At 31.6% G+C, this 58565-nt stretch overlaps 7 protein-coding genes across 7 annotated transcripts; 2 read left to right on the plus strand and 5 right to left on the minus strand.

Annotated features, from left to right (window-relative positions):
• Positions 1 to 10870: 10870 nt before the first annotated feature.
• LOC107419562 (LRR receptor-like serine/threonine-protein kinase FLS2) lies at positions 10871 to 15807 on the plus strand. The gene is made up of 4 exons (XM_060815056.1): positions 10871 to 11357; positions 12415 to 12774; positions 13270 to 14261; positions 14432 to 15807. The coding sequence occupies exons 1-4, from the start codon at positions 10871 to 10873 to the stop codon at positions 15293 to 15295; spliced, it is 2703 nt and encodes a 900-aa protein (XP_060671039.1). The 3' UTR covers positions 15296 to 15807.
• Positions 15808 to 15949: 142 nt separating this feature from the next.
• Positions 15950 to 22535, minus strand: LOC107435129 (uncharacterized). Its single transcript, XM_048473442.2, has 11 exons — positions 22157 to 22535; positions 21621 to 21689; positions 21288 to 21383; positions 20981 to 21105; positions 20592 to 20787; positions 19483 to 19658; positions 19034 to 19163; positions 17366 to 17526; positions 16785 to 16861; positions 16333 to 16435; positions 15950 to 16175 (listed from the first exon to the last, which is right to left on the minus strand). The coding sequence occupies exons 1-11, from the start codon at positions 22490 to 22492 to the stop codon at positions 15965 to 15967; spliced, it is 1680 nt and encodes a 559-aa protein (XP_048329399.2). The 5' UTR covers positions 22493 to 22535; the 3' UTR covers positions 15950 to 15964.
• An 837-nt stretch (positions 22536 to 23372) lies between these two features.
• LOC107435127 (protein WHAT'S THIS FACTOR 1 homolog, chloroplastic) lies at positions 23373 to 26181 on the minus strand. Its single transcript, XM_016046684.4, has 2 exons — positions 26025 to 26181; positions 23373 to 25365 (listed from the first exon to the last, which is right to left on the minus strand). Exon 2 carries the CDS (start codon positions 25342 to 25344, stop codon positions 24091 to 24093), a length of 1254 nt encoding a protein of 417 aa, XP_015902170.2. The 5' UTR covers positions 25345 to 25365; positions 26025 to 26181; the 3' UTR covers positions 23373 to 24090.
• Positions 26182 to 26335: 154 nt separating this feature from the next.
• On the plus strand, positions 26336 to 28231 carry LOC107435115 (pentatricopeptide repeat-containing protein At1g09220, mitochondrial-like). The gene has a single exon (XM_016046674.4). It carries the CDS (start codon positions 26576 to 26578, stop codon positions 28091 to 28093), a length of 1518 nt encoding a protein of 505 aa, XP_015902160.1. The 5' UTR covers positions 26336 to 26575; the 3' UTR covers positions 28094 to 28231.
• Positions 28232 to 28781: 550 nt separating this feature from the next.
• LOC107419575 (uncharacterized) lies at positions 28782 to 31311 on the minus strand. Its single transcript, XM_016028315.4, has 8 exons — positions 30918 to 31311; positions 30556 to 30814; positions 30230 to 30437; positions 29871 to 29941; positions 29697 to 29774; positions 29373 to 29460; positions 29211 to 29266; positions 28782 to 29109 (listed from the first exon to the last, which is right to left on the minus strand). The coding sequence occupies exons 1-8, from the start codon at positions 30981 to 30983 to the stop codon at positions 29033 to 29035; spliced, it is 903 nt and encodes a 300-aa protein (XP_015883801.2). The 5' UTR covers positions 30984 to 31311; the 3' UTR covers positions 28782 to 29032.
• A 1324-nt stretch (positions 31312 to 32635) lies between these two features.
• On the minus strand, positions 32636 to 34744 carry LOC107435126 (nudix hydrolase 18, mitochondrial). Its single transcript, XM_016046683.4, has 5 exons — positions 34295 to 34744; positions 33920 to 34025; positions 33716 to 33799; positions 33478 to 33606; positions 32636 to 33176 (listed from the first exon to the last, which is right to left on the minus strand). Exons 1-5 carry the CDS (start codon positions 34468 to 34470, stop codon positions 33048 to 33050), a joined length of 624 nt encoding a protein of 207 aa, XP_015902169.1. The 5' UTR covers positions 34471 to 34744; the 3' UTR covers positions 32636 to 33047.
• Positions 34745 to 43948: 9204 nt separating this feature from the next.
• On the minus strand, positions 43949 to 54842 carry LOC107419570 (vacuolar sorting protein 3). Its single transcript, XM_016028310.4, has 14 exons — positions 53555 to 54842; positions 51784 to 52059; positions 51069 to 51265; positions 50657 to 50798; positions 49848 to 50120; positions 49654 to 49726; positions 49190 to 49238; positions 47959 to 48238; positions 47674 to 47729; positions 47173 to 47241; positions 46898 to 47009; positions 46574 to 46663; positions 45071 to 45241; positions 43949 to 44520 (listed from the first exon to the last, which is right to left on the minus strand). Exons 1-14 carry the CDS (start codon positions 54734 to 54736, stop codon positions 44428 to 44430), a joined length of 3063 nt encoding a protein of 1020 aa, XP_015883796.3. The 5' UTR covers positions 54737 to 54842; the 3' UTR covers positions 43949 to 44427.
• Positions 54843 to 58565: the final 3723 nt, after the last annotated feature.

Consider the following 58565-nt stretch of genomic DNA (forward strand, 5'->3'; position numbering starts at 1 on the left):
ATCTTGTTCTTCTTCTTTGATTGCTTGTTTTTTTTTTTTTTTTTTTTTTTGTTTTGAGTAGCGGTCGAACAGCATAGAACTTGCAATTCTTGATAAAAATTGATTGGATGAGATTTCTCAACTCCAGTGCCACAAATGTTGTCAGATTGTTTTGGAAATAGTAGTCACATTCATTGTATTCTTGCTTGGGAAACTTTTTTGATGGGGATGTCTTGCTGTATTAAACTCCAATACGGCATTGAAATTTCAACCCAAGAGGGAAAAAAAATAACAAATTGGTTTTCATTTTTAAGTTTTTAAGGAGTACCAATTTTGTAGATTGTATTACCTGAGAATTCAATTTGTTGTTCAGGATTTGAATGAAAACCCAAAACATGACAAGTAGACATAAAAAAAAGATCTAGAAGACCAATCACGCATTTGCTTTCACTGTTTAGTTGGATTTGTAAAATTTTGTATGCAAACATACTATTTTTGCTTAATTTGTATGATTTATGGATGAAGCTTGCAGGCCATGAATTATACAAAGATCACTTACCATCTGGTGGGATTGTTACGAGGATAGGACCAGTTCATGGAAAACTTTGTATGTTTGTGGCTAATGACCCTACTGTTAAGGGAGGGACTTATTATCCCATCACTGTTAAAAAACATCTTAGACTAAAAAGGATTTGAATGCTAGAACTGACCTTGTCATGTTCTTTTATCCATCTATTGACAATACCTGTTAGTATAGCTTCAGCAGAAAGAAGTTTTTCAAAATTAAAATTAATACATATTAGTATAGCTTCAGCAGAAAGAAATTTTTCAAAATTAAAATTAATAAAATCTTATTTACGCTCAACAATATCTCAAGAAAAATTAAATAATTTGGTAATTTTATCAATTGAAAAAAATTTATTTTCAAAACTTGAATATAAAAATTTAATTAGTAACTTTACATCTCAAAAAGATAAAAAATTAGATTTTATATAAAATTCTATTTTTTAAAAACTAATATTTAATTTTTTAAAAAAATATTAAAGCTCCAAATATTTTTCTCTGCCTAGGGCCTAAAAATTGCTTGAGACGGCCCTGCATTCTGTGAAACACTCAACGTAGATGTAGATGTTTCAGATATTAATGCTAAAAGAGGTCGAGCTAATAATCAACAAGTTGAAATTACTATTGAGTATTATTATCGAGTTGATATCTTTTAAGCTGCAATAGAAACTCAGTTAGAAGAATTAAATAGCCGATTTAATGAGCATTTTATGGAGTTACTTATTCTTAGTTCAACTTTAGATCCTCATGAAATTTAAAACATTTCAAAATGGATAATATTTGCAAATTAGTAGAAAAATTTTATTCACAAAATTTTGATGACTATGAAAAGATGAAGTTAATAATGAAATTTGAACATTATGAATATAACGTTGTTGGGCATCCAGAATTTAAAAATTTGTTGACTCTATTTGGTTCATGTCAATAGATGGCAAAAACTAGAAGATCAATAAGTTACCCACTAATTTATAAAATGCTTGAATTTGTATTTACTCTTCCAATCTTTACTGCAACTGCAGAAATATTATTCTTCGACCATACGTATTGTGAAGACCAGGCTTCAAAACAAAATGAATGATGAGTTATATTAAAAAAGAAATTGCAGAAAAAAATTAGCATAGATTCGATTATAGCTGATTTTAAGGATTTGAAAGAACGAAGTGTACTATTATAATTTAAGTTTTTTTTTTTTTTCCCTCTTTTGTTTAATGAATTAATTTATTGCTGAGGTGAAACGTTATAATAAAACTTTACATATTTTTTCATAATTTATATTTTATTAAATTTAAAATGTGTTTTATTTTTTTATAATAATGAATGCTGTATATTAAAATCTTTTATTCTTAATTTTTTTGGGGGGAAAAAAAAAAAAGCTTGGCCCAAGATCAATATCCCGCCAACCTTTCGTTGGTTGGCATCGCTGCTTTAAAAGGCAAGTCCATAATCCAAGAAAATTGCAACTGCAAATAGTAAGAGTAAAATAGAAATAAGCCTCCAAGGCATCATGACCCCAATACACTCGACATTACTTTTAACTGTTTGGATTTCAATTGTCATATAAAATAGTTTGGATTAAAAAAGATTGTCAAAAAGACAGAAAGAGCTCGCGTCCAATAAACCATAGCAATTCGAACTTGGTTCAATGGTCTGTTGCTACTGATGATGATGATTTCCTGGAAATTCATTTTGATCATTGGGAGGAATACTCAGAGTCAGATTCATTTTTGGTAGTGTAATAGCAGCAGCTCCTTCAGTAGGATCATTTTTATTTGGACTAGTAAGAGGTTCGTCGTTTCCAGAGGATGGTGTATCTATCCACTTACGAAAACGAGGTTGTTGAGCTTCTGTACCTTGTTTGATCATGCCAGCTAGATTAACAAAAAAGTCTGTCGAAGGAAATTGAGGTTGAGGTTGTTCAATTTCTTTTATTTTTGAATCCACGTCGGCTTGAACTTTTTGGACAAATTTGCAAAAATGTCCCAAGTTTTCAGCAGCTTTTTTCATCGAGTACAGTTCATTCTCTTCACGAGCTTTTTTAAGGCTTTCTGTGTTTGTTGCGAGTACAGTTCATTCTCTTCACGAGCTTTTTTAAGGCTTTCTGTGTTTGTTGCTCCTGGGATTCCAGCTCTTACTGGCTCCTCCTTTTTCATCAACTTCAATTCTTCAAGATCCTTATCTTTCCTTCCAATGATATCTTCTAATTCCTTGATGCGATTCAATAAGGCATCTACGATACTTCCGACCTCTTTTTGGAACTTAAAAAAGATAATTTCCATAGTGAAAAACTTAGCATAATTTAAAATAATAATTAAATTCAAATGGGAAAACGTTACATAAAAATATTATAGAGAGCAAAAAGCATGTATATATAAGAGAATTTTTCTATTATAAAGAATCCATAATTTTCTATTATGTTCTCATTTATCAACTTTTAAATTAAATTTATTTATCAGCTTTTGAATTATTCTCGTTTGAATTAAATTTACTTATTAATTTTTAACTTATCTAATTGAAATGTAAAAATATTTTTTTTAATTTAAATAAAATTTACTTTATCTTTTAGAGTTTTAATATCCTTTAGAGTTTTAATGGTTTACCAAAATATCATTAAATTTATTATCCTTTGAAATAATTCAAAAATTATAATAAAAACTTTGATGGCTATCTCAGATCGTGGCTGTATATATATATATATATATATATATTTACCTTTCCAAACGTTTGAGCCACCTGTGAACGAACCTCTTCATGCGACTTGTGTTCTAAAAGTTGATCAATTTTAATGTCTTTCTTAGATAGATCAGCTGTCTCTTGATCTTTCAATCCCTGCAGATCAATATTATCAATAGTACCTTTTGATTTAACAGCAGCTACAGAAGGAATGGACTCATAATCAGAACAAGGGTTAGTAAGGACCAAATTAGCAACTATTGGAGTAGCAGAATGAGGATGTATCCGCTTTTGTTTCTTATAAGACGATGGCGAGGATAAAATATCTGTCATCATTTCAGATAGGTCTGCTTCCATACTCTGAGCATAACTCCCGAGGCTGTTACGTGGTGGACACGTGGCTGTTAGCAGAGAAGTTTGAGATTCATCAGCTATCTTACTTTCTCGATGCAGATGATCACGAAGTTGTTTCCAATTTCTCTCTTCGTTGGGCAAACCCAAAGCCTTGTTTAAGTCTAAATGATTCACATCCGAATCTCGAGGCTTGAGGCCTGAGAAAGCAGCATATAATATAAATAAATACATATATGATTAATTCAATTATATGATAGCAAACAACCAGATCTAATCCGAAAATTAAAAAAATAAATAAATAAATATTGAGAAAAATATTTGAAGCAACTAGCTACGTACCTGTAGATTTAAGAGCAGTAGTAGCTTTAGTTCTAGGGACCAAGTGGGTATCAGTGTCCCCAGGTCGTCGTTCCCAATCGCCGGTAAGAGAGATCAAGTTTTCTTTCCATCCTTTCTCAGATTTGGGTAAGTCAGTGACCAAAACAGTAGTGGTTTCTCTATGAGAGAAATAATAAGTACCTGCACAATTTTGCTTAACGACATAACAATGACAAAACTCGTTCCAACCCAAGTTAATTTTACATATTTGGTTCAACGCGATGATACCAAACATTATCCTCCAACAATTTAGGGATAATTGGATGGGAGCTAGACCGAGTTTGGATAAGATTTCTCTAATCAAAGGATGGAATGGAAGATACAAGCCTAAGTCAAAGGTACTAGCATGAATCACAATTCCACCTTCAATCTCTTGGTCAGTTGAATAAGCTATATCAGCCTTCACACTTTTTGGAATCTTAATCCCTTTTTGTTCTAAAAATGTTTGAAGATTAAACTTCTTTTTATCCATAGATGTTATATATGGATAAACTTGTTTAGAAAAAAGATGAAAAGAGATGAAGCACGAAGATAATAAAAATATTGAGAATGAGAATTGTCAAAAGAGAATAAAGATTTGAAAATAGAAACAACATGAAACTGAAAGGTATGCATATATATATATATATATAAACCACCTATAGTACTGCTTCTCAGACCCAACCATAACTGGGGAGCAGGCAGAGCTACTGCTCAGCTTTCATGGAGCTGCATGCACTGGGCGCATAGTGGGTCCCTTGAATTTTTTAAAAAAATAAATAAATAAATTTCAACTTCTATTTAGGTTACATTTACAGGTGTGCCCCCCTCACTAAAGAAAATGCCCCTTATGCCTTTTGTAGATTTATACATGTTAAATGAAGAAATTACCCCATTTCTCTGCATGTAAACATTCTTTTTTTTTTTTTTTCTTTTTTTTTTCTTTTTTTTTTTTTAATGTTAGACTACTTTTCTTCCTCGTTATTACTTCACTTCACCACGTGGACCCGCATTAAATATTCATCTCTTTTTATGCCTTTCCAAGTTTGTCTTTTTAATTTTAGTTTTTTTCTTCAAGTTTCTTTTTCTAAATATATAATATTACCCATTTAATACCACTATTAAAAAAAAAAGGAAAAAAAGAAAAAAGAAAATTATATATTAGGAACTACTTTCTTACCAAAGTCAATTCATTATGTGAAACGCGCAAAATAGATGTTTCACATATGAATGCTAAAAGAGGTCGAGCTAATAATCAACAAGATGAAATTACTATTGAACATCATTATTGGGTTGATATCTTTTATGCTGCAGTAGAAACTCAGTTAGAAGAATTAAATACCAGGTTTAATAAACATTTTGTGGAGTTACTTATTCTTAGTTCAATTTTAGGTCCTCGTAAAATATAAAAATATTTCAAAATGGATAATATTTGCAAATTAGTAGAAAAAATTTATTCACAAAATTTTGATGATTATGAAAAGATAAAGTTAATAATGGAATTTGAACATTATGAATATAATGTTGTTGGGCATTCAGAATTTAAAAATTTGTTGACTATATTTGATTTATGTCAATAGATGCCAAAAACAAGAAAATCAAATAAGTTACCCACTAGTTTAGAAAATGCTTGAATTTGTATTTACTCTTCCAATCTCTACTGCAACTATAGAAATATTATTCTCGACTATACTATACGTATTGTGAGGACTAAGCTTCGAAACAAAATGAATGATGACTTATATTGAAAAAGAAGTTGCAGAAAAAAATTAGCATAGATTTTATAACTGATTTTAAGGATTTGAAAGAACGAAGTGTACTATTATAATTTAAGATTTTTTTCTTTTGCCTTTGTTTAATGAATTAATTTATTACTGAGGTGAAACGTTATGATAAAACTTTACATACTTTTTCATAATTTATATTTTATTGAATTTAAAATGTGTTTTATTTTTTTATTTTTATAATAATGAATGCTGAATATTGGATCATCACTTTTTTATGAGCAGCAGCTTTAGTGCAGAAATTTCACAAATAAATGAGCCTTATACGTGTAGGTTACGCGTGGATCCCACTTGGTTACGAGAAGGCAGCATTGAAAATTCGCTGTACAGAGAAAGCAGAACAGTACTGCGGCAGCTCAGCTTTCATGGACTAATAGAGAGGCTGCTTGTCGCTAGCATTTCACAAAAATGCCATTTACTGGTTCAAAGTTAAAAATACAAAATCTTTATTGGGATAAAAAAATTCAAAAGACTTTAGAAGCACCTCTAATAAAATTCAAAGTTAAAAAGACAAAACCTTTATTGGGACTTTTTTGTTTTATTTTGTTCTTGTTTTGTTTTCATTTGTTTTGTTTTTAAGCTTTTGCGGCATTTTCTAAGCGCCTCACCTGTCAATCATGCCCTTAAAGGATCGAATTATATTCTTTTGATTTTGAAGATTACTTAAACCTTTGCACCTTGTGGTACACCATTGCAGATCATTAACCATGTCTCGGTAGTTGGTTGGAAACTTGCAACAAATTTTCAATGCTTCCGTGAACGTTGCTCCTTCCTTTCACAAAAAGGTGGGTTTCACATGAAATCCACACAAATCACACACATATATTTTTTCAGTGCTGCTCATCCAGCTCTGTCCCATGTGTGCATATAGCTAATATATGCATGGAACCCGCTCCATAAAAATTTTATTGAAAAGAAATTACACTAGCATCACTGAAGTTCTCGATAATTTCTAGCTTTAGAGATATCATTACTTAAAACCAAAAAAAAAAAAAAAAAAAAAAAAAAAAAAAAAAGGTGGATTTCTGCAATCGCTATTTTGGTCACAAAAAAAGTTGACCAGTAAACCCTCAATCCCATAAATCAAAGCTTATAAAATAATGCGGTTAATTATAAAAGCTTATAAAAATATAAATTAATGCGGTTAATTTTTTATTTTTTTTCCTTTCCTTTGTGGTGTTTATTGCATAAAACAATGATTGTATATTGGTAATTTTAGAGAATCCTTTAAATTAAAAAATAGGATATTAACATCAGTACATCCTAAACTATACATAATTTGGTAATTTGCATCGTAAGTTTTCTTTTTAGCATTATGCATTCTAAATTTTATTTTATTTTTTGTTTTTTTGCACCTTAAACCCTTTTTCTTTTTTTCTTTTTTTTTCTTTTTTTTCTTTTTTTTTTTTTTTTTTGGTTAACTTTTAACAGAATCACCATATAGTTGGCACATAGGACAAAAAATAAGGATGCAAAGTGTAATTATGTGTAATTTAGAGGTAAAATCCAAAATTTTTCAAATAAAAAATTTAATGAAAAATTAATAAACTCGTTTTTTTATTAAAGAGAATTATTATTTTTTAAAATGACTAAAGCTTTAAAGGAATGCAAATGCAATTTTTGAAAAATAATAATAATATCTGCATATTATAAAAATTCAAAAAAAAATCAAGTATATATAAAATCTAAAAGAAAACTTTGAAAGATTATTTTTATAAAAAAATTTATTTTATTTATTAAATGTATTTTTATATTTATATTTATTAATTTTAAAAAAAAACTTTTAAAATTTTCTAACATGTATATTTTACAAAATTTTATTTTTCCCAAAAAAAGATATTTTAATGCTTGTTCAAATTTACTTTTTCAAAAAAATAATCTTTTATTTAATTTTTTTGACATTCTGTATCATAAACTTTACAAAATTACATTTTATACATTCATTGTTTGTCCCATGTGCTGTTAAAAAATTAACAGAAAAAGAAAGAAGGGTGTAAGATATAAAAAATAGTGAAGTTCAAAGTGCAAAATGTCAAAAAAAGGTTTAGAATGCAAAGTACAAAATGATGTATAATTTATAGTACATTGATGCCAATATCCCTACACACAATATCTATTTTACTACGAAAGAAAATTATCGATAAAAATTAAAAATACTTTGTTATGTAGAAATTAAAAAAATATATATATATGAATGAATATCAAATACACAAATCTTTCTCTTAATAAGTTTTATTATTTGTAATTATCAGTGAGGATCACACAAGTATGTAATAAATTCTAATTGTGTTATTTAATTTTATTATTTTTTATATTAAAATTTTTAAAGTGAATCCTTTAATAATAATAATTTAAATTGTTAATTGGCATGTAAGTTTCATTTTCATCAATGGTGATAAATAATATTTTTTATTCTAAATGACAATTTATAATTATTTATTTCTTTGTGTTATGTATAAAATAAAATAATTCAGACATCTAAAAAATATATTTATATTATTTATTTTTATGTAACAATTAAATATTTTTCTTGTACTAATAACAAATTAAACTTTTTTTTTTGGGAGAAAAAATTAAACTTAAATTTTTTATTTAATAATTTATATATTAATTATCATTTAATTAACTTATAATATTATTAAACATCAAAATATTGGATCATCACTTTTTGATCAACATAAACTGCGGCACATGGGGAGAGTGCTCACTATAGTCAGGCTCTGCTTTTGATATGTATAATTATATTTATATATAGTTGAACCTATTTTTCTAACGTTTATACTCTAAGAATTGATGGTAACCGAACAAATATAAAACATATGCAAAGTAACTTCACAGTTATGATAATGAAACCGATACCAGTGCATTCTGAAGAAATTGAGTAGCCTTTCCTTAGAATCCTTGGACAATTCCTCCACAACACCACGCTCTGCATCACTGTCATAACATAAACACAATACTACAAAAATCACATGATAATAACATAAAAACAAGGCTATAAAAACGGCAACCAAAGTTATGACACAGGTCTTAATTTGATCTTGTTTTTACACAAAAGCATAGGAATTACTTTATTTTTGGCAGTTTAAATGGCAAACTAGGGATCTTAAGATTCATGCATCATCTGTAGTTCTATATGTACAAACTATATGCAGTACATTTTCTGCTCAGCACAGCACAATTTCTGCCTGCGGTTAAGATAAGTTCTCAAAATTATTTTATGTATAGTGTAATAAGTGTTCAAGTAATTATGCTAGCTGACGGAAAGTCTTTCAAATATTATATATAGATGAAAAACAAGATTTGTATATTTGAAGACCTTAATGATAATCTAATGCTTTCTTGTCATGTAAGCTACTATTTTTTATTCTTTTTTAGAGAGAAGATGATGGGAAAGTGGGTTGAATTTCGAGAATAGAACCGGACTAGCTAAAACTAACATTAATAGGTTTATATATATATGACTCAATTATTGAAGTAAAAATATGTAGCACAGGAATCGAAAAAATTATTTATATACCACACCTGCTTATCAACTGATGTCATGCAACTAAACTAATGTAATCAAATATTAAATATTAGTCATACACACAAGTAATATTTAATCTATATATATTGCAGAAATATTCACATATAAATAAACTTTACACGTTATAACGTGCATTAATTATTAAAATATTTATTTGATTATTGATTGTTGTTTCGTTGACATGGTAAAACCTAGGGGTGGGCAAAATCCAATCCAACCCGTTCAATCCGCCAAATCCAATCCATTTTTAACGGTTTGGATTGGATTTTTACATCAATTGGATTGGATTGGGTTCAAAATATTATAAATTATATGGATTGGATTGGTTATGGATTAAAAATATAAATCCAATCCAATCCAAATAAAATATTATATAACTAAAAAATTATATATTTTTTATTCTTTTCATTTTTATATATTAATTTTAGAATATTTTTTTTCATTTTTATATATTAATTTTTAATTTTTTTTCCATTTTTTATATTGATTTTTAATATATATATATATATATATAATTTTTTTTTCTTTTACATCCCCATATCCCAAATTCCAAATTAAATTGTAAGTTGTAACCCTAAACTAAACATTTACCTTTGTTGACGCCCACCACCAGTCCATCACCATCACCATAATATATATATTTTTTTTACATTCCCATCATATATATATATATATATCTACATATATTGTATCCAATTGTTACTTATATATATATATATATATATAAATGTTTAAATATAATTTATTGCTAATTTTATTGTTTTGATCTTTGTAGAGCTTACAGAGTTAACTAAAATTAGTGAACCTGTTAACGTTGATTGACTTATGATTTACCCAAGTTTTAAGGTTAAAAAAAAAAAAGGAATTATGCATTGATTTTTGAGTGAATGAATTTTGATGAATGTATTATTTTACATTATTTGTTCTAACAATTTTAATTTGATTTTATAGGAGTGAGATGATGACATTAATGTTCGCTATTTAATAAGTGCATGATGTGTATTATTTGCTACATTTTCTTCTTTATTTTCCATTGTAGACTATGTTATATTATTCTAATTGTATTTTATGTTTGGATAATTATAATTTATTATTTATATTTTATATTTGGAAAATTTTTTATTTGTATTATATATTTATAAATTAGTAAGTTTCAAACTGATCAACCAATCCAAACCAAACCGATCATAAATGGTTTGGTTTGGTTTGGATTTAATGCTTCAATGGTTTGGTTTGAATTGTAAATTAGAAAAACCAATATGTATGGATTGGGTTGTATTTCGGTCCAAAACCAAACCAATCCAATCCATGCCCACCCCTAGTAAAACCGTTGTAACCATGAAGAATTTTCTCAAGTTTCAAAGGGTGATTCGAATTATTCCCATTGTGTATATATATATATATATATATAAATCCTTGAGGTGGATATTTAATTAAATTAAACCATGCAACAAATGAGAACATGATCAACTGCTTTAAACTCAACTCATAATCACTTTCCTCTTCCATATTTTCAAATACAATGTTCAACCCACAGAAAGTAACTCACTGTGGAACTTGCTTTATTCAACTGATCATGATGAAAACCATGTCCATGTCCATCTTACTTTGTTCCATTATGGTTACCATAATCATGTCTGAAACAACCAACATAACCACAGACCAGTCAGCTCTTCTTGTCCTAAAATCCCATATAACCCATGATCCACAAAACATTTTGTCCGAAAATTGGTCAACTTCTTCATCCATTTGCAGCTGGGTTGGTGTAACTTGTGGTGCTAAACACAAAAGGGTTACCATGTTGAATCTTTCTTATATGGGTCTTACTGGAACTGTTCCTCCACAACTTGGAAACCTTACTTTTCTTGTAGAATTAAGATTAGAAAACAATAGTTTTCATGGATCCTTGCCCGTGGAATTGACTCGGCTACGGCGGTTGAAGATGATCAATTTTGGATTTAATAACCTGATGAAAGGAGAGATTCCTTCTTGGTTTGGATTGTTTCCAAAACTTGAATCCTTGAATTTGTATGGTAATCAGTTTACAGGTTTATTACCTACTTCCATCTTCAATTTGTCTTCGTTACAAATAATGAGTTTCAAAAATAACCAGCTTACAGGTATGAATTTTGCCGGCCATTAATTTTTCATATTCATCATGTCTTGGTAATTAGTCGTATAAACTATAATTTTGAAACTTTTTAATATATAATGTATAATTTTAATATAATAGGTTTGTACATTTATTTTATAGCGTATGGATGTCTCCCATTACATCTAGTGAAACATATATTTTATCAAATGTGCATGGCTTAACAGGAGACTCTAACTATCACTGCGCAAGCCTACCATTGCATATATATATATATATATATATTTATATATGTGTGTATATTATATATCACAGGCATACCAAGAGAGATTGGGAACCTAACAACATTGAAGGAGTTGTATCTTGACTATAACAACTTGAAAGGTATACATAGCTCAACTGTTATAATACATCACTACTTTCTAGATTCTTTTAACTTCTACATTTTTTTTTTCTCCAAAATCAATTTGTAGTAAGATGAACCGGTCAAACTTTAACATTTTAAAATAAATAAATAAATAAAGTTGCGCTTATCATATTTTTAAATTTTATGAGTTTGAGTTGTGCTCAATTACTCATAAAATCTAGGGTGTAGCTTTCAGAAATCATAATTTATCCATTCCTACTTGATCTCTAGATAGTTTTATCAACTTTCTGCTTGTTTTCATAAATACAAGCAGATTCTTTGTTCTTTTTTATTCATATTATTTGAAGGAGTTGAATTGAAAATAAATTAAAAAAAAATAAAATGTAAGTATTTTTTTTTTTTTTTTTTGAGTCAAGCATATATAGTTACATTTTTTGATGTGCCATTCACATATAATAATACGTTTTACTTAGATAGCATGATGTGCCATATGTAAGCAATGTTATTAGTCATCAGATCAAATAAAACAATAAAAGAAGGATTAACTCATTTTTGTTATTAAAAAAAGAAAAAAAAAAGGAAAAGTAAGCATAATATATATCTAAGCACATCAGTTTTATGGTATATGATTGGAATATATATAACATGTCTTTGAGATGCCAAATTATTTTTGTTTGACTTAGTATATTATATAGATGAAAAAAATTTATTTTTGCAGAAATTCCAAAGGAGATTGGTCACGTGAACAGCCTTGAGGTGTTGTCCATACGATACAATGCCTTAACAGGGCCTTTTCCTTTGTTTGTCCTCGATATTTCTTCTTTGAAAAATTTGAGTTTCACATATAATAATCTATCCGGTAGCCTGCCAAACAGTATCTGTGAAAGTGTTCCTAATCTCAAACTGTTGGCTTTAGCTCACAATCAGCTTGGTGGCACCATTCCATCCCAATGGTCTCAATGCAAAAATCTTCAATTTTTGTTATTATCATATAATCGCTTTGTTGGAAGCATACCCAGAAATATTGGAAACTTGACAATTCTGAAGGAGCTTTATCTTGGGCCCAACAACTTAACAGGTATGTGCACCAACTTTATAACGATTTTAATTAATTAAGTATTAAATATATATATATATATATATAATTTTATTCTATTAGGCGATGTAGTCGAGGATAAACTGGGCTACAGTATCCAGCAACTATCTTGCAGGATATTTCCATGCCTTGCAAGACGTATTGAAATGTACGTCGGCCAACATAAGCTGGTCGTCTAGGAAAATGCTACTACTATATATAGTTCAGTCCATTCTATATATCAAAGTCTTTGACAGAGTATGCTAATTGTTAAACGGGCTTATTTATGGTATTGGATGAAAGAATTTAAGGGATAATTATTATCAAATACTTTGGTACATGAAACACTTTATGTGTATGCGTGCAAGCCAGTGTGTACATTATAATAGAACTTTTCAGAATTAATATGTCCATAGGTCAATTTCTTTTATTAATATATCTAAAGTCAATTTGATTGCTGGCATCGGAATTAAACATAGATAATTGATACTGTGGCAGGTATAGTACCCAGTGAGATTGGTGATCTTCAAAATCTTGAGGTATTAGTCCTCCAAGTGAACCATTTCAGTGGACCCATGCCACCTAAATTCTTCAATATTTCTTCAATGAGGATCATTGGACTAGCAGTTAATCACTTGTCAGGCCAATTTCCATCACATACAAGTTTCCTATTTCCCAACCTTAAGCAGCTTGTCATAGGAATGAACGATTTCACTGGTCCAATCCTCAATTTTATATCGAATGCTTCTCAACTCACCCAAATTGATATTCCATACAATTCATTCTATGGCACTGTTACAAGTAAACTTTGTTCTTTACGAAATATCCAATGGCTTAACTTAGCCTTCAACAATTTTACCATTGACTCTTCAGACAACTTCTTCACTTCTTTATCAGATTGTAAATATCTTAGATTGTTAGAGTTGGAAAGCAACCCATTGAATGCAATGCTTCCAGATTTTGGTGGGAATCTTTCTTCTTCCCTCCAATATTTTGGAGTCATTAATTGCTCAATGAAGGGCAATATTCCTAAACAAATTGGGAGTTTAAGCAGCTTAATTACCTTAAAGTTGGATGACAATGACTTGACTGGATCCATTCCACCTACAATTGGAGGACTCCAAAAGGTTCAAGGTATATATTTGAATGGAAACGAGGTACAAGGATTTATACCTTCAGAAATTTGCCACTTAGAGAGCCTGGTTGAGTTGTTTTTGGCCAATAATAAGCTCATTGGGTCTATACCAGAATGCTTGGGAAATCTCAGTTCTCTAAGAACTCTCTCATTGAACTCCAATGGATTGAATTCCACAATTCCAAACGCATTATGGAGTCTTGTATATATCTTGACAGTGAACCTCTCATCCAATTCTCTTGTTGGATCTCTCCCTTTGAATGTTGAGAACTTGAAAGTTCTGATAGCAATAGATTTATCAAAAAATGAGCTTTCAGGCAACATACCAAGTACCATTGGGAGTCTTCAGAATTTGGTAAATCTTTCCTTGGCACAAAATAGATTCACAGGTCAAATTCCCACTTCATTTGGCAAACTTATAAGCATAGAACTTATGGATTTGTCAAGAAACAAATTATCTGGAGAAATTCCAAAGTCTTTGAAGGCATTACTGAGCCTAAAATATTTCAATGTGTCTACAACCAGCTGGAAGGAGAAATCCCTACTGGAGGACCTTTTGTGAATTTCTCAGCTCAATCATTTTTGTCAAACAATGGACTTTGTGGTGCACCTCGGCTGCAAGTATTGCCATGCACAAGGAAAGAAACTCATAAATCAAGAAATGCAACAGAAACTATAGGTGTGCTGAGGATTACTTTGCCAGTGGTTTCATCAATATTACTTATATTGGCACTTGCATGTTTGTTCGTGAGATGCAAAAAAGATAAGGCTTTGAAAATTTCGAGTGAGGCCACCTTGAAACTTCCATCAACATGGACAGAGATTTCACATAAAGAGCTGCTGGAGGCAACGAATGGCTTCAACGAAGCAAACTTACTCGGTACAGGGAGTTTTGGCTCTGTATATGAAGGAAAACTCAATGATGGATTGCATGTTGCAATAAAAGTTTTCAATCTGAATTTCGAAAAGGCATGTAAGAGTTTTGATGCTGAATGTGAAGCATTATTCAATCTCCACCATCGGAATCTTATCAAAATTTTGAAGGCTCACAATGGAAATGAATTCAAAGCCTTGGTGCTACAATTCATGCCTATGGGAAGCCTTGAGAAGTGGTTGCATAATTGTAACTACAATCTAAATATGTTACAAAGATTGAACATAATGATTGATGTTGCATCTGCATTGGAATACCTTCATCATGATTATTCAGAGCCTGTTGTTCATTGTGATATAAAGCCTAGCAACATACTTTTAGATGGAGATATGGTTGCTCATGTTGCTGATTTCGGAATTACAAAAATGTTAGGCAAAAACGCTTTGATGACACAAACCAAAACCCTAGCCACTATTGGGTATATGGCACCAGGTAATATAGTTTTCGAGCTATAGTTTCATTTTGCTTGTTTATACAACCCTTCTTTAACATTGTTGGATATTTCTCTGCAGAATATGGACTAGATGGGATTGTTTCCACAAAAGGAGATGTGTACAGTTATGGTATTTTGCTTATGGAAACTTTCACAGGAAAAAAGCCTACAGATAAAATGTTTGTTGAAGATTTGAGCTTGAGGAAATGGGTTAGGGAATCATTCTCTTTGGAATTCACAGAAGTTGCAGATAAGGAATTGTTGGGTGAAGAAAAAGCACATAGACCTGTCATAAAAGTTTGTTTATCATCCATCTTGGACTTGGCCCTGAATTGTTCTCTAGAGACACCAGAGACGAGGAAAACTATAAAGGACGTTTCAATTTCACTTCATAAAATCAGAAGGAGGTTCTTGAAGGAAATTCAGTATACATAATAAGCTCAAACCCCCGTAGTTGCATTGTATAACCACACTCATATTTCACTTTGAAGGAATTGCAATGTTTTCAGAGTACCAGAAGCATAATAAATTGAAATGTTTGACCTTTTGTTTTCTCGGAGCAAATTGTTTCTATTTGCTAAAGTTACATACAAGACCTATCATTATCGTACCTCTCCATTGGTCATTTGGTTAATTTATCTAATCATACGACCAAAAAAAATTGTTACAAAATCTATGAGCAAAACCGAATTTATTGTTCCTTTATTGTTCGAAGAGAAGAACCATTTCTTCGTCGTAATACTTTGGGGTAATTAGTCTTTCCTATCAAGGTACAAATACATGTTATAATGAAAACTGTAAATATGGAGACCATAAGTGACGGATCCTGCTTTCTTAATCTCCACAATGTTGTTGATGTGTCAAAACTAACTACTGCAAAACCTTCACGAGATTGCTTCTGTCTGCAAAATGAAAAATTGTTGCAGTAAAAACTCATTCAGGTTCATTTAGGAGAAAAATATTCTTATAATCAATTTAATCCTCTTGATTTTCGCATTAGATTTAATGGGTTGTCAATTTTGTTCATAACAAAGCGAAGGACTTGCAATAAAAACATACCCCAGGAAGCCTTTAATTGAGTTCCATAAAGATGCAACACCTTTGGTCCCCCAGCTTGACTGAAAATTGCCTTGGTCTTTATTTTTGTGATTGTTGAAGCTCCCTTCAAGATCCCCCAAAAAGATAATAACATAAATCTCTCAAAACCATAAGCATAACCTTAATAAATTATAATTTTAAAAATGAAAAATACTGATTACAACCGAAGCATTTCAAACTAATAATAATATGAGACAAAAGCCTTGTTGTTTTTGTGTTTGAATCCTACCAACTTCATTTCTGTTACATTATTTTGTTGCAATTTTAAGGACCAATTTCCCGTTATTTGATGCTACAAGCTAGGAGGAGGAGTTTTTTTGTAGTATCTGCTGTGTTTAAGCCCCTAGGATTGGTAATAACCAAAAAATAAACATTTGAAAGTAACTTCACAGTTACAATTATGAAAATGATACCAGTGCTGTCTGAAGAAACTGAATAGCCTTTCCTAGAAGCCTTGGACAATTCCTCCACAAGTGCACGCTCTGCATCACTAAAACATTAAACAAAATACAAGTGAAAAACGAAACAAAAATGTCATGATATTTATATTTAAATATTAAAAGAAGAAAAAAATTAAAAATAAAGACTACAAAAACAGAAACTAAAGTGATGCCGAAGGTTTTTGATCCTGTTTTCACACAAAAGAATATAAATTCCTTCTTTTTTTTTTTTTTTGGTTAGTTTGATTGCAAACTAGTGATATAGATTCACGCATCAACTGTAGTTCTTTACAGACTAAATAAAGCACATTTTTCTGCTTAGCACAGCTCAATTTCAGCCTGCAGGTAAGATAAATTCTCAAAAAGATGTTTGCTTCTCAATCACCACCCCCTGCAGCATCCCAACTCGAGCCCTTTCAGAGCTCTGTGTTAGCCAAGCTAGAAAACATCATAAACAATTGCCATTATGCAATACATTTTTTCTCACTTAACCATTCTTAGATTTAAATTATGATATTAATACCAAGGGAAACAAAAAGAAGTGTAATCTGGACCTGATTTTCTTTGGGATTTGAACATTCACAATAAAGTGATGATCTCCTCGAATTGATGCTTTGTTGATGTCTGGAACTCCCATTCGTGACAACTTTAGTGTTTCTCCAGGCTGAATGCCAGAAGGAATTTGAAGATCTCTCAATCCTTCAACTGTTTCTACCTGAAGTTACTTTAAGCCTTAATTTCATCAAGCAACTTATATACAACTTCAAATTATAAGGACTGTAGACATCTAAGAAATATTAAAAAGGCTCATAAAACCGTTCAAAGATTAAGAGATAAAAGCAAGGCAGAATACACAAGAAAAATCAATACATAGCAAGCTGAAGCAGAAGTATTCGAAAATCTAAGTTTGCAAAGAAATAGATAGAGAAAATAAACATGAACAGTATAAATTAATAGTGTAGTCTCATGATGATCACAGTAATTAGTAACTATCACAATCCAAATCTCTGCTTTTAATTCTTGGAGCCCGAGTATCAGTAACTGTAACTAAAAAGTATACCTGCAGTTTTTCCTATTCTTAATAGTAGTACCATCATTAACTAATACTGCATGATTCTTCGCACAGAGCAGCAGGTATCTAATTTGATTTAGTGATGAAGCAGCTTCAATTTTCTCAATTCCAGGTAAAATCACCATTATATCAAAACTAAACAATGCAACTTTCCAATCATGATATTAAATCAAAATAAGATTAAATAAGTAGCTATGAAATGGCACAAAGTACAAAATTTGATGAAAATTTAAAGTTTCAACTGTCTGAGTTACCACATTGGTCTAACTCTATACTCAATTTTTCCCATTGTTTGCTTTCACAGACCAGCTCCCCGGTACTAAAACCATACTTAATCAACATATCATAATTGACTGATTATGGCCCAAGAAATAAAATCTTCAACAAAATCCCCTAATAATTTATAATAAAATAATATTGAAACAAGATATCCAATGCAAATCAGGGGTAGGATAACAATAACTCAAGGTCCAAATTGACTACTGCACATGATTGGCCAAGGTTTCATACCCCATATTTTACATCTGTTCTTATGATTAATCCCAAATATTGGTGGCAGAGTGGAGGGTTACCCAAAAAATAAAGTCCGCACTCTATGTGCCTGCTTATGTCTTACCTACCCAAAACAGTAAGCAAGCAATGGTTCTTACCGGTCAACAAAATGTCTTTGCAGAGTCCCACAAAACTTCTACAAAGAACAGTAGTGGTAATGAGTTGTATTAATGGCCCACAAAGTGTAGGAACAAAGTGTATCAATGAGGCAAAAATGAATGTATTGTTTACGTATTAGTGGTAGTAGTTGCAATTGTTGTCTGTTATAAGTTTCCTCATAAACTTGTATTTTACAACACTTAGCACTCAATATTTTGCTCCACAACCCATATATTATAAAAACATATTGCAAAAGGTAACCAGCAGGAAGTACCAATGAGACCACGAAGATTATACAAGCATCGAATCAAGTATAAGATTTAATTAACAGTTCTTAAGTGAGGGCACAATCCAAATGTCCACAAAAGGGATGATACATAAGGTTATGATAACAATCATCATGTTGTTCAGTGAAGAAAAGAATGAAAGGTTAAAGACAGAATCAAGAATGTTCACCACATGTCAAATCAATTATGGGAGAAAAAAAAAAAAAAATTACCTTTCTAACAGTCCCTAATATGGCCTCAGTATAATCCACATTTATTGTTGAATACAGATTGAGACCATCCCTCCTGATTCCATGCTTTTCTTCTATATGGAGCACTATATAAAGATTACCAGCTATACCCCTGCCAATATATACATGTAGAGAGGGTATAAAATTGCAATCTCTTCTAAAATTATTCATGTTTCATTTGGATTTAGTATCTAGTCTTATAGAAAACACAACGCAAACAAATAGAAACAGAAACATAGATGTAGCCCCAAAAGCTTACGCTTCAAAAGCATAAAACTAAACTCTGGACAGAGGAAGTACTAAATAACTGAAGCCACGTCTTGTCCATGAAATAATCAAATCATGATCACTACAGCACTGAGTAACAAAAGATAAAGATTATACTGGCATACATATTAATTGTTGAAAGAAAATTCATCTATAGTACACACCTTTTATTATCAAAATTCCCCTCCCCCTGTAGTTGCATTGTAGATCCATTACTAACACCAGCTGGTATAAACACATTCATGTTTCGCTTTGACTGTACCAGACCATCGCCTCCACATCTTCGACAATAATCAGTGATTATCTTGCCATCTCCACCACACTTTGTGCAGGTAGACACCTAATAATCATCAAATATATTGAGTAAATGTCAAATACAGATGTCAAATTCTAAAGAGGTGTAGGAGTACAGGAGACTAAGTTCTTTAACCAAACGAAGTACCTATAACTTACGGTACTGACTTTTTTTTTTTTTTTTTTTTTTCCGGGAGGAAAGGAGGGGAAGATAATACTTTTCGTTTTCACCAATATTAGGCTAGGTAAAAGGTAGAAAAATTTTATGAAACTCTAGAACACATGATGCAAGTACTTAGATATTTGACTGAACTGTGAACTGCCTTTTAGATACTCTTGAATCTTCAAATGCCATAGCTGAGAAAGAGAGAGGAGAAACTGGCATGTCAACTAATATTTGTTTATATATTCAACTGGCATAAATAGGACAAGACCTAAACCAGTTTTCAAAATGGAAATGTAAACAAACACCATAGAACTATCCTACATATAACTGTAAGTGCAATTTGGCTGGATTACCAATTTTATGACCCGTGAAAGAGCATAGGGAATGGATCTGCATGAAGAAACTACATCAAGCATGTGCAAGCCCACTAGGTTCCCAAATATTGGGGGGGAAAAAAAGTGTGGAGCTCAAGATTAAGTGCTTCATTTAAATCAACAATCATGGAGAATATAGAATTAACTCTTCACAAACTCAGGCTTTAGAACATGTTAAAAATGGTTGTGGATTAATTTTAGTGCTTAATCTACAATTCAAGAATGTTAAGTGTTATGTCATGTGTGTTAATTTGATATACATTGTTAGCTCCATTGCTTATTAGCTTAAGCTTTTTAGTAGGATTTAGTGCATAAAATTCAGAAATACAAGAGAGGTCTGTGTATAGGAGAAATTGGAGTAATTCACATAGGTCCGTGTATAGAAGAAATGGGAGTAATTCACATATAACTTTTTAATATTTAGAAGATGTCAAATTACCTGTGACATCATTCCAAATGGTGTTTTCTGAGTTTTCATTACTCCTCCTCTTCCTCCGCAGCTGCTACATGATTTTAGACAGCTACTAGATTTAGCCCCCGTTCCATCACAATTATCACACATCTCAGAACAAGAAATTTCAATTTCTCGCTGCCCTCCAAATATAGACTCTTCAAAGCTCAAATACAGGTCATACCTGCAAAACTGAGATTATATGAGATTTTTATACAGTAAAAAAAAGAAAACCTCAAAAACGTAAAATTTATGGCTCAAACTGATAATTTACTTTTCATTTCACAAATTCGTATTGATATTAAGGAGACAAAAGGGATTCTTCTAATTGGATCAATCACAAGAAATTAATAGCGACTTTCTAGCTAGATGGTTACCGAATATCAAGACTTCGGTTTTTCTTGTTGCTGAAATTAAAATTGATGCCTCCGGAATCACTTCTTCCTCCAAAAAAACCATCTGACCCTCCAAAGAACGTATCAAAAACTTCAAAAGGATCCACCTATAGAAGTTCAATCAGGCATCAGCTAATATTGAAATTAACAGTTCCTCCAGAAAATAAAATTAATTAATAAATAAACAATTAACAGAGACCGAATGTATCCCTTGTATTAATTGTCTCATGACCAGGAAGATATCTGACTATTTAGGATATACTAAGAAATGTTACAGTTATGAGCTTACCCCCATTGAACCACTGCCTGACCCACCATGTTCTCCTTGCAAACCTGCCTCACCAAAGCGATCATATAAAGATCTTTTCTCATCATCAGATAGGACCTACAGAGCTGCTCCATTATCACATGAATAGAAAAGGAAAAACAAAAATATGATGCAGATAATCCACTCAATTCTATCAACCAGGAGCCTGAGCTCAGAAAACCTATCACCTAAAGAAAAAGGAAATAAATTACAAAAAAAAGAAAAAAAGAAAAAAAGAAAAAAGAAAATCTATACACACACACACACACACACACACACACACACAAAAATAGAGCAAAGAAACACAAAAATTACCTCATATGCAGCACTTATCTCTTTGAATTTCTCCTCCGCTCCAGCACCTTTGTTCATATCTGGATGGTACTGACCCAAATAACCAAAGTTTCAGTAAAATCTAACTCAAAACTTATATATATATATATATATATAGAAATGCAATGCTATCACAAATTTAAATGGTCTCAGCTTGAGCAATACACACATCATCAATGGCAATCTTTCTCACACATGGTAGATGTAAAGAAAATTCTTGAAAGAAAAACTCCACATTTTCCACTGCTAATCGTATACAGAATCAGAGTCACAGACATTTTAAGTAAAAATTTGTGTCAAGTCCTCAACTACATCAAGAAGTAAAAATTTGTGCCAAGTCCTCAACTACATAAAGGGACTCTTGTTTTCCAGTTTTGGCTAGAACCACTCTTCCATTCTTCAGTTTTACGACAAAACAAAAAACATTGATACGAAAACTTCGTATTATATTCCTATTCCTCTGTTTTCCCAGCAACCAAACAAAAACAAAATGCAGCAAAAACAAACATCCCCATTACCTTACGAGCAAGCTTCCGATAAGAGCTCTTAATCTCTTGCAACGTGGCATTCCTACCGACATTGAGAGTGGAATAGTAGTCCTTCCCTGCAGCCCTTATTGGAGAACAAGTTCGTGGAGGCTTTGAGCGGAAGAAGAGAGAAGGATTAGGGTTGAAGGTTTGGTAGTTCCGGCAGAAGAATTGGGAAGCACTGGAACTGAGACCGAAGCTGCGGATAATGGTAGACGAAGAAGGGAGGTTGAAGAAGACGAAGGAATTGGACGAAACCGCAGATATTGGAACCGGAGGGAGCTTGGGGATGGCGTAGGCACTACTTGCAGAGAAGGTACTGCGCATGGTTTTCTCTGCAGTTTTCGCAGAAAAGAACCTACTTGATTTTGCTCTTTTTGGGCCTTCTTATAGCACTTTGAGGACAAAATAATTTTTATTTTTATTTTTTGTAATAGAAATATTACACTAAATATTATTTTGTTGTTTGGTTTTTTTCAATTTTGTCTTAATATTTTCAGAAAACAGAAAAGCACTCTGTTATGTTTTAATTTGGTTGCAATATCAAATCTTGTATATAATTTTTTTAAAATTAATATTATTAACAATTTCTATATATTCACAGTATATATTTCAATTAAATTTTGTTTTATCTCATTTTTTCTTTAGTTTCTTTATTTTTTTTATTTTTTGTTCTGAAAAAATAACATCCTTTCATTTTTAAACACAAAGTATAATATTAAACGGTTATTGTCGTCAATCTTTTTTCCCAAAAGCTAGACTGAACATGAAGAACCTCTTATCCAAAAGCTATTATAGCACATTTACACCTTCTTCCTTTTTTTTTTTTTTTTTTTTTTCCCCAACAACTTATTTCCAGCCTATGAGATTATTCAGAATCACCAAATATTATTATGATAATATTGGATACTTTGAATTATAAGTAAAACAAGGTTTGAAGGAAAAGTGAGAAGCTAGAATATGCTTCCCCTTTATTTCATAGGTTTTTAGTCACATTAATTTCAACATCAAACAATCAGTTTGTATAATAATGAGTCGTGATCCTAAATTCCAGCATTCATTAACAGTCCATGACAATCATGATTAAAAATTTTAAATCATAGGGATTTCAAGAAGGATGACCGCCGTGATCCATGGTCGTTGACAAGAGCATAATGAACTTCCCTATCCAACAGAAAATGGAGGAAAATTTTACCATTACTAAAAATTCCAACAGCCAAATAGATTCCAACTTATTATTGAAAGACATCAGAGTAACTGGAAAAAACTTCCTTAAGAGTTATGTAAGTAAATGGACATTTACAATTTGGATTGACTAAATGTCATAGAATCTGCACCTTCAGTAGCTAACATATCGGAATCAAAGTTGAAGCTTAAATAGTTGATGGCAGCAAATTGCTGGGATTATATGCACATACATGAGAATGAAGAAATCTATAACACAAGTACTCCTTGATTGTGCACTTGAGGGTGTGACACTGAACCATACAAGTTTTGTTCCTTTGGTCCAAACCAATAGTCTCCTTCAGGCCTCCCAAACTGTTGCCCAAACCTAAGATAATGTGCCAGAACTCACGCCATAGGAAACTTGTGTTGCAAAGGTAGTTGACCTTTTGAGTTCAAGAATAACCTTCCACATTAAAGAAAGCCACCAACTCTACTCTGATCCTAAGACAATTCCAAATCTTTGATTCCCTTTTCAGTTCATTCTCGCCTTGAACAGCCATCTCAAGAGCATATAGGAGTGTATAATGCTTGGCCATTTCGGATAGAGTGAGAAATCCAACTGAATATGCCATTTAAAGACATGCAACACCCTACTTCGATCTTTCCATCAAACACCTCAGGAGCTGCCTGCCTGCATGGCAGTTGAAAATCAAAAACTGTTAAAACTTTGATTTGTCTGAACCTTGGACATACCACAATTATATATTCTGGTCACCATCATCAAAGAGAACTTTATAAAACCGTTTTCTTTCTTCTGGGTCAAACAAGCCTCCTAGCTTGTCTCCCTCATCATCAGGGTCAGAAATTTCTGTGTTTTTGTCTTTGATTTTATCTGACTTATCCAAAAGCATGCCATTCTTTTTCTTCTTTTCTAAATTCAGTAAATGGTGCCTTCTATTATATTCATGAAGTCCCTCCTGCATCAGTTCTCCAAACTTTTCCTTCACCACAACAAGCGGATCCTTATCAATCAGTTCAGATGCATTATAACCTTCTCTCAGAAGAACGGTATAGATTTGATACTTATTTGAAACATAGAATAATCCAGGATACTTAAGGAGCAAAATATTCAATTTCTCTGGCAATGCAAATTCTCTCCTAAAATGTCCTAGCTTCACAATTGATGCTTTCTTCCACAAAGTCAATGACAACAACTCATGGACCAATCCAACCGTCCTCTTCTCCATCTCCTTGGATCCTTCTACCAATCCTCTTGGTTCCAAGTAAGGTGAAATATAAGGAGTTGAATTAAATTCATGAAATCTCTCCCATGACTTTAGCCAAGTTGAAGGCAACAAACACGAGAAACGTGGCTCTATTCCCTGCTTGTGAGCTGATGCTTCAATGGCTGAAATTGCCAAATCAGGGTTCCAAGATACCAGCTCAATCTCCATTGAACTCCTCCTTCCGCTGTAATTGATAACCCGGAACAAATCTGAATACTTTGGAACAATTCTAATCAAATAGTCATCAGGAAAACCAAAATTCCGCTTTAATTCATTAAGTTTCATAACATTAAGTCTCTGATGCAAGCTCATCATCAACAACTTTGCCAATCGCTGCACAAGCACCGGCTCTTGCATATCCTTAATAGTTTCTTCCTCTTCTACCAAAACCATCATCCTTTTTGTAAGCCGGCAATAGTACTCATCATGCTGAAGATATACCTCAAAGCAACAGGGGTACTTTTTTAGCCAATTGAGAGCACTACCTTGGAGATCAAGAGTTTTGAACTTCTTCTGAAGGTACTTAACCGAGGCTTCCCCATTAGGACACCGAAGAATTATGTTTTTTATTTGATTATTGACTATCCAGCGGCGATTCCTGGAGAGAGCCAATTCAAGATCTGGGTCCTTCTTCATTGACCAAAGAGAAAAGCTTCTACAAAGATGTTTACGGGAAGGCAAAATTTTACACTTAGAGTTCCAACATTCTACAACTTTCATATGCATGTTGATCTCCACTGCACTCTTCTGTACGAACAAGTATATAATTCAATATCTAGAGTCTAGACATCATAACCCTCTGGAAAGAAAACTTGATGTTTGAATGAACAATCAATTAAAGTCTTGATAAGAAATTTATAGGACGTGTTTGATTTGTGGGAAATATGTTTGAAAATTGTCAAACTAGAAATATTTGATCTATGACAATAAAATCACAAATAGCTCTATAACAATTTGCACTACAAATCTTTGACAAGGCAAAGTAATCACCATAAATTATAAGAAGAAGTACAATGATAAACCCAGAAAAAAAAAGAAAAAAAAAAAAAAAGAAAGAAAGAGCTACAGAACCAGAACTCCTATAAAATGATTGCACTTTGTTTAGAACTTGTTTAAAAACACTAACAACAGAAACAAAGAGACTAATAAATTTCTTTAGTATCTTTCTGCGTTGAATTATACGCTATTTTGAAAACAAATATCTTGGAAACTGAATCACAATATAATCAAACCAATGCATAAATGAAGAGACCAATAGGGACAACCAGCAATGGCGGCAACCAAATCAAATACGCAGAAACAGAGACGTAGTGAATAAATTGAAGGCGGCAAATGCAGAGAAAAACATATGGGTGCTGCTAGAAAATGAAAATCAGCTCAGAGACAGTAAATGTAAAATTAGGTACCTAATACTGATAGGGCTTTGACTAAGAATTGTAAAAACCTTAGTCAGTTTCCTGATTCGCTATACCGAGATTACTCGCCGGAATTTTCTCCTACGCTTTCTAGGCGGCCAGGGCAGATGGAATTCTCGAGGGAAGTAGAAGCCGGAGTAAGAGTGAAAAAAAAAAAAAAAAACAAAAGCACCTGCTTTTCGTCTTCTAATATAATTCACCACGTGCCTAATAAAAAGTCCAAAACAATTATCTTTTTTTTTTGTTTTTTTTTTTTTTTTTTTTTTTTGGACATGGATATTCAGTTTGCTTTCAAAGTTTCGTCCTTTTTTCGTTTCTACTAGTTATATTTACACAACTTTGCAATTACCCAAAAAAAAAAAAAAAAATTATGTTTTTCACAATTTTGCGTTTTTTCTTTGGCTGACAAATTCCAATCTTTTTGCAAGAAATTGTTTTTTCACATTGGTTTTCTTGGTAGAAATAGAAATGGAAGTAATCAATGCTTGCCCTATTGGCATTTGATAACACGTGAGCGGTTTTTTTTCTTGTATGTTTTTGTCATGCTGAGATTGAATTTGAGATTGGAACTTGGAAAAAGACTTCCTTTTTTCTGCTTAGCCACTACCAAAAACACCATCTTTCTTGCTTCAATCTTGCAACCCTTTCATGTCTCCTTCTCCACCAATGACCATTCAAGAAAGTTGGTCTCTCTCTTGCTCAAAAACCCATCAAACCGCCATGCCACACAACAAATCCACTCTCACATTGTGACCACTGGTTTACTTCATCACTACTACTTCCATCATTCTGCTAGTTTGTATACGCTGGTGTTTAACACTTTGCTTAGATGTTATTCCCTTGGTCAATTCCCTCATGAAGCTTTCATACTCTACAAACAATCCCTCCACTGCCACTTTCCTTCTTCCTTTGATAGCTTCACCCACTCTTTTCTTATCCATGCCTGTGCTAACTTGAGCTCCCTGAGCGGAGGGATTCAGTTTCATGCTCTTACTTTCAAAGTGGGTTTTCATTTTCATGTCTATGTGCAAACTGCTTTGACTAATATGTATGCTGTATGTGGGTTTTTAGTTGATGCTTTATCTGTGTTTGATGAAATGCCTGAGAAGAACTCTGTTACGTGGAATGTCATGATTACCGGTTTGACCAGGTGGGGCGAGCTTGAAATTGCTCGTTTTCTTTTTGATCAGATGCCAAATCGGACAGTTGTTTCGTGGACCGGTATTATTGATGTGTACACACGTAGGAATAAGCCTGATGAAGCTGTAGCTTTGTTTCAAAGAATGGTTGTCTGTGATGGTATTCAACCTACTGAAATAACAGTTCTGGCAATATTGCCGGCCATTTCGAATCTTGGGGCTCTTGAGATTTGCCAATCCATTCATGCTTATGGAGAGAAACGAGGGTTTAATACATCTGATATACGCATTGCGAATTCTCTTGTGGACTCATATGCAAAATGTGGGTGCATATTGAGTGCATCAAGGTTTTTCGAGGAGATATCTTCTGGAAGGAAAAATTTGGTGACTTGGTCCTCGATCATCTCTGGGTTTGCTCTGCATGGGTTGGGAAATGAAGCAGTTCAGCATTTCCAAATGATGGAGAAAGCTGGTCTGAAGCCTAATCGAGTTACATTTTTGAGTGTTTTAAACGGTTGTAGTCATGGAGGCTTAGTTGAGGAGGGACTCAACTTCTTTGATAAGATGGTTGGCGAGTGTGAAATTGCACCTGATATCAAGCACTATGGATGTTTAGTTGATATGTTAGGAAGGATAGGGAGATTAGAAGAAGCAGAGAAGGTGGCTTTAGGGATTCCTAATGAGATTGTTAATGTTGTGATTTGGAGGACGTTATTAGGTGCTTGTAGTTTTCACGGTAATGTAGAGATGGGGGAGAGGGTGACAAGGAAGATAATGGAGACGGAAAGAGGATATGGAGGGGATTACGTGCTTATGTCCAACATCTTCGCGAGTGTTGGAAGGTATGAGGATGCTGAGAAGTTGAGAAGCCAGCTAGACAGGAGGAAGGCCTTTAAAGTTCCAGGCCATAGTTTGTTCTAGCTATACTCAAAGATGGGCCATATTGATACTTTATGCATGTTTTTGTGATACTTTATGCATGTTCCAGGCCATAGTTTGTTCTCATGAGTTTGACAATGTTCTAATATCTCATCATCTAGAAAAATATAGTTTTGATCAGTCATATTTCTAGCAAGCTGGCATCTATGCAACAATCAGAGTGGCTCATTTAATATTTTCTGGCTAGTATAAGTCAGTTGGTAGCAATAACATCTTTGCAGTTTTTAATAGACCGCTCGCATAGAAAACTGTTGGTTGTAATGGTATATGTGCAGAGCATTAAAAATATGTGGTGTAAGGTGGGAACTGTTACAGTCTTGCTAAATAAGCAAGAATTGAAAGAAAACTAATGGCTCTCTCTCTCTTTCTCAAGATGTACTTCACCATGTAAACCTCCTTCCAAAATGACATCCTAAAAATTGTAACCTTCAATTGCTTCTCTTTGCCTTGTTGAAACTCTAGCCTCAGAACCTCACTCGAATCAAAGATTGTGTGAAACTTCATGGATATGTATATCCTAATGTTCTGGATATGCATATGAACTATTTCAGTTCATTCATTCGAACATGACTTTAAACATTTGGTCAATCTTTTTCTCTTTTGAGTTACTTCCATTCCATGTATTCATCAGAAGTTTTGGAAATGTTAAAGTATTTGAATTACAAAAATATTGAGCCTTTGACAATTCATGTGTATTTAAACTAGCCGCATTTCATTTTGTTGTGAGATGCACATCCAGAAATACATGCAACTGATGTCAAGACAAAAAGTGAAAAGTCAGGTACAGATGTACATAAAGGTTTGCTCCTCAAAACACATCAGCAGAATAAATCCTACTAAGGGTAAGAATCATAATTTGCTGTCCCTGTTATATTTTAGCTTAATACTCAGTAACCATAATGATCTCAAGCTAGCTTATCTTCATCTCTTGCGCATTATACTCTTTTGAAGCTGATCCATTAACAGATGCGCCACAGATTCATATCCCATCTCCTTAGCTTTTATTTGCAATCAAATCACAAGTATTTTTAGCAACAGAATGAATAACAGACCGCCAAAAAAACAAAGGGGGAGAGAGAGAGAGAGAAGAAACATCTACCTCTGTATATTGCTATCCCAGTTGGAGCCATCTTTCTCTTCTTCAGGCAGAATGAGCTAATCCCAAAAAGAAATATAAAATGACCGAAGAATCATCACTCAGTACATTTAAGCAACAATAGACAAGAGTACTAAAAGTTGTGGTTGAAGCTGATTCTCATACCTATTACATATCCAATAAGGGTTTATTCCCTTTTCTTCTATGCAGTGAGGACACATCCAATCCTTTCTCTGTCGAACCTCCTCCAATTCTAACAAAGCATAACAACTCAGAATGTTTTTGGGTCTTTAATTTCTGAACGTAAACTTGGTAATAATTTTGTGGGATCATCGATTGTACTTGTCTCCAAATTGGTTATTTTGATAAGAGAAAGCATTATAGAGTTAAGCTGCTTTGAATCCCTTCCATGGTTTTAGACAGGTTAACAAGCTGCAAAGTCTAGTGTTCTCTCTGATGTCAGACACATTAGTATAGAAATGGACTTACCTTCGCCATACCTAACCTTGAGGCAACCTCGACAAAGAACACCATTGTTAGAGTGACAAACTGAACAATCCGTTTTCCCTGCTCAAAAATAGGTTCAGTAAAATTTAGAAAACACCAACTGTATATAAAGGCTAATATATCAGAATGCAGAAAACAATGACAGACGGAGCTAACCAATGCATGGTTGATCCATATCAAAATCACCACATCTTTTGCAATCTTCCTCACCACACAATTTCTTCTGCCTGCAGTTGGGTAAATAATAATATCACTATTACATTTGCCATCCTCCATTTCATTTTCAGGGCATCATTCATTTGTAAAAGACTTAGTAGTTATAGTGAGTTAAAAATTTCAATGAATCTGCGGCCTCCTAAGGATATAGATTTTGACAAGCAAGAAAAAAGTAACATTGAACAGAGCTAAGGTTCGATTTTCGTACAAAAACAATAGAAAATGCTATGTTAACCCATTAATAAAAACTGATTCAAAGAAGGCAAAGATGCTTCATTGAGTGAAGAGAGTTTAAAAACCTGCAGAAATGGCAGCTAATTCCGAAAACAGGGTCATAAACACTGCCCCTGCCTTTGCTATTGCATCTCCGAGAAGACGACTCCGGCGAAGGCTGCCGAAACTCCTTACCGTTCATCTTCACCAAAGGCATATTTGCAGGCCTACTATTCTCTTCACTTCCACCACTATGTTCACTCTCTTTACCATCTCCATAAACAACCACTTTCCCTTATTAAAAGAACCCAAAATTTAAAAATTGAAAAAAAAAAAAAATTGTTTGAGCTTTTTGTTATTCTTTGTCAGCTAAAAAGAAAAGTACAAACAGAATTAAACAAGAAAGAAAAACCTGAAATGGGGTTTTCCTTTTCATTTTCCACTTTTATTTTCCTTCCTAACCGGTCGGATCGCCGTAACTTATCAGTATTCTTAGAGATTGTTGTTCTTTCAGCTGCGATTTGCTTCAACCGGTTGGAACGGCGCAGAGTTTCGATTCCGTAGATTTTCTTGGTGTAACTTCTGAAATGGTTCTTCACCGGTTTTCGAGAAGAAGCTTCGGATCGGAGTTCCGATAGGGTTTTCTGCAATCCCAATGTTGCCAAGCGAGCCTGTAACTCCTCAAATTGGTGATCAAATTCAGAACAACAAATTCCAAATATTTTGAAACAAATATATATATATATATATATAGAGAGAGAGAGAGAGAGAGACCTGGTTCTCCAAGATTCGAGCATTTCTGAGATTCTCGTAGTCAATTTTCGCCGGAAGTCTTCCCATTGTAGTTTGCTTATTCAAATTTTCGATTCAAATGGTTTATTGGGTTTGGGAGAGAGATTGTGCAGAGAATTAACGGTCTCTTTTTTAATTTCTGTGGAGAGTTAACGGTCAGGAGCTTGAGCGAGGCAAATTTTTGAAATTTTACGTCACTTCCAATTTAAGGACCTATTTGGTTTTCTTTCTGAATAAGAGCTTTTGGATTTTAAAAATTACACATCATATTTAAAAAATTAAAAAAATACAAAAATGCAATTGTTAGCTGAAAATTTATAAATAATGGTTTTTGTTAAATATAGGCTGAGTTGGGCAACCATCTTATGTTTTTTCAAACTTAATAAAAGACTAGCAAAAGGAAAAGTGTTTTTGGAATAATTTAAAAAGATCAATTCAGAAAACAAGCTTGTTTTATTTGCATGGAATTCTCTATTTAAAGGAAGGAAAAAAAAATATAAAAAAAGTTGTTGTTTTTAGAAATTCATCTATAGTATAACTTGGCATCTTTTATTTATTTATTTTTTTTTATTTTTTATTTTTTTTTCATTTTCATGCACTCTCAAGCTTATGAGTTTATGATGAGAAGTTTATAACTTTCAATTTTGATAAAGATTTTTAATTCCATTTTCAATGAATAAAACTAGAATTACATTAATCACATATTACTGCAGCTTAAAAAATTAAGTCTGTTTTTTGTGGTCTCAACAAATCTTTGACTTATTTTTTCCCCTCGTCAACACTAATTATTCTTTTTTTTAAAAAAAAAAAAAAAAAAAAAAAACTTCGAGCAGTTTGTTAAGTGCTTGCTTGTTGTGTTGGCTAACATCGTTCATTTTCATGCTTGATTTCTTCTTGGCAAAAGCTGATTGATACAGCTGTGGCTTCAAAAGTTTCAACCCCACAAGTTCAGTTTCTACAGCTAGCCATCACTTTCATACCTCGGTTGTTCTTAAATATCATTTTGTGCTTCCACTATTGTTCGTAAATATCTTGACTATTAATGGACTTACCCATCCAATCAATATTGTCCATTGGTTTATGGTCTCCAACTTAAGAATATGAATGATTTAACTTTTGTTTGCATCTTAAATTCTCATAGCTTTATAGACTCCTTTACAGAACTGTAATGATAAACCTTTAAAACAAATTCAACCGATTTCCATTATCTAATCAACCTAACAGCTAACACCAACTAAGCAATGTTTGATCTTGTAATTTTTGCTTTATTATCACTGCCTTGGATTAAGAAGATTAAAATATAAAATAAAAGGTCATTGTAAACAAATTTATCTGATAGCTTTTCTTCCTTAATTTTGCAGGTTTTGGAACAATATCATACCCATTTTACCACACTTTTTCTCTACCACCTAAAGAAGAGTTTTATACTACCTCCTTGCTTCTCTCCTTCTATCCATTTTCTTCCTTTCCATTCATTTTCCCAAAGATTACCCTAGTTCATCACCAACACCATCTTCAAGTCAAAAATCTTTTAGATATCAATGAGCTTTTTCAGATTACTTATTCACAATATGAATACCTTGTACATTTATGTAAAGCAATTTTACATCTAAACATCATATTGACCAGCAAAAACCTTTCTTAGTACCTTCCCTTCACAAATAATTTTGTATAATGTTTTTCACTAATCGGGATACCAATAAGTAATAAAATTTCTTTAATCTCTGTATACTTCATTCATGCACAACTTTGCAAGGTGGAGTGCTACTTGCATTTCATGCAAACATAGAAAGGGGTAACAAAAAAACTCTGAGTCAATACAGAAAAGAATCATAAACAAAAATCAATTAAATAGAAAGAATGAATAGAATTTCTACATCTACAAGATCCTCTTTCTAAGCCTTCCATCTATGGTGTCTTTTTTTTTTTTCCAATCAATTTTCTGATTAGGTCAACACCTGAATGGAGGCAAGAAATGAAATTTCTCTTCAGCTTCCTCACTCCTAGATTGAGATTTTCTCACGACCCTCGAATTCTTTTGCCCCTACGTTTGATTCATCCTTATTGCAAATTAATTCCAAAAGTATGACTACGGCCATTTACCAGTTTGAGCTATTTACAAACGGTTTCATCTTTTTCTTTTACTTGTTGTAGAAGGTCCTTTTGTCGACGGACTAATTCATCTAAGGCCTCCTTCATCCATGAATGTTGACATACTTCTTTTGCTTCAGAAACAGTCAACTGCAAAATAGAAAATCCAAGAAAATACAATCATCAGACAACAATGTCAAGAAAACTTGGACAGTTGTAAGAACTTGTTTAGAAAAATATGCATTTGTAGGTGCTTCTCATGGTTTTCAAGGAATTACTGCTTCTTCAAGAAACCATTATCGACAAAAACACTTCCATATTTTTGAATAATTACTACAAAAGCCACATTTAACCATCCTAGAAGCACTTCCAAAAGAAGCAAGATGCTAACTTTTGCAGCAAAAAAATAATAATAATAGTATTAAAAAAGGTTTCAAATCTATATACATACCCATCGACGTTTCCTGACATTTTGCTCAGGCCAAAGATCCAATTGCTGCTTGACAAGCAGAGCAAACATATGTCCCTCATGCGTTGTGCCCTGGCTTTTGCTTTTATAACGCCATTTACCTAATTTGTTCTGCAAGTACATCAAAAACCAAGGAATTAGAAAAATGGGCATCAAATTCAGTGAAAACCCCCTGAAAAAATTGCATTTTCGAGAAGAAAAGGGTTTTTCAGATACCAACCTCAACTTTGCCAAGAACACCAGCTTCCTCTATTGTCTCTCTTAAAGCCGCCTCTTCCATGGATTCATCAATTTCCCAACCTCCCTGAAGTTACAGGGAAAGAGATATACAATGTTATTGAATATAAAGATAACTGACCAAGCCGTGGAGGTCCAGAAGAAGAAGAATATTATCAGTAAGGAACAATAGGAGCTATATTACTACCTTTGGGAACATCATTGCTTGACTCTTTTGTGAGCTAATCAAAAGTACTTCTAATTCCTCAACTGAAGAACACTTCGTGGCATGCCTAAATCTGTACGGAATGCATCTGCAATATAACCAAGAAAATGAAATTAACAACTTGTCCAAAATTAAAAAATAAGCAAAAGAGTATATTATAGAATATCCAAGTCAAATAGAACAAGAAAAAGGAAAAGTTCATGGCAAATTAACAAATTTTATATACCATAGAGCTAATGACCAATAATTTCTACCATCTGAGAAAGAACCACTCGGAGAATTTCTCAAACACCATATAAAAACCCAAATAAAAATAAAAAATAAAAAAGAGAAAAAAGCTAAGAATCAGAAGCATACCCTACAACTTGGCGACAACCTTTATTATCATAACGCTGCAAATGCCTTCCTTTCCGAGAAACCAAAGAAACCATGTTCTCAAATTGTCCAGGGGATAACTTCCCAACAAATTTCTCGGACAAAGAGATAGAAGAGACAATGAAATTGGCAATATTTCTAGAGAGAAAAAGACCCATTTTCTTTTTCTCTTACTCCAAAACAGAAAACACCAAGAATTTTTACCCTTTTTGTTCCAGGGGTTTCCTCCAAAAGAACCCAGAATCTGAATTTAACTAAGAAAGAGTAAGTATTTTTTTTTTTGTTTTTTAGAAATCCAAATATGAATTCTAAAAAAGGATCAGACTTTGAACCAGAGAGAGAGGCTATTGAAAATGGAGAGAAACATCAATAGCAAAGCTTTTTGTTATGTGTGGAATTGAGAGTAAAAAGGAAGTGGGTTTTGTCTGTCTGACCCTTTTTTAGATAGATATATATATAGAGCGTGTGGACAGATAACAAAAATATAAAAATATTGGTTGGTGGTGGAGACAGCAGCTTTACGCGCATATGAAGTTGCGGTTGACAATGACCTTTTTAGTTTTTACCCTTTTTTTTTTTTTTTTTTTTTTTTTTTGGGGAGAATATATATATATATATAGTTGTACATGAGCATGCGATTCCTCAATATAATATTCCACGTGCTTTATTTTTTTTTAATAATTTTCAAGTAAGAAACTTGAAAGACTAGTTTCACATAAGAAAAAAGAAATAAAAAATAAAATTGTATATTTCTATTTAAGTTAGCTATCTTGGTGGTAAAGGTCCAAATTTTTTCCCCCTTGTTTTTAAAAAAATAGTTTTTTGGTTTTTATTTTAAAAATGTTGTATGAGTTATGTATTCAATGTATTTTGACTGGTTGAATAAATTTTTTTTTAATGTTTATTGAGTGGAAATCAAATCATGTTTTAGGTGCTTTTGTTAAAATATTGGATATGGGAAAAGGAAAAAATAATAATAATAATTGTAGTTTTCATTATCTTGAACTGGTTAATTCACGGGTTTATTAGGTATAAGTTCAATGGAACAAATGTTTATGCTAAATGGCAGATTACCTTATGATTCAATTCGAAAATTAATTTATCAACAAAAATAAACAAATAAAAATCTAATAATTAGTTACAAAATTTTAAATTGACTTTGATCTTACAATTTAAACATGGGATTGACCTAAGAAATTAAAAATAATTATTTGGCTAAAAAGAAAGGTTTGAAAGCTTTTGAGTTTTTTTGACAAATAAAGTGAAATGTGATCCACAGGTACAACCCTCCATCCATGTAAAACATTATAACATTAGAAGAGACAAAATGAATAAATTAATCAAATTAAATTAAAGTCCATTGTTGGTCATATGTGGACTCTCATAGAGCATCAAGAGCGTCAAAGAAACGCGCTTAGAATGAGAGTTGAAAAATCATTCAAATGGTTGAATAATGTGTGAGTGTTGTTTGGTATAATTATAAAAAAAAAAAAAAAAACCAATAAAAATGGTAGAAAGAGGGCGTTAGGGTTAGAGCAGGACGTGTGAAGGACGCGTTTCAGTTTTTTAAAATAAAATGTGCGCTGAAACGACTCCCTGCGCAGTCATACACACGCTTTCAAATAACGACCGTTAGTCTTCTGTTGGATGCCACACCTTGTCAATAATCTACCAGATTATAATTCCCAAAATACCCTTAGTCAACCAAAAGTTTTTTTCTTTTCTTCTTTTTTTCTTTTTTTGGTTAAATGTTAAAATCTGTGTATTATTTCATAATAATAATAAGGAAAATTTTTGAGGAAAAAAAATTAAATACAAAGTAAAATATGAGCTAAAAGTTGTTTGAAGTATTTCATGCAAAACTGAAAATATATAATTGTGGAGTAATATTTTTATTTTTATTTTGGTATCATAAAAATAGGCCAAATGTAGTCTTAGATTTCTTAACTACTTTTATGAATTGTTGTTTTTATTTAATTTAGTATTAATTAAAGAAATTTAATTGTAGGTCAACTCGATATTTGGCCTCAATAAATTAGAAATAAGTTGACATTCAGTCCTTAACAACCCTTTAATAGTTTGGTTTTGAGATACCTATATTATTTGATAACAAGGTTAGTTTTTAATTTTTATTATCAAATTGTATGTAATTTATTTTATATTAAGTGTAGTGATGATTAAAATTTATTAAGCATTTAAATTAATTATAAAATTAAGCAGAATAAACAAAAAACAAAAATACCAAAATGAATGCAACTTCAAATTGTATTATTTTTAATCCCTTTAAATTTATGATTGTTTTAGATATTTACAAATTATAACTACTATTAACTAACACTTAATACAATTAAATTACACACATATTAAATAGAAAAAAAAAATAAAAAACATAAACTAAAAATAACTATGTTACCAAACAACGCTTAAATTTCATCTCTCTTTAATATACATCTTTTCTTTTGAAGTAATCTTTCATATACATCATTAATTAAATTATTATTAAATTTAAATAAATTTGAACGTTGTCGATTCTAAATAGTTTATGAAAATTAGTAATACATTCCATTAATCCTGTATAGAGATTCAGTGCCTAAGATTAACCCTTACATATAAATATATATATATATATATATATATATGTACATATCATAATTCTTTTATCTAGAATTCTTAATTTAGCTAAATGAAAATTTAATGTTTATGTGCCAAGTGTGGTTAACTGTTGGATGCATATATAAATGTTATGTTGCATAAACATATTTCATTTATGTCAAGTTGATAGCATTATATATTAATAACCTTATATCAACATTTTAAATATGATTTTAGAATATAAGAAATTGAATTATTGTTATAAGAATCATTTGTATAATATTATATTATCAACCTTTTAAGTAATTTATCAAAAATTGAATATTCTATCATATTCTCTATGGTCTCCTACCAATTTATATTCTATCTACATATGTTCATATTGATCATAAATATAATATCATCAGGATTATGGGAAAAAAATAAAAAATAAAGACATAATGATCACGAAATTAATAATTACTAACTATCTAGTAATCTTGTACAGCATATTAATAATCATGAATTAGATAAAATCCAAAGCCAATTATTCCCATTAGAGGTAATCATGGTGCCCACTGATTTCAATCCAATTACTATTACTATTTAGTCCAACGCCATGTTTAGCATGAGGATTGTACATTTAAGACTTAAAAGCTAGCTAGAGAGAATTAAAAATGGTCGTAAATTTCCAAAGCTTGGAGTTTGTACGGACTAATAAAGGATGTTCTAGCTAATTAGTTAAATTTTCAGGTTTGACAAATCAAACCCCAGAAACTATGCCATAAAATCTGCCTAAATCCCACTGTTTGATGAGCCATGATTGACTCCAATTTGCATTTTTCTCGAAGGAGTTATTACTTTTCACCATCCAAACGCACGTACACAAAACGTTATTCACGCCATGACCTCCAGTATTTAATCAATATATATATAATTATATATATGAATATATATAGCACACTGTACTAGACTGGTGCAGAGAAAGAGAGAAAGAGATAGAATATTGTCAACATCACACGCCCGCAAGCGAATTTACCTTCTTCTTTTTTTTTTTTTTCTTTTTCTTTTTCTTTTTCTTTTTTCTGGGGCTGAATTAGAGATAATTTTCCATCTGTGACCTACAGAGCTTATCTTTCTTCTCCATCCTTCTCTTTCTCTTTTTAGACGTAGGCTGCAAAAGTCAATATTTCACATTGATAACAACACTAGAAGCATCAAAATGGTTACGTAAGTAACGTGGTCAGGCAGCATTCGAAGAAAAAAAAAAAGAAAAAAAAAAGGAAAAAAAAAAAAAAGTAACGTCGTCATGAGAGAGCTAAGATTTTTAACTTGTGAGGGCAAAATTATTAAAATTTGGGATAATACTAAAGATAATAAATTTTTTCATTAAACTTGTTTAGCAAATAAATTGGTATAAAATTAATATATGGTTGACAATATGTATATATATATATATATATATACATATTTATCATAATTTTTTTAAAAAATATAGACTAGATTACATTTATAAAAAGTGAATCCAATACATAATGTTACATGATTTGATATCTTTTTACCAAAAAGAAAAAAAAAATATACATATATATTATTTGACACTCAAAATTTGGTTAAAAAGTTTTGGTGCTCTAGATGGTTTGATGTACTAAGATAAAATTATGAATTATTATTATTTTTTTTTAATGTTCAATCATCTTTTTGTAAATTGTAATTAAAAAATAAAAAAAGAAAAGTAACAAAAAATTGTATTTTTTAAATATTGATAACTAAATTAATAAATATTTTTAAAAAAAATTTATAATTGTACTAACATTTGGACTCTATACAGTTTCATTATTAATTTATATTTTTATTCTTATTTAAAATTAATATTAAGAACATTTGTTAACTAGACCTACTTAAATGATTTCTTTATACAAAAAAATTTATAATTGTACTAACATTTGAACTCTATACAGTTTCATTATTAATTTATATTTTTATTCTTATTTAAAATTAATATTAAGAACATTTGTTAACTAGACCTACTTAAATGATTTCTTTATACAGTTTCATTTTCGTTTCAAATAATACATTACATATATTCATCTAACTTATACTCCATTAAAAATTAGAGTTGCAAATACAATAATTATTCACAAATTATGGAAGTTCAAAAATATGAAAAATAGATGTATTTAGTTTTTTCTTTGTTTTATTTTTTTTTTATTTTGTGATGATTACTTTAGTTTGAATTTTTTTTTTTCTATCGTTTTCTAACGATCAGGTTGGAACAACACTCTTAAATTTGATCTGGTATATTAAAATTCATATTTTATTTGGAAGTTTAAAACTGAACATTTTTTAATTGTTTATAAATGTCTATCCGAACATTATTAAGATGTTTAGTTTTTATCTATCGAACATTATATGTATATACAGATATTAAATATCGTACATTATATATAGATATTTAATATGTTCAGAAGCGTACAACCAAACATTTTTAGTTATATAAAAGTTTACAACCGGACAATTTGAAAAGCTTATAATTGAACAACATCAAAGTTTAACAAAAGTTTATAGTCGAATCATCTAAAAATATAGTTTACAATAAAATTACAAAATTGTTAGGTTGAAAAATTCAAATATTCCAAATATGTTCATAAGTTTATAATTGAACATCTTAAATATGTATAGAAATTTAGGGCCGAATATTCAAAAATAATAAATTACAACTTTAAAGATATCTAGAAACATAACTCAACAATTTTAAAGAAGTTCAAAAGTACATAACTGATAATCTTAAAGACGTTTAAAAGTTTACGACCAAACATTGTACAAAAAAAAATTCAGAAAATAGTACAAAATTGAACTACTTTAAAATATTCAATAGTATAAGACTGAACATTTCTAAAATTGTTCAGAAATATACTACCAGGCACTCAACACCATTATTCTCCATTTTTCGTTGGTAATCTGCTTTCAAATAAATAACATTTTATGTCATTAAAAAAATAAAAAAAATTAAATCAACCATAATTCATGGCGAGAAAGAAAAAAATAAATGTATTTTAGTAAAAAACTATATATATTTATTTTAGAATTATAAAAAAAAATTATTTATAAAAAAATATAATTTTAAAATAGTATAAATTAGAAATATTTTAAAAATAAATAATATTTTATTAAATAATTTTATATATTTTATATATTTATATAATAATGTATAAAAGATCATTTTATAATTGTAAAACGAATCCCCCTTTATTTTTTTCATCTGCATCGTCCAAAAATATATCGAAGCGGCTAACTTTGCTAGATGATAAGATAATTTTTCAATAAACTAATAAATAGATAAATAAAACTCAAATTAAATACTGCCACTTTATTTATTTATTTGTTTTTTTTGGTACTAGTCATTTTTTTGGGTTAATATTGTCATCCAAAAAATAAATTTGTTATATATCTTTGGCCTTAATGATTTTAGATCATCGGGGATAAAGTAAAGTAAATAGTTACAGAGGGAGTACAAGTTACGGATAAAGAGATGACATATGTCTGAGAGTGTTTCTGCTGCTGCTACTGGTTTTCTTGAAGTGTGAAAGTGAATGATTGGTTATTTTTTTTCTAATGTGAAAGTGAAAGATGGTAATTTTAATACAGTGTGCCACTGCCATCACAGCTTTTAAGACAGGAACACAACAAAGACATGGTCGTTTTTTTCCTTGTCTCTTTCTTGTTGCTCTTATCTTCCACGTATCCTTTTTGTTGTTTTTATTCTTTTCCATACAAAGGATAATGTTAAATAAAGTTAACTTGTTATTATTATCGTTATGTTCATATAAATCTACAAGCTTATCTAAAAATAAAAAAATAATAATACAAAGAAAAATGTAAAAGAGAAAGATGTTTGATAGCTGCTCCCCTAGGGCAAATTTTTAAAATGGTTATCCTTGTTTATGTGCTTTCTGTTTCTACTTTGTATTTACTATTCGCTTCCAAAATTTATGTATTAAAACACAGATATATACTAATTGGTTACATATATTTTCATAAGGTGTCTATGTTAACAAGAAGAAAAACAGTAAATACTAAAAATGAGTATGTACTATTGCTCTATAGCTCCACTCAAGAAATATCTCTACTTTGTGGCCAAAAATAAAAATAAAAAAAAGTGCTTCATTCCTATTAATTTCAGGTTCAAACAAGTTTAAGATATTTCCAATTGGATGGTTTTCTAAAGAACCTTGAAATCTAAAAGAAAATGGATCCCACTTATTTTGGTTAAGCTGTATCCTTTCTGATTACCCCAAAAAAATCTTGATCAAAATTATTAGCATCAGTATTATTAGTTTATGAAAGTTACAATAAAAATAAAAATAAAAATGGATAACTTGGTTGTCGACATGGCAACTCAACACATTTTATTGGATGAACACTGGAAATCACAAAACTTGGTAGGGAAAAGGCCACAATTTCTGTGTGCCTTTAAAGCCAATAAAGCTATATGTATGGACCACCATCATGATCATGAATTATGGGTGGACCCTATCCGTTTTGTTTTATTTCATTTTTAATCCGATGGGATATGTGTTTGGTTACGATTAATTAGTGTACTAATTAAAAGGAATATTCTCAGCACCCAAAAAAAAGCAAAGGAGTGTAGTGAGGATGACCTAGTATCATCACTTGTGGAGGATGGGCCCAATAGATCTATGTTCTTAAAATTCATTTGATAAAAGGTATATTACATTATATTTTTTTTAATTTTTTTAATTATAATTAGATATTTTTATGAAATTATAAAAATATAAATATAAAAATATTTGATTGTAATTAAAAAAAATTTTAAAAATATACGGTGTGTAATGTATCCTTTAGATAAAATTGTATAATTATAATAGTTTTGGACAAAAAGAAATAGTTTACAAGGCAATATGAGCTAGAAGAGAGAGAGAGAGACAAACTTGTGTGATTATGATAATCCTATCTTTAATCAGTACAACCTAAAAGTGGACTTTTCTTCTTCCTCACAAAATGTTGGAAACATTTTAATTAAAAGAAACCTCATAATGGGACAGGCCCTAAGACAAAACTGATTAGGACTTTTGAGAAGCATAGGCAGTATAGAGTGAACCACACACACACAATATATATTATAAAGTAACAACCTCAATATCCCATGATGCAAGATGCATAAAAAGGAGTATCTTATGAAATTTGAATAAGTATATGCAAACTTTTCCACAAGGCAAGCAAGCAGACAAAAGCAGACAAAAAATTAGGACCATGAAGATTGGATATCTAAAGCCAATTGCATGTGATATGTCAAGTTGATCTTAATTTTATTTATATATTTATTAAACAAAAAAAGAAAGAAAAAAAAATAAAAATAAAAAGAGAAGTAGTAGATAGGTTGAGGGACAAGCATCTTAGGTTTGTGATTTTATTCCCCAGGCCTTCTTTTTCTTTTTTTTCTTTTCTGTAGTGAAGTGATGATTCAAATAATACAAACTTTACCAGCAGACTAGTACTACTTATTTATTAGCAAGAGTACCTTTTTAGGTGAGGCTGAAGTGATTGAGACTTGATAGAGACATATAGAAAAACTTTGCACATTGTGGTGGGATCAGGAAAACAGACTGAAGAAAATAATGCCTACTTTTTCTTTTTGCCCTTAGTTAAAGCCACAAAAAAACAAAAAAGAAAAAAGAAAAAAAGGGGGATAATATTTATTTTGTATTTTTAACTCATATTCTAGAATAGCTTGGTGGCTAGAGGGTGAAACTTTTTAAAGGCGAAGAACTGTTGGTAGTTAATGGTTAGCTTTTGTAGTTAGAGATAGTTAGCTTCCAAGTGGATGAAAATTCCATATTCAGTGTAAGAAATAAAACTTCTTGTTTCTATACAACTACATTTAAATGAGGATATGATATATTGTTGGTACCATAAAAATAAATAAATAAATAAATTACATAATTGGTCTCTAAGTTATATCATTATTTACAAATCAGTCTGAAATAATTTTTTTGACATTTTAATCCTTAAATTCATTATAAAATTATATCATCAATCTTTGACATTATTTGGTAAAAAATTCACTAACAAATCCACTGTTACAAATTTTGTGTTAAGGATCGATTTGTAATATATAATATAAAATATAGTTTAAAGATTAATATGTAACATCTGACATAATTTAAAAATTAAATATATAATTAATCCGTTATTATATTTAATTTTCAAATTATATCAGATGTTATAAATTGATCCTTAAATTATATTTTTTTTTGTTACAAATTGATTACTAAAATAATATGATTTTGGAAAGAGCAACTACGCTAAAATATTTTGATGAGTGTGGAAGCTAAAATGCTAAAACAAATTGTTTAGAAACCAACTTTTAAATGACGGTATAACATGGAAACTGATAATGTAATTTATCCATATATGTATATATATGTATATATGTACACACACCATTATATATAAGTGGATCAAAAAGGATTCTTAGATTTGTCCACCATCCACAACAAGCTACATATGATCACCATTGTATTTTGCGGTTAGGAAATACAAGAATATTTAGGTAACAAAATATATTCATCATTTTTTTTATTTTTTAAATATGAATTATAACTTATGACGGCAAAAATAGCATAGCATATATAACTAATATATTTAATACAAACTCAGCTTACCTTGACCAAAGTTAATCAAGCTACCAACCACTTTAATGCCCAACTTGGTTACAAGCCAAGCATATTCATCAAATTTAGATATCAAATAATGTAACATCGTTTTATTAGATTCACTTATTTATGCATTTTGAATATATTAATTTGTTGATCATTTTTACATGGTAGTTTAAAAATATAAATATTTGATATATATATATATATATATAGAGAGAGAGAGAGAGGGGGAGAGAGAGATAGAGAGAGAGTTTTCATTCAAAAAGAATAATTATCAACATCTCCATCATAAAACGAAAAGCAATTGATCTGACTTCCCATTGGATAAAAGAGTAACAGCCACAAAGATCCAAACGTAAATCACGTTATTCCCAACAAAGGCAGGAAAAATAAATTTAATGTTTTGACATAAATTAATCAAATATAAATTTATTACACATTTAAAAGGCCCTGCTTTTTCTTTCTAACCTAAGGCCACAAGCCCCTCTCTTGAATCCCCCTAATTGTTAAAGGGCCAATTATTTGAAAAGCTCTATACAAAACTGGAAGCTCGGCCAGAATTTAGGTTCACCAGAACCTTCATTCCCTGAACTAGAACATCAAAATTAGAGAAAGCCATGAACCTCGATGAATAGCTTGATACTCACGGCGTAATCATGATGGATTGCTATATTTAGCCCCCTTGATCAGCAAATCATGGACTGACAAAAACATTGCAGAATCTTCATCCCCGAGCAATAATCTTCAGGATGACTTTTGGTCATTTTAACTTAATTCTGTCAATAATCTTCAAGTCCTGACAAGCTCACAGACAGGTAGCCTGGCCTTGAACATTCCAATCTCATTGCCATGTTTTTCACTAGATCAACGGGTCACAAGCCAACCTGGTTTCACTACGATATCTCGCTTAAAATTGCGCCCTGTCACTGAAGTAGACTGGCCCTGACGGCGAAAACACTGCAGAAGAAAGGAAGTTTATCATTATAAACAATCACAAATAGGTATTCATTAAAACTAATGCTTCAGACTTTGACAGATTCTCTTGCACTACAAACAGCTTAAATACTGAGAATTTGCAAATATAAAGCAATGATATTGTTGCATCTATTTCCCATAACTGGTTTATTTTCCTTCTTGCAGTTTGAAAAAAAATTGGTTTTCCTTTTCTTTCATATGTATACTATAAATATATTTGCGAGTATTTTTAAGACACAAGTCCCGAATCAAACTCATGACCTTAACCACTTGAGCTGTCACTCATGAATAATGGACCAATAAATCTTTATTGTGTATTCTTCATCCAACGCCAGAAAAGCAGAGTGAAAAATTTTATTTGAATCTTATGATCGGAAATTAAAGTCTTAGTCTCGTTCACACTCAAAAAAGTATATTTCTTTTCCAGTCTGTCCCATCAGTCTACAATATGAGATATCAAAATCTGTGGAAACCCTTTTTTTTCTGATAAATACAAATCCTCCATTAAAGATAAAAAGGAGAGTTCCTTTACCTTGTAACAGACAACGGTGTCATCTGGGTACATTGCAAAAAGTTTAGTTCCAAGGCGTGCATGGCAAGAGTCACAGAGGCTTTCATCATTAATCTGCACATGCCTTGATCTTTCCTCCAATCTTGCTAACCTCGCATCAGTGTCTAAAGCAAGCGATAGATTATGCACAATCTGAAAAACAGATTAATAGATGGCTCAGTTTGGGAAACCAAATTTAAACCAACATATTTGTAAACTTTATCGATGGTAATAGATAATATAAGACGCTCAATATTTTGATTTGGAAAGATGCATCTATAAAGAGATCTTGGATTAGAATCATTTCTTTAAATCAACAATACTGTTTTCAAGGAAAGATAATTGAAGATCCAGAAAGAACAGACATTGGTGAAGCTATTTTAATGTTTGATTGTGGAGTAACTTTAATCACCAAGAAAGAAACCTCAAACTCAAAAGAAATCTTTTACTTCTATTTTTATTTTCCTTGGCAAGTTATTTTATAAAATGCACATGCCTTTGGTGAAACCAACCATCACATTGTCCTAAATCTTTCTTGTAGGGTCAAACTAGAAGAAATTATACCCAGTGTTATCACTATTGTACGATACATGATACACGATATGTATCGTACTATACTAATCGTCTTGAAGCAAAATCAATATGTACTGTATGCCGTATCGGATATAGCATTGTATCGGAACGATTCAATAATTTACATTTCCAATACCACCAATACATGAAACAGACGATACAAAAAATTGAGAGAGAGCGCGCTTAATCCAGCAACCAACAAAAAGCTTTAGGGCTAAATAATCTCAATCAACCAAAAACTATGATTTTCAAAATTCTAATTAAGATTAGGAGACAATCAAACACAGAAATCTCTGAATCACCATAAAACCAGTCCCAACAGCAATAATGGCAAATTTGGTTCTCAGTTGTCCATCTTTTAGTTTCTCTTCTTTCTTTCCTTGTTTTCTTTTCACTTTCACCCACTTTCGCATATTTTACAGTGGTTTCTACTTGTTTAGGATACCCATACCTACCCATTCTCTCCTATTTCCTCTGTTTTCCACTTTCGTGAAGATGAAAAGAATTGTGCAACCTCGTTTTCTCTGTCAATCCCTATTTACTGCCTTTTAAATTTGGGATGAGGTCATGTGGGTATGGGGTGGGGTGTTATTATAATATTATTTTTTTGCTCTCTGTAGTTTTTATTCTTAAATTTCCTTGAGGCTTAGTTATTCTTAGTTACTCTCTTTCATTGTTTCAGTTATTCTCTTTCTCTTGCTTATATGATTATATCATTTATATTATTACTTTTTTTATATTTATATGATATGTTAAGAACTTTTTTAAAATTATGTTTTTACATATATATATATATATATATATTATGTTTTAATAAAAAATAAATTTTAAATCGTATCTTACGATACACGATACGTGTTTTTATAAAAATGATACACGATACGATACACGTTTTAACAACCATGATTATACCTGCCCTTGGCGATGATGATGAAGTCGAGCTCTCAACATTCTTAATAATGTCTCAGAGGCAAGTTGAAGGGGCATATCCGGTGACAATCTCTACAACATAAAATCACAAATTTTTGCTGAGATATGATAATTGTTGCAGTCTTGTCAGATAGAAGTCTCATATTAACTAAAGAAAGGCATGTTTACAAACATGTGTATGCATGTTCAATATTATCTCCACTTGCCTCCTATAATACCACAAACAAGAGGCAGAGAGAAATGGGGAGGGGGAGGGGGAGAGAGAGAGAGAGAGAGAGAGAGAGAGAGAGAGAGAGGGTCTAATACCTCTAATACTTGCAAAGGATCCAGAGATTCCCCATGATTATGGAGAAGGCGAACAGCAGCCTTAAACATAGGCTCTTTACCATCTTGTGGATCCAAATACATATCAAGTAATCTGTAGCCATTGTAGCAAAAACAATAAGGTGGGAATAAAGGAGCCAAAGCAATTTTAAAAACATTAGAGATACTTCTACATGTATAAGCCTGCATGTGCAAGCATGTCTGTATATCTATCTATGTGCATTACGCATGGAAAAGAGGAAAGAAAGAAAACCAACTGCATATAGGCATCTGGTCTGCCAATATCAGCGCAATATTTTTCAGCAGCTTCACTGTCTTCCAGCTTCCTGAAAGGCCAATGTACATCAATTTTAAATATCTAGAAAACCACAAAAGAACATTGAATTATATTGAAAAATTATATATATATATATACATATATATATTTATCAGTTTTGATCATATAAGGATATCTTGACTTGATCATGATTATATTTATATATCCATACATACACAGTAATTCCCCCATGAGGACTTCCGGATGGGAGAAAGACTATATACATACATGCATAGGAATAGAAGCATAGAAAAGTTTAAAGACTACGAAACTCCTTGTCCACAATGTTTCACATTGACTTGGGTAAAACTAGTTGATGAATAATTACATGCAAACACTATGAAAATCCTCAAACTTTGCCAATGTAAACCCAAAGTTGATGCACACAAAAGAAGCAAATAGTTTTTAACATGAATATTTCAGAAAGCAACAAAAAACTTACAAGGCCAAAATTTGGAGAACCAACGCCTCCTGCCCAAGTTTTCTGTAAAGAATAGCCTGTTGAATAGTGCAAGACTTTGAAATTAGCAATATGCAACAACCGATACCTTAGTTGTGGCACTATAAAAGTACCAATGGCAGGCATCCATGATTAACTGCCTAATAGCAGACAAAACAAAAAATAATTGAACTGCCCTAGGCCTCAAGAGGAAATATTCAGCACAATTTGCTAACCATAGTCCAAAAGGCAGAATCCGAGACAAGGTAATCAAAAGAAATAACAAACCTTTTCCCACCAGAATTCTGATACTTCGATTAAGTCAAGAACTTCCTCTGGATCATACAAGTCTGAAGACTGCAAAAACATCTGCAGTCTTTCACGAACAGGACTTTGAAAAATCAAATTTGTTCCAGAAACATCTGTCTCCATCTTTCCAAGATTAGGGGATTGGGAGCTAGTTTCTGCTTCAGAGGCTTCAAGTGCTGATTTGGCAAGTGAAAGAGCATACAGTGTATGGAAACGAGTGTCATTTGAATCTTGATCTTCAATCAACCACTGAAGATACCTGTGTAGATGAAGAAGCTCATTGAGAAACTCAAGCCATTAAGATTATATCACAAGAGGAAGAAACTTTTTACTCTTTTATGGACATGTATACATAAGAATGAAATTTTCTAATTTAATAAAAATAATTCAACATGAGATATGCTCAATAACATATAATATCAAACACACACCTTGACAAGCGATAACATTCAGACTAGACTATATGCCCTACCCTTTAAATCTTATCGCATGAATTCAAAACAGAAATCCATGTCAAACTCATTGAGAACAATTCTGGTTGAGAGAGTAAACCAAGTAGTAAACCACTTTGGTTTACTCAGTCAACTAAATGATACTTCCACCACCTTCCCAGCGAGAAACCATTCTCAATTTTCTATGATAATTCAGCTTCAGTATTTAGAAAGTAGTACAATGACAAGAGTGCATAGTAAACTAGAGTACATAAACGTAGTACAATGACAAGAGTGCATAGTAAACTAGAGTACATAACAATTTACCAGCTAGAAACCATTCTCAATTTTCTATAACAATTTAGCTTCACTTCTTAGAACAGAGAACAATGACAAGAGTACATAGGTAAACTAGAGAGCTAAAATTTATCATGGTCGCTTACCCACCCTTCTTCCACCTTATGTCCCTACTACCAAGTGAATCAATGGCCACATTGGAGACAGTTTTCCAAAATCTCAAATAAATTAGGCTAGAATTCATAACAAAATTTATTTCTCTTTATCAATCAAGAGTTGACTTTTAAAGCACTTATCAGGTATTCAAATTTATAGAAATTTGTTTTCTCAAGTTGGGGTATCTTGATCAGTTAATAACAAAGTTAGCAAAGCTTGAAGAGCATTTTGGAGTGCAAACAATGCCCCCTACACTTAAAATTGTGTATACATATGGTAATGGATGTGTGCTTTATGCTTTAGTGCAGAATCTGTAATTGACATACCTTTGAAATATTTCTACCTTCGTAGGATTAATAGCTGCAATAACTTCATCTGCAAAAAGAAACAAAAATACAATAAAGAAAAATTACAAAAACTAATTTCTAAAACAAACTAAATGTTTAAGAAATAATCATTAATTTGTCTGAGTGTCATAAAAGTTTGGCAATAACCATATGGATGAAAAACATCATAGAAAAGTATAAGCCACATAACTGCTTAACTATAGGTTTGAAAGAAAGCTCAAGGAAAATGCTGCACCTTCCACATAATACTAAGGCATATGGCACTCATAAACATGCACCTTATGTGCAATACCTCCCTTGTACTTGGTGCTTACTAAGGTTAACCAAATCCTTTCATTTTCAGAAAGTATAAATTGAGTAAGCACCAACTAGGAAACTACAAGGGAATTATAACACATAAGGATTTGTGGGAATCAGATTTGTGAACCAAAGTATACATTCACCTGGAGGAAGCTGATTGGCTCTTTTATCTGATGTTAAAACTTGAACTGCATAGGCCTGGTTGACATCTGCAATCTAAGAAAACCAACAACTTCCTGATTAGAGCTTTGATTTGTGAACCATAAAATGCTGTTTCCAAAATCATGAAAAAATAACACATGACAAGCCAACTAAAATAGAAACCATAAACACATACCCATCCAAGATGCTGTATAACAAGTTCTGGATCAGATGACTCCTCAAGGATCTTTGATGCCTCAGCAGCAGCAGTCACCTTACCACTGATAATATTAGTATTTGTATCATCTGAGCCATTCTCAAAAGCAGGATCTTTCCAGAGTCCAGACGAATAATTTCTAGCTAAAATGCGCCAGATTGCCAGGGCCTTTGCGCTCATTCCTCTACTTGCATATAAGAAGGCGAGTGTTCGTAAATGCCCAGAGTCATCTAACAAAGTCTCCAACTCCTCCTGCACTGCCCATGCAAGTTGTACAGTCACCCTTCAAGCAGGCTCCAGATAATAGCCTCTGTTTTGCAATGCATTGGTCTACTAAGATTCAACAGTTTACCGACATACACAGACAGTGCATTGTCTTGTGGCCTATAGTGCAGGATGATCTAAAGTTCTAAACCAAAAATCAAAAGACAGATACAAGAACAAGGGAAGGTGAAGAAGCTAGTAACCAAAGATACTCATCTTTGGTTTGACTTGGTAAAGGAGGCTGGATTCTCATGGGGTTTTTCAAACTTGGTTTGTTCAGAGGTGATTGCTTCTTTAAAGTGTTGTGGAGGATATCAAAATCTACAAGTGTGGCTGTATAATTCAATGGTCCCCCATCCATATTTTTATTATCTAAACTATTTGCTTCAAGTAGTTCTAAAACTGAATACAAATACTTTATGAAACTGAATACAAATATTTTGTGGTGGAATGGATTGCAAAACTAAATATTTTCTGGAACTTATGAAAGGAAGAAAAAGGAGCAGAAAGAGAGAGAAACATACTACGACACAAGAGTTTGTAGATGATGCCAGCTTCTCCATGTCATCAACACGATTTAAAGCTCTATAAAGGTACATTAATAGCGTGTCAACCCCCTCCTTCACTGATGGAGTCAACTCTTTCTCATGACAAACCTCCAGATACCTGTAGCAAGTGCACATGGTGTAACTTGTTCAAGTGTGGGTGGAGAGACAAAAAGGTATTCAACAAAACGTAAATCACATGCTTACCAGTAAATGAAACAAAAAGCTAACTAGTATATGACAAACCAATAATGCTGGTATACCCAAAAAAATTAAAAGCTAGATAATTCCACCATCACCCACAACCCCAAAATAGAAAGGAAAAGAAATTTGATAGCAATTCTAAGAAGAAAAGTGAAAAAAAGCAATCAAGCACAAGAAATGTAGAAACCTAATAATTGACTTGATAGCGGACTCCAATAGATCAGCTCTACTAGGTGGATTTGAAAGAAAATCATCATCAACTGGAGTATCTACCCCTGCTTTTCGAAGAAAGATAGCTCTTTGGATAGCCATTAGCCCTTCGTCCACAACATCTTCTAGAGGCGCAGGGGGAGGATGCAAACCCCAATATCGATTTCTAGGAACCTAAAAGAGCAAGTTCAAGTGCATGGTTATGGAATTCAATAGGGTTTTAGCAACAACAAAACATGGTAAGTCAGTAAGTCAATAATAGAACTTCCATTTGTTTCATGACATCCTCATAAAATAAATAATATGTAGCTGCACAAAATTAGCTGAGTAAACCCACATACAAAATTCATTTTCGATGGAATTTTGTCTTCAATGCTTATTATTTACTAGCTTAGGGAACAATAGAACAAGAGAGGATCAGCAACACAATTATTTTCCGTCCTACAGCAATATCAGAATGCATTTTCAAATGCAAAAGGAACCTTAGGTTGAAATTGAAACAACTCCGTATCATAATCCCATCTCGTATAAATTGTTAATATGCACTTTAAGAGACTTTGATATGCTAGGGAACCAAATTTCCATCATAAACAGTGCAACCAGTAGAACATCTATAGTTTCGTGTAATGCTCTTTCAAGTTAAAGACAAAATAATGAATACAACACCATGCAAAGAGCATGAGAAAATATACCAGTAAAGACCATCGATTTGGATCTCGCATTATGAATGGAAACACCTCAGACGGCTGCATGGTTTCGGACTGCAAAAAATGGTTTACTGCTTCCTCAAAATGCAAGTCAAAAAGTAAGAGAAACCCCACTTGAGCATGAACAAAGGAGAGCATATCCTTTGTTATTTCACCTTCACACTCAAGCTCCTCAACTAAGGAGATGGCTTCCTTGAAGTTTTTTTTTCTCAATAGGTCTTTAATTTGTTCTTCAGGAGGTAATTTCCTATAGCAAATAACCTAGAAATTGCAATATGAAAAGAACAACACATCAAAAACTGCAACAACTCACTAGGAACTCAAGGACAAGTACATGGTAACAGGTCATAAGAAACATGAGATAGCATATGAACAATTCTAATATTCAATAGTCAATTCTCAAATAAATGAATGGACAGTGAAAACTACCAAGTCATGGCCATGATTATAAGTCTATGGTAAGCATAAGTTCACCACCTCTTCTACTACAAAACCAAAACACAAGTACATATAATTGCTACAAGTAAAACTAAACTTTCAAAAGCATGAATATTTAACTATTTAAAAAAAAAAAAATTTGCAGCCAAACCTAGGGCTTACAGTGATGTATCTGAGAATAACACCTTTTGAGATGGATCGAATTCGGACATCTATTTTCAATTTGACAAGAATGCATGCAACAAGAATGCATACAAAGGTTTCCCATGACATACTCAAGGAACCTTAGGCCTGAGGTAAACAGAAATTGGAACTTGAATTCATATCCCAAAAGAAAACTTAAGCTGCACCTTCGTGCATCTAGGGCCCAAACACAAATATGGATTTTGCACAAAATCAAACAAGAAAGAAGAAGCCTTAGCCAAGATACGATAACACCATATCAAGATGAAACTTAGTTAATTTTCTCACTGACATCTGCTCTGTTTCCCTCTTTCATTTAATCACTCTGATTTTACGCCACTCTCTCCCACAGTTTACCTACTCATAACCCTCCAAACTTGTGTATGTTAATTGTCCTTTCCCACAATTATTTCCGTATTGTATCTTTTAGATCTTTGACATTGAGGTTTTGTTATGAAAATAGATGTTTTTGGTCACTATATGGAATTGATGTGGTTATTAAATTCTTTCACTTTGGTTAAATTTATGTCATCTAAAGCAACATTCGATTAATACACAGGCTTCACCCAATCATAACTATGTAACTAAGCAATAGTACACAGGATTCCAGAGAAAAGATTTATGTTGGAACTTTGTTGATTCTTTTCATAATGGGATGCAGCTGTCAAGTCCTAGTTTGGAGTGCTTATACATTACCAAATGTATATGTTTTTTCCTTGCTGATATGTATGATGAACCAATATGTAACAACAAATTGCTTGTCCTCGAATTATTTTTTAAGCTGTTTTATCCATCAGTATGATCTACATAAGCAGAACACAGAGTTAAAGTTCTAACAGATTTATAAGCAAGACTGCCCAGTAAATAATATTAATCTTTGCCTCGTGCATAGGAAAACCATAAAGTACAAAATTGACCAGATAAAGAAATAAGGTACTAAACGTTTCTACTTCAATTCCATCTTATCATCCTAAATTGAATTTATCATTTAACCCACATTAAGTGATAACTTTAGCATTTCTCTAGCGTAAACAAAACAGCATACACACTAAAATTGAAAACAAAAAATTGGCAGCGTGTATAACTAATCCGAACAAAGTATATCACAGAATATTGGATCATGATATTTACATACCTTTGTGGGTGTAGCAACAGCAACTAGTTTTCCACTCCCATTTTCCTCATCCGCAACAAAACAAGGCCCTCCAACCCCTTCACCACCAAAAGTAATTGTTTGAATACAACTACCTGATTTCTTATGATACAAATCCATCTTTCCATCACTCACAACCACCACATACGAAGATATCTCCCCTATAGAGTCTGGACCAGAACTGAATACCAAGCTCCCAGCAACCGGCTGGCCATGTGCATTGACTACCACACCTACATTGTCCACCAACAACAGCACATTCCACTCTTTGCACAACAATTTTAAACGTGGCCGACTAGATACATCAGGTAACGAAAATATCACACCACTTTGTCCCGTAACACACGAAATCAAGCTATAACCATTAACAGTACCAACAATAATCGAATCATTGAGCCACACCATAGTCATAATCCCATCAATACATTGAATTTCTTTCAGAATTACAAAAGACCCATTTACACCGTCCCCATCTCGATCATTTTTACCTACTCTACTACCCAAAACAAGCTCTATAAGTATCAATCTTTTACCACCCACTAGAACAGCAAAAACATGATTACCTTCAAGGTGCTGCTCTGGTTCTTTGCTCTTCAATCCATTAGCTCTAATCCCACTCCCCAATTTCAACAAAAACCTCTGACTCGTATTCCCATAATCCGAAGAATTCCCAACGCTTTCCGACAAACTCGAACACTCCGCTTCACTACTCCTCAGCCGCCTCGTGATCACCGAAACCCCTCTCAAGAAACTCAGTTTCTTCAACGGCTGAAACAGAAGCGTATCAACAAGAAACAAAAACCCACCGGAAAGCACCAAAACTTTCCCTATCTCACCGAGTACCAGTATGGTATCCAGTGAGGAATCTCCGACCGAAACGCTCCGCAAAAATGAGAGATTCTGTGGAGCAGCGGCAGCCAAAGCGGTATTACCGGAAGAATCATCGGAAGAGGTTTGGGAATTGGAACTACTAGGGTTCGCCGAAAGCAAAAGGAGAGAGCCGGATTGAGTTCCGGCGTAGATCAGGGTCTGAGAATCGGAGACGGTGAAGACGGCGAGAGATCGGAAAGGAGAGCGAGAGTAATTGGACACATCCAAGTGTGAGAGTGGCTCAAGTACTGTGCGACTACGAGTCCGAGTCCTCGGCTGGGGAGGCTTCGCCATGTGTGAGGGAATCGGGGAGAGAGAGAGAGAGAGAGAGTGAAAATTCTCCGGCGAGAAAACCAAAACCGATCGAGTTCTCAAAACTCTTCTCTTACTTCGAGCTTTTTCCTCCTTTTGGACCGGTCCTGGACTGAACAGTAGAGAAACTATGTTGGTTTAAAATTGACCCGACCCGGTCCACTTCAGTTGGTCAAATGGATTTTTCGTTAGTGTTTTTCAGAATTTTTGTTATTAAACAAATATTAATTTTTGTTTTTATATATATATATATGGATTTTAAAAAATGTTGAAAATATTAATTTTAAAAGAAATATTATTCAATTTAAAAAAGAATAAATATAGACTAAACTGAAATAAAAATAAAATTATAATGGGACTACATAAATATAGTGAATAGAGAAGTAGTTGAAATTGTTTGGATAATTCTACCACACTACACTACAAAATTTAATAACCACATTATAATTTATACATATATACTTAATTAAATTTTTATTATGTACATTGATAAATTAAATCTTATTATTACACCAACTTTACTACTAATTCCCTTTGCTTGGCCTGATTTCTACGCATTATTCATCTTCAACCTTGCTTGTGAATAGTAGACTAATCTAATTGATTTGAATGCTTGAATCATGAGTTTTATATGCTCTGTTACAATCAACTCAAATTTTTTTTTTTATTTTTTATATAGGAGTTCAAATTTCAGCGGAGGAACAAGCCTTTTTTTGAATAAACATAAATAAACGATTTCATATATCATTGAATTTCCATTTATTTTTTATAATCCAAATTTAATTATTTATTTCAGTATATAAAATTTGGATAGATTCAAATCATCCAAGCTAGAGGTGGGCTCGGTGCGGATTGATTCGGTTTTATGGGTTTTTTTAAACCTAACCGACCAATTCGGTTTAGGTTGGATACATAACTGAACCGAACCGAATCCCATATGCAATCCGAAAACCGACCAAATCGACCATACTTTGTCAGTTTGAGTTGGGTTTGCGGTTTGGACCGGTTTGGACTTCGTGTTGGGCCTTGTCCCAAATTCTATATATATTTCGAATTTGGTATTTTTTGGATCAAAATTGTATAAAAAAATTTTTAGACCTTTTTAATCATCAATCTATATTTTAAATTAAGTATCTTTTTCAAATTATTTTTTAATTAAATAATTTTAACATACATCCATCCACCTAAACAAAAATACCAAATAAGTTAACTATTAAGCATCAAACATATTAAATAATACAACACAAAATCATACAACTATAATACAAATCTACAACTACCACCACCTAATTATACACCATATATCAACAAATAAATTCTAGAGCAAGTCTACAATCATTATTAGCTATAAAATAAAATACAACCCATATTTGAAATCTTAAATTTTAAAATGAACTTATAATTAAATAAACTAATAATCCATAAAAATGAAAATTATTTTAAATATTGTTTTCTTCCACATTCTCCATTCCATGAAAAGCCACCAGCAACCACAAACTCAATCTCACAATATGCCATGCAAAGCTCACTACTTCAATAAACCAAATTCCATTCATCCTTCAACAAACATTAAAATTATAAATAAACATTAAACATTAAGCATTAAATGTAAAGAATTAGCAATCAATAAACATTAAGTGTATTACTAAAATATTATCTAACTTTAAAGATAATTGATGATTTGGAATTAACAACAAACTTACCAAGCAATCATAGATCAATTAGGTGGAGGTAAACTTTATTAGGCAAATATTAATTTTTGTTTATATATATATGGATTTTAAAAAATGTTGAAAATATTAATTTTAAAAGAAATATTATTCAATTTAAAAAAGAATATAAATAGACTAAACTGAAATAAAAATAAAATTATAATGGGACTACATAAATATATTGAATAGAGAAGTAGTTGAAATTGTTTGGATAATTCTACCACACTACACTACAAAATTTAATAACCACATTATAATTTATACATATATTCTTAATTAAATTTTTATTATGTACATTGATACATTATATCTTATTATTACACCAACTTTACTACTAATTCCCTTTGCTTGGCCTGATTTCTAAGCATTATTCATCTTCAACCTTCCTTGTGAATAGTAGACTAATCTAATTGATTTGAATGCTTGAATCATGAGTTTTATATGCTCTGTTACAATCAACTCAACATTTTTTTTTATTTTTTATTTTTTTATATAGGAGTTCAAATTTCAGTGGAGGAACAAGCTTTTTTTTGGAATAAATATAAATAAACGATTTCATATATCATTGAATTTCCATTTACTTTTTATAATCCAGATTTAATTGTTTATTTCAGTATATAAAATTTGGAGAGATTCAAATCATCCAAGCTATATATTTCAAACAAGTTCACTTATCAGTAAATTTTCATTTCAATTTATATAATCTAAATTCAATTATTTTCTTCAGTATACTTAGAGTATGGCACATTCAAATCAATCAGGTTACATATACTAGATCTAAATGTTTTCTTTGATATACATAATCTAGACGAATTTAAATGATTTGAGTTATATAATCCGAATATAATTGTATTTTCCATATACATAATCTAGACGAGTTAAAATTATACAGGTTATGTATACCGAACAACGTCAAAATTCTTATTCCCTTTTTTTTTTTTTTAAGTAATTTGTATGAATAACATATAGAATGAGAATTAAGAAAAATAATAATAATAATAATAATAATAATAATAATAATAAAAGCATATAAAGAAAACAAATAAACCATCAAAGAAAGTTAAATAAGGAAATAAATGATTTTCCAATTTTTTTTGTTTATTTTTTCCTCTTGATCGCTAAATTTTATTGTCTCCATTGTTAAAGTTTTTTTTTTGTTTTTTTTTTTAAACTCTATTATAGTGTGTGTAATATTTTATTTTTATTCTATTTAAGTATTTGAAGGTATTTGTAATCTTTTATTAAAAAAATTTTTTTAATATAAAAATATAATTGAAAACGGTTATTAAATTTGATATCGTGAATGGAATTACTCAAATTGTTTTTCTTCCTCCACCAATAATCCAAAAGGTATTTCTCACTAAATTATGTCTTTTGTCACACTTTTTTTTTTTTTTCTTTTTCTTTTGGCTTTTTCAACGCAATAACTATAATTTGGAACTATCATATCGAGAACAAAGGAAAATGGTCAACCTATATGAAAAATCCTTAATCCATAGTTCACCTTTTAGGGATCCACACAGAGCAAATTTTTAATGGTTTTGGAAGCACTACTTCCTCCTCTAACAAATAAGTGGGCTCGCATGGAATTCACACGTACAATGTTCATCTGTTTGTGGAGGGAGCTTTAGAAATTTTTGGCCGAATAAGATTGGCAAATGAAAATCTTATAATAACCATTTATTTTTCACAAACTTTTTCAAGCTTTTAGATCTTTAATTAAAACAATATTAACTGCTTTTATATATTCAATGCAATATTGCTAAGACAAATTATTCACCAAAAAAAGAATATAGCTAAGAAACACAGAAGACGCTAGCTCAAACTTCATCATTTGAGTTTTTTTATTTTTTATTTTTTTTAAGGATTATTATTGTTGCTAATCTCTAAACTATATTTATATTTGCACTTTGATTTTCATTATTATTAATCAAACAAAAATGGGTATATCTCACTAAACAAAATCTTTTTGTGACAATTCCCCCCCCAACAACGCAACAACTATAATTTTGAACTACCATAAGGAAAATGGTCAACTTGTATGAAAAATCCTTAATCCATACACACCTTTTGGAGATCCACGCCTAAATGAGAGCAAA

Source organism: Ziziphus jujuba, chromosome 2, assembly GCF_031755915.1.
Source record: "Ziziphus jujuba cultivar Dongzao chromosome 2, ASM3175591v1".
In the NCBI taxonomy this organism is placed as follows: domain Eukaryota; kingdom Viridiplantae; phylum Streptophyta; class Magnoliopsida; order Rosales; family Rhamnaceae; genus Ziziphus; species Ziziphus jujuba.

Coding starts and splice junctions, on each gene's coding strand:
- LOC107419562 (XM_060815056.1), top strand. CDS start 10,871: ATGTCTGAAACAACCAACATAACCACAGACCAGTCAGCTCTTCTTGTC. Junction 11,358..12,414: donor CAAAAATAACCAGCTTACAG/GTATGAATTTTG, acceptor TTATTTTTGCAG/AAATTCCAAAGGAGATTGGT. Junction 14,262..14,431: donor TTGGGAGTCTTCAGAATTTG/GTAAATCTTTCC, acceptor GTCTACAACCAG/CTGGAAGGAGAAATCCCTAC.
- LOC107435129 (XM_048473442.2), bottom strand. CDS start 22,492: ATGCGCAGTACCTTCTCTGCAAGTAGTGCCTACGCCATCCCCAAGCTC. Junction 19,659..20,591: donor CATTTGGAATGATGTCACAG/GTAATTTGACAT, acceptor GATGATTATTAG/GTGTCTACCTGCACAAAGTG. Junction 16,862..17,365: donor CAAATCCCAAAGAAAATCAG/GTCCAGATTACA, acceptor TTAATGTTTTAG/TGATGCAGAGCGTGCACTTG.
- LOC107435127 (XM_016046684.4), bottom strand. CDS start 25,344: ATGCATATGAAAGTTGTAGAATGTTGGAACTCTAAGTGTAAAATTTTG.
- LOC107435115 (XM_016046674.4), top strand. CDS start 26,576: ATGCTGAGATTGAATTTGAGATTGGAACTTGGAAAAAGACTTCCTTTT.
- LOC107419575 (XM_016028315.4), bottom strand. CDS start 30,983: ATGGGAAGACTTCCGGCGAAAATTGACTACGAGAATCTCAGAAATGCT. Junction 30,815..30,917: donor CTCGAATCTTGGAGAACCAG/GTCTCTCTCTCT, acceptor GAGGAGTTACAG/GCTCGCTTGGCAACATTGGG. Junction 29,942..30,229: donor ATTAGCTGCCATTTCTGCAG/GTTTTTAAACTC, acceptor ACCCAACTGCAG/GCAGAAGAAATTGTGTGGTG.
- LOC107435126 (XM_016046683.4), bottom strand. CDS start 34,470: ATGGGTCTTTTTCTCTCTAGAAATATTGCCAATTTCATTGTCTCTTCT. Junction 34,026..34,294: donor GGTTGTCGCCAAGTTGTAGG/GTATGCTTCTGA, acceptor GTTATATTGCAG/ATGCATTCCGTACAGATTTA. Junction 33,607..33,715: donor GTGTTCTTGGCAAAGTTGAG/GTTGGTATCTGA, acceptor ATGTACTTGCAG/AACAAATTAGGTAAATGGCG.
- LOC107419570 (XM_016028310.4), bottom strand. CDS start 54,736: ATGGCGAAGCCTCCCCAGCCGAGGACTCGGACTCGTAGTCGCACAGTA. Junction 51,266..51,783: donor CAAATCGATGGTCTTTACTG/GTATATTTTCTC, acceptor TTGCTCTTTTAG/GTTCCTAGAAATCGATATTG. Junction 47,730..47,958: donor CAGAATTCTGGTGGGAAAAG/GTTTGTTATTTC, acceptor ACTATTCAACAG/GCTATTCTTTACAGAAAACT.